The sequence below is a fragment of the Perognathus longimembris genome, chromosome 11, assembly GCF_023159225.1.
Source record: "Perognathus longimembris pacificus isolate PPM17 chromosome 11, ASM2315922v1, whole genome shotgun sequence".
Lineage (NCBI taxonomy): Eukaryota > Metazoa > Chordata > Mammalia > Rodentia > Heteromyidae > Perognathus > Perognathus longimembris.
In genome coordinates, this window is record NC_063171.1 from 6,564,018 (window position 1) to 6,635,164 (window position 71,147).

Below are 71,147 nucleotides of genomic sequence, written 5' to 3' on the forward strand. Positions count from 1 at the left end.
GGCAGAGCAAGGCAGGGCAAGGCAGGGCAGGGCAGGGCAAGGCAGGGCAGGGTAGGGGAGAGCAGTTTCCAAGGCTTCCAGGCTCCTTGGCAGAGGACCCTGGGCAGAGGGCTTCTGCTGTCCTAACCACTGCAGGGATGGTATCTCAAAATTATAGGAGGATGCCAGGGCCACTGAAACAGCCACTTTCACCCATTGTCTACTCCTAGAAGCCCTCTTGGTAACCCAAAGGAAAATCCAACTCTCTAGCCTCGAATATTACCCAGAAAATTCAGCTCATAGGACACAAGGACAGGAATTGTTGATGAGGCTGTGACCTTATAATGTGTTGTCCTTTCTCTCTAGAAAAGGTTTCTGTGAGAGGAATGGGGAACTCTCAGATGGTACCAGTCAGGTGGTAGGGTAAGCTACTGTGGAGGGGTCTGGGGGACTGTGAGGTGTTGGCTATAAGGAAGAACTGGAAGGAGGGAGGAAGGGCTCATCTCAGGGCTCAGCCCCAATATGGGACAACATCCTCATGGCTCTAGGATGGGGCCATGTACCAGACACTCCAGGCCAGGAATATGTTGTGCTCCCTTGGGCAGGTGGAATATCCTTGGTCAATAGCTCAGGAAGGCAGGGCCTCTGTGTGAGAAGGCAGGGACTATGACTGGCTCCTGGATGGAGGATGGAGGACACTGGGTCCCACAAGGCCCCTCTGGGATCCCTCCCTCTATGGGCTCCATCATTGCATTTTTCAAGCTGAGTCTTGCCCAGCACTGTGCCTGATCTGTTGACACCAGGCTCTGAACTCCAGCTCCAGTGCCATGCTCACCATTCTAGTGTAATGGCGTCCGAGGGGGGGGGCGGGAATCCCCCATCCTTCCAAGAGTCCACCACTCAGAGACAGTCTCAGGTAAAAAGATGGATTTATTGGGGAAGTTCTGAATGGACCGGTCCCAGGTTTCAGAAAAACATATAACACAAAACAGGACGGTGGCACAGATACTTATTTCTGGAGGATTTCCAAGTACCAACAAACCAATTCATCTCCAATGGAGAGCTAAATTGGGACGCCATGGGGACAACAGACACACTAGGTGAGGTGCTCTAGGGAAAGGGCCTGGGGAGGCATCAAAGGACCCCTGGACTAGGTTCTGCTGAGAGAAGTTATGGGGATACTTTCTTGGTGGATCATTGTAGCCAGAGTGGCCTTCCTTATTGGTACTTGGAATTGGCAATGCATTGCCTGGCAAACTGGTCCTGGCATCATCTCTCTAATGCTCTAGTTCTCAGATCAGTAGGGCTGTGAAAATGGCAAATTCCAGTTTTCTCCCTTCACACCAGGAATCAGCTTCTGGACATCATCTCTTAGAAGGGCCGCAGAGACACCCCCCCTCCCAAATTCCTGGCTGCCTCTTGTTCCCAGGAATTCCCTCAAGGTTATGGCAAACCCCTGAAGTCTAAGGCTGGGGGACTGGGTCTCCTACTTCTTGTTCAGTCCAAGCTGCTATTGTGTCTAAGTGTGCACAGGTGGCTGGTGCTCCCCACCCTGGCTCTGATGTGAAGATCCAGAACTGATCCCTTACCTGCTACCCTGAGGGCCTCAAACTGGACAATGCCAAGTTTTCTAGTGATTCCAGGCAGTGATGGCAGCCTCTGATGTGTCTTTAAAGAGGAAACTGAGGCTCTAGGACCCAGAAAGTGGGAGCTCAGGGGAGGGCTGTCAGAGACAGAGAGGGCCAGCTAGGCCCCAAGGTGGGGGTTGGCTATACCTCCTTTAGGACTTCAAAGCCATAGAGTGTGAGATTCCCAGGGGGCTGTGCTAGGGGCATCCTGGTGGGGTGGAGTCCCCAGCCTCCGGCCCTTTTATATGGTTATTCGAAGGCTGTCTCAACTACCTGCGAACAGGCCCACCAACCTCATTTCCTCCTTCTCCAGAGCAGTGGGAGGGGCTGTAAACACCCCAGAGAGCCAGCTTTTGAGCCCCTGCCTCCCCCCACCCCCCACTGCTGGCTTGGCTCTGAGTGGGAACCTAAGATGGAGGGGAGAGAGGAATGGGGGGATGGGATTTGTGTGCTGAAATCATGGCTAGCCGGGCCCAGAGGAATTGATGAATGGTGTTGCAGGCCAGCAAAACCCCTGGGGAGAAGAATTCATTTCATGACCTCTGGCACATAAGGGAAACTGAGGCTCAGAGAAAACTGGGGCTGGCTTCTGTCTGACAGTGAGTGGATGGTTCTACCTCCCAGATTCACACGGCTATTAATTAAGGTCTATCTTGTGGTCTCGTGGGCTGTGGATGGCCCATTCCTTGCCCTTCTTGTGGAACCTGCCCTCTGCCCAGCCCAGGAAAAGCAGAGGAGACCATCTTTGTCATGGTGCTCATGCTGGGCCTGTGGTAGAGTGCTGTCAGAGCACTGCACCCAGACACCAGCGGCTGTCCACTTGACTCCCTGGCATTCAGTATCTTCTCAAGCCAGTGTGACCCTTTCTCTGGGCCCAGGGAGTGGATATAGAGCCTGGAAACTGGAGGCCTCCATGTCTTGTCACTCAGAGGTATGGGGGACCCCATCTTTCCCAGGCACGTGGGCTCTGCATCCCCCAAAGCCACGTGAAACATTCTAGTATTTTGGCCCCACTAGGATCTCTGGGCATCCTACTCCTACCGGACTCTGACTTCTCATGTCCCCATGACCTGGTGACTATGTCCACAGTTCTGCCTTCTCCCAGTCCCTTTCATCTGAGATGCCCCTGGCACTGGAGCCTGAGCAGGTGCCAATTAGGGTGGCTCCGGCCTAGGGCTCTGACTCTGAGGAGTTATATGCCCATCAGACAGGCTTAACTGAGGGTTCCTGTCATGGCCCCAGGGACTGACAGCTTTATGGCTATGCCCAGGATGGCCTGGCAGGCTGTGTAGGCTTGGGGCCCTCACCCCTCCCACTGGTGACTCATTTCTCAGGAGGGGAAATGAGAGCCAGTCCTTTTGCCTCAGATATCCCTATACCCTTAATCACTAGCACCCTCTTTATACAGCGTCCATCTACAGCTGTCTAGTCCCCTATGACCCAGGGGCCCACGGAAAATTCCATGACAGTCTTTCCTAGTAGTAGGTCAGGGCCTAGTATAGACCTGAATCCCCAGTGAGTAGATAACCTGGCTGGAATGTACACAGGAGTATAGCAGGCCCCAAGGCCCAAAGAAAGGAGTTATGGCTTGGGGAGTGATATTGGGAGCCAGTCTTCACACTGGGTGTAGAGCCAGTATATTGATTTTGAAGGTGAAAGGGAGTCCTTCCTGGACCTGGAGACTTCTCCCCGATGAACCATCATAGGCAATGGACAACTCTCTCCTACAGTGGCTAGAGGCTTTCTGGCAGAATACTTGTTTCCCCAAACCACCTAGTTGGCTATGCCTTTGAATTCTTAAGGATCTGAGGGAAGGGCTCTGCTGTTTGAGAGTCTGAATAGCCAGAGGGAACTGGATAGGTGGGGATGCCTGTGCAGAACTCCTACCCTGTTTGATGCCCCTCACAGGACTTACACCATTATCTCACTGTGTATACTTTTGTTCACACACATTCTGTATCTTCACACCAGCCCTCACTCAGTACTCATAGCTGCTCCCATTCCTGGCCCCTTGTTTGCTCAGGGTGAACATTGCTTTTAGACCCTGCTGAGACTAGGTGTTGTAGGTGTTTGGAATGTGACAATGTAAGGGCCTGTGCAGTTAGTGAGGTGAACAGAGTTGATGCAGGCCACGGATCTGTATCCAGGAAGGTGCTGAAAGCACAGCACAGTGCAAGGCAGAGACAACAGGCCAGATGGACAAGGGGTGGAAAATGAGAGCATAGTCAGGGGCTCTGTGGAGCTGGACTTGTGTATCACTTTTATGCCCCAGACTTAGGGCTTCTCTTCCAGTGCTTTCTTTGGAGGATGTAAGGGGAGCTGCATCTGGTGGGATCTAGGCCTGCTTGTATCTGCCTTCTCCAGCAGCCCTGCTAGAGAATACCTAGAAAGGGCAGTCTCAACCACTGTGGCACAGAGCGGGTGTCATGCTGCCATGTGGGCCCCTGGAGGTGTGAATGTGGAGGATCCTTGTGCCCTCTTCTTCAGCATCAGCTACCTGATCCCCAGGGGCCAGCCTTCTCTTGAAGGTATGGATGGCAGACTCAGGGTCATCCTACTGGGAATGAATATGCCTGGAAGGACATTGCCTATGTTCCCATGGCTGCCCTCTTTCCCAGCTCTGGGGTCTGGGTCCTGTGTTCTAAACTCTTCTAGGCCAGGCAGCTCTAGCTGACTTGCAAATGAACACTGAGGAGTGGCTGTGATGGATGTGGGCCTTTGAGAAGTAGGGCTGGGCCCACTGTCCTGGGATGCTACCTATGCACTGTCCTGGGGTCTTGCTGGACATCAGGATAGGTAGGGACAGTATGGGTATGGAAGAAAGGAGGACAGAGACTTCATGGGGCAGGACGGCAGAAATACAGCCTTGGATGAGGTTCTAGCATCAGTTTCAAAGGTGCAACCACCACTGACCATCTCACTAACCAGCTTGGTGCTTCATCTATCCTAGGGAGCTCTCTATGCCTTGGCTTGGCTGAGGCCCTGTTCCTAGGCCACCTGGGAAGGCAGATGGGAGTGTAGGGACTCCTGAGATAGGACTATCCCTGTTCATATCCTCTACCATCATTCCCACTGTCTGATAAAGATTCAAGACACTCCTGGTGGCCAGCCTCATTCTGGGGCCTGAATGTGCTGCCAGGATCCAGCTGGTCCTGTACTCACAGGCCACTAGCAGCCAGGCTACAGCCCACAAACCCCAGGGATTTGGGCACATACACAGTGGCACAAGGATTTCAACTGCATGACTACGGACATGTGGGGAGGTAACTTGGTCCACATTTTTTTTTTTTTTTTTTTTTTTGCCAGTCCTGGGGCTTGGACTCAGGGCCTGAGCACTGTCCCTGGCTTTTCTTTGCTCAAGGCTAGCACTCTGCCGCTTGGGCCACAGCGCCACTTCTGGCCATTTTCTGTATATGTGGTGCTGGGGAATGGAACCCAGGACTTCATGTATGGGAGGCAAGCACTCTTGCCACTAGGCCATATTCCCAGCCCTGGTCCACATTTTTTGTGTCATCTAATTATGTAGAGTTTTGTTTGTTTGTTTTTTTTTTTTTTTTTTTTTTTTGCCAGTCCTGGGGCTTGGACTCAGGGCCTGAGCACTGTCCCTGGCTTTTCTTTGCTCAAGGCTAGCACTCTGCCGCTTGGGCCACAGCGCCACTTCTAGCCATTTTCTGTATATGTGGTGCTGGGGAATCGAACCCGGGGCCTCACGTATACGAGGCAAGCTCTCTCGCCACTAGTCCATATCCCCAGCCCCTTATGTAGAGTTTTGACCAAGCCTGTTCTCCTGAGGCCTAGGCACTGTCTCTGCCCACTAGGGCTATATGACGCCTGGCTTTCTATCTACCACTCCACTTTTAACTCGATATTCAAGTCCTCAAATCTGCCCTGATCCAGATTTCGGTACAATTGTCTGGTTCCTCCTTTCTTTGGCTTAGCTGCTTTCATTCTTTCCCTGCCCTCCATGGAGGGCATGGTGACTGTCTCCCACTGGTCATAGCCTAGGTGCAAGCCCCTTCCTCAGATCCAGATCCCGCAGTGGTATCTTCACTTCCCCAACACAGTGCAGACCCACCACTAAATGAGGACAGGGAAATGCTAATTACCCTAAGAGGACAGGACACCACATCTGCATGTGTTGAAATCCCACCGAAGCCTATTAATAGTATAATAATGCATGCTACTAACAAAACAAATGAAAAGAGCTAGCACAAACCACAGCTTGCTTGTTTCTTCTTTTTCTTTACTTTCTCCATTATTTGAAACTCATACACTATTACTAAAATAATTTCTTTCATAGAAAGAAGAGGCAAAACAAAACAAAAAACACAACTTATCTGTTTGTCTAACTCCAGTGGATGGTGGATATAGCAGCATTAGAAATAAAATTAAAACCCAAAATGCAAAATTCCAGGCAGAGGACAATCACAGTATATTCCCTCTTTAGGACTCTTGGGGCACCCTTCCCTGACAGTGTCCCTTTCTCTGCCTGGAGCATGGGGGATGATCCACAGTGGCAGAAGCAAGGAGAGCTCTTGGTGGCAGTCCCTGGAGTTGGCTGATGGGTCCAGTAGTCTAACAGACAGACCAAGCAAACTTGTCAGAAGCTCGTGGCATGCTGGTGGCAGGTAGGTAGAGTGACCACCACTTCACCAGCAGGCTCTGGAGGTCATGTGGGGCCCAGAGAGAAACACCATGTATCAAGATAATGACTTCTCTGTCTGCCCCCAAAACACACACACAATTCAAAATGAGACCAATATCTTTGAGTAGCCTGGAGGCTGACAGATGTCAGAGCAGACATGGTGGGGCCTGGGGACAGAGGAATTGACAGTGGTTTCAGTATTAGATATCAAGAACAGAGGTAGGCCTCAGCGGAAAGAGATTCCAGACCTTTCTTCAACAGGGCATCAAGCTCCTTCTCCTAGGCTTGAATTCCTCTCCTGGACCCCTACCCTTACTCTGGTGGGGCTAGGATTGCTGCAGCTTTCCTTGGGAGGATTCCTGGTAGGGAAGGTGGGCACTCCCTGGTGGAGGGAGATGTACACAAAGCTTGCAGAGGTCCCAGGGACATAGTGAAAGGTAGGGATGGTGTTCATGGGGTCTCTGGGGCTCACTGAGCCAGGAGCTCTGGCTCTACACAGTGGAAGGATGGTGGGCTGAATCACTAGCCCGGAGCTGGGTCCACTCCAGAGCCCCATGCCATAGGAGAAGCTAGCCCTGCTCTCTGCTCCTCCCCTTCCAGCTCCGTTGCACTCCCTAGAGAAGCCCTGCTTTCATTCAGAGCCCCACCTCCATTCGGAGGGCTCGCTGCTTCCCCCCCCCCACCCCGCCCCTCCACCCCCACCGTGGCCCCAACCCACTGGGTCACTCCCTGAAGAGGACTTCCATCAGGACCAATTCCACCTGCGGGGAGGAATCCACCCAGAGCTCAGCGTGCAGAGGGGCCCCATCTGAGGAACCTCGCTCAGCCTCTAGCCCCAATTTATCCAGAGTAGTTCTATCTGCCTCTATCTGAGCCCTATCCCCCAGGTCAGAATCCCAATTCTTGGTAGGCATCCGCCCCATCCAGCAAGAAACCCACCCCCAGGTAGGAGCCCCTCCCCCAGGGAAGAGCCCCACTCCCAAGCAAGAACCTCCCTTCCTGGCAGGCTGGGTCCAGGGAGGAGCCCTCCCACCGCTGCTGCTGGGTGCGTCCTGCGCTGTCCCGGTCTACTTGCAGGTGTGCACGTCGTAGACGCGCGAGCACTCCTGGCAGCTGACGTAGCAGCACCAGTGGAAAACGCAGTGGCACTTCTCCCGGCGCCGCTCGGTGCGCGCGTTGTGGCCTCGGCCACAGCATAGCAGGTCACAGCCGTCGATGCCGTGAGAGCTCACGTTGCACGTGCGATCGCGCGTGCCAAAGGAGCCCGTCTCGGGGTTGGGCTCGCAGAAATTGGGCGAGGCCTCGTAGTAGACCAGGTCGCGCTCCGTGGGCACTTTGAAGTAGGTGTAGCGTGGCCGCAGGGTCTCCACCCAGCCCCGTGACTCACGATGCTTCTCCACCACCATTTCCGAGGCGCTGTCATACTTGTCCTTGAGGAAGTCGCCAATGGTGCGGAAGTCAGGCTGCGACCACCAGCAGGTCTTCACTTCGCAGCTGCCGGAGAGCCCGTGGCACTTGCACTTGAGATGCATGTGGCTGGCAATGGCCTGTGAAGGCAGGCAAGTGAGCTAACGTCTGCACTGCCCACTGGTGCGGTCCAATGGAGGCACCCTGCACTTTGCAAGCCACAAAGCCCCCTTGGGACTCCTCTCTGTGCTCTGAGCCCGGGAGGCTCCCTACATAGGCCCTCAGCTGACTCTACTTCCACAAGTTCTAGGATGAAGGGGAGGAAGGAGGGTGCTAGAGGAGCATCATCTTTGAAGATGTGAGAGTCTGGTTCTTTCTGATGGACAGATTTAGGGAACTTTTCAGAGCAGGTGCTTATAGACTGGGAGGGAAGGCTAGAGGTCCTGACCGAGGGCATTGGGAGTGTTCCCTTTATGGGCTCTGGGACAGGACTGGGGGCTTGACAGTGGCCAGGGTGTGGATGAGGAGAATGTTCTCCCTATGGGCAATAGGATCTTCTTTTATTTATTTTTGTATATGTGGTGGTAGGGAGGGGGGGTGGACCTCAGGAACACAGTGGGGATCTGCTCCTTCCATCTTTGAGGAAAGGAGTTGAGGAAAGGAGTATGTGTCAATGAGAACTACCATGGCACTGTCCACTGTTATAGATACTGGTCACTCATGAGCTCTAGAGAAGCAGCTGACCCTAATGGAGATGTGTTATAAATACAAACCACACATTGGTCTCCTAAGACTTGGTGTAAGAAGAGGATGTAGGATATGAAAATTGTGGTTAATATTACTGCATTATTTAAATGACAGCATGTTGGCTAGGCTGGCTGTTATGGTCTGGATGTTGTTTCTCAACAAGCGAGAAGATGGGTCACTAGTGGAGTGATGTAGGGAGGTAGGATCTTGGTGAAGTGAAGCCTAAGTTGGTGGGAGGAATACTACTAATGTTCTATAGCTACAGTGGACAACAAAGATTTCAAAATGACGAGTAGAAATAATTTTGAATATTCTCAAATAACCAATGTTGGATACGACATGATCATTATACATTGTGTATATGTATTGAAATGTCAGTGTATGTGACCATTACTATGTGTCAATTAAAAATAAAAAAAGCAGGAAATTGTTAGGTCATTGAAGGCACTGCTTCCTGGTACTTCTCCCTGACAGGCTTTTATCAGGCTTTGCCTGAAACTCCCTATTTCATAAAGTTACTCAGAGTCTCAGGCAAAGGACTTCATCAACCCAGGGCTACCCTATCATCTTCTCTATGGTGACAGTATTTCCTAACACACAGACCTCAATAGTGACGGGCCCAAATGACTCCCTCCCTTCCTACAATCCAACTGGCTCATTCTATTTCTAAGATGTCTCTGAATGGAGGGAAGGAAGGAGGGAAAGGTTAAAGCAATCCAGGTTGGGTTTTTGGAGAGAGTTGTTATAAAAGCCAGACCACTCTCTGGCTTCCTGCCTCTGCAAGTGATTTCTCCCTCTCTCATGTGCTCCCACCATGCTGCCATTCACCATATGTCACCACTAACTAGGCCCTCATGGACTTTCACTCTCCCAAACTAAACTAAACAGCTAAATAAACTGCTTGTCTGGATCAGTTACCAAGGATCTTGTTACAGTAAGGAAAAACAATGTTGATATTTAATTACGTTTAACATTAATGTATATAACACCTGTTTATTCTTCCAATATGGCTACAAAAATTTATAATTGCCTATGCAGCTCATGTTTGTGGCTCCCAAACTGTGGTTCCCAGCACTCTCCAGTGCTGGTTGAAAGCTTCCGCTAGGCTTTGGGTCCAGATCTACCTCTGCTTCATGCCCGTCTCTTAGACCCCCCACCTTTTTTTTTAACCTTTCTCTGTTATACTTGATCATGGTTAGGGTAGAGTAATACTCTTGGCCCTGCTTTGTTCTGCCTAGTCCTTTGTCTAATATTCATGGTCCTCTTGTTTGCAGTCATGTTTTCCCAAAGAAGAGGCATGCTTCCCTTCTCTACTCCTTCAGATTCTTTTAGTCTACTTTTATTTTTGTTCAAAGTTCTATATACACGTATTTTAAAGGGTCCAATAACTCTTGAGACCTGCTGAAAAAAATACCAAGAATTCTGTCTCAGCCATGCAGCAACTTTACTGACTCGCCTAAGACAGCCCCTACTATTCTCTCTCTCTCTCTTTCTCTCTCTCCCCCTCCTTCCCTCTTCGTTTATTTCTTTCTTTCTCTCTCTCTCTCTTTTTTTTTTTTTTGCCAGTCTTGGGGCTTGAACTCAGGGCTGTCCCTGAGCTTCTTTTGCTGAAGGCTATCACTCTACCACTTTTCTGTATATATGGTACTGAGGAATCAAACCCAGGGCTTCATGCATGCTAAACAAGCACTCTACCACTAAGCCACATTCCCAGCCCACACCTACTAGTCTTGCCACTGCTTGAGTTTGGAGTGCTAGGCATTATCTATTGGCCTCTCACCAGGGAGGATGAAAATTTAATTTCTCTCTCATACTTCCTACATATATGTGATGTATTATGACATCCCCTTTCCCATTACTGCTATTAATGTACTACCATTGGTTTAGTTCCCAATTCTTCCTTAATTGACTAAATATTCTCAGTTCCCTCTTGAACACTGAGATGTTCAAGCATGTCTCAATTGTATCCAGTTCGTCTTTTTGGAGATAACTTTTCTGCAAGGACAGGGCCCCAAGTAAGTTTTGTGAAATGTAAATGCCAGAAAATGAATCTTTCCTAGTGAAGTATGATATTTAATTGCACATAAAAATCTTGGTTCAGGGCTGGGAATATGGCCTAGTGGCAAAGAATGCTTGTCTCATATAAATGAAGCCATGGGTTTGATTCCCCAGCACCACATATATGGAAAATGGCCAGAAGTGGCACTGTGGCTCAAGTGGCAAAGTGCTAGCCTTGAGCAAAAAGAAGCCAAGGACAGTGCTCAGGCCCTGAGTTCAAGGCCCAGGACTGGCAAAAAAAAAAAATTGGTTCAAACCATTTCGTCCCTCACTATCCTGAAAATATCGCCACCCAATTTTCTTCTACCTTTCATTTTTCTTCCTGAGAAGTCTGATGGCATCCTGATTCCTGATCATTTGCATGAAACCCAAACATTCTTCTTGAAGCTTGAAGAGCTTCTCTACTATTAGCTCTGGATTTCATAACACTGTCTTGTGGTTTTCCAGTTACTTGATGGGATCTATGGGTCTAAAACATTAGTTCTGGGAAAAGCTCTCTCTCTCTCTCTCTCTCTCTCATGCCACTACTGTGCATCATTTCATAGCTTTTTTCATTCAAAGCTGACACTCTACCACTTTAGCTATGCCTCTACTTTAGCTTTTTGGTGGTTAACTGGAGGTAAGTCTCTTGGATTCGTGTGCCCAGGGATGGTTTTGAACTTTGATCCTTGGATCTCAGCTTCCTGAATAGCTGGGATCACAGGTGTGAGACACCAATGCCTAGCTTCATCTCTACTTTTTTTTTTGGCCAGTCTTGGGGCTTGAACTCAGGGCCTGAGCACTGCCCCTGGCTTCTTTTTGCTCAAGGCTAGCACTCTGCCACTTGAGCCACAGTACCACTTCTGGCCTTTTTGTATAGATGTGGTGCTGAGGAATCGAACCCAGGGCTTCATGTATATGAGGCGAGCACTCTTGCCACTAGGCCATATTCCCAGCCCCATCTCTACTTCATAAAGATACCTGATACTGGAAATTCCTGAATGGGTCTCAAATTTCTCATCTCCTAATTTAATACTTAATTCTTGGGTCTAGTATGACACCAATATTCATCTATCCATAGCTTTATTTTCTGAAAAGGGTAAGCAGAGAGTTTCTGGTCTGACACGCGCAATCTAAGGATGAGCTGCCAAAGTACAAACAGTCTCTCTACATATGGAAGTTCAGCCCTTTGCCTTTTCCTGAACCATCAACACCAAAGCCTGATTAGACTCTATACAAAAGGGTAGAAACAACCGAAGTTGTGTCTCCTCTATTTTACACAGGCTCATAAAACTCAGTCTCTATCTATCTATCTATCTATCTATCTATCTATCTATCTATCTATCTATCTGTCTATCTATCTACCTATCTATGATCTCTCTCTATATATATCTTATCAATCATCTCTATTAACCATTAATAATCTCTCTAATCCATGTGTATATTTAATTTATATTTGTTTGTCCATCCCCTATTTCTGTGTCACTCTGTTTCTCCCCTGTTTGGTCACCACATATGTGCATTTCCTCATCACTGACACCCCCACCTTGCTCTGTGGCTGCGTGTCTCTCTCTTCTTCACCATAAGGTTCAGGGACTTCTGCATGCCAGGCCTGTATCCTTCCCTCATTCTTGGGGATCCCAAGTCCATAGGAATACACTGGATACTGGTGGTGCATCTGGGTAGTGCTTACTTTCACAAATCCTTAGACAAAAGATGAGCAGCCCTCCTCCAACCCACCATTCTACCCTATGGGACAAAACCATGCTGAGGAAGTGTCTACTGCCTAGGCACCCATGGGTGCCATGAACATACCTGGCGCCCAGCCTCATTGTTGTGGCGGTTCATGGCGGAGCGGGCATCTGGCCGGTTCTCACGGGCATCTGCAAACTCCCGAGACACCATCCCGCCAAATTCGATGTCCTCACTACAGCCGCCCCACTTCCAGCCTTCCCCAGGAGAGCCCTGGTGGCGGTTACTGCAGCCACATATGGCAGCAGAGCCCTCCGCACAGGAGCGTGTCACTGCAAAGGCCACACCCGCTGAGGCGATGGCGTGGACAAAGGCTGACTCCCGGGTGGCTATGGAGAAAGAATGAGGGGAAGGATTAGTAGTCTGGTGAGGAAAGCTGCAGTGTGATAGGTGGGTGTCCATGATGAGCCAGGACTTGAGGAGAAAGAGGAGAAGGCACAAGCAAGTGTGTGCGCACATGTGTGCCACTACTGGTACTTGAACTTAGAGCCCAGGCACTGTTCCTTAGCGTTTTTTTTTTTTCTTTCCAGTCCTGGCGCTTGAACTCTGGGCCTGGGCTCTGACCCTGAGCTTCTTTGGCTCAAGTCTAGTGCTCTGTAACTCTAGTCACAGTGCTACTTCCTGCTTTTTCTGAGTACTTTATTTCAGATAGACGTCTCACAGACTTTCTTGCCAGGCTGGCTTTGAACTTCAATCCTCAGATCTTAGCCGCCTGAGTAGCTACGATTATAGGTGTGAGCCACCAGAACCCAGCTCCTTAGCATTTTTTTTTTTTTTTTTTTTTTGCTCAAGGCTGGAGCTCTACCACTTGAGCTATACCTCTACTTCTGGCTTTTGGGTAAGAGTCTTCTCATAGACTTTTGTTGTTTACTATCTTTTTATTTTTATTTTTATTGTTAAGGTGATGTACAGAGGTGTTACAGTTACATACGTTAGGTAATGAGTCCAACTTGTTACCCTTCCCTCATTTTTCTGCTACCTTCCCTACTCCCCAACTCTTTCCCCTCCCCCCACTTGAGTTGTTTAAACTGTGATTATCAGATTTCAGCTTCCTGAGTTGCTATTATTGTAGGGGTGAGCCACTAATGCCTGGTTTAAGTTGAAACTAGATCTGGGGATCTAGTTTCAATCTTCTGCATGTGATATCATTATCTCATTTTCCCAGCATTATTTGTCAAATATACTGTCATTTCTCTAATGTGTGATCTTGGCATAGTTTGTTAGAAATCAGTTGGCTATAAAAAGAAGATAAATTTCTGAGAATTCTACATGTTTGATTAAGCACAATCCTCTTTTGGCTATGATGGCTCTGTATTAGGCTCAATGAAATAATGTTAACCTATAAAGGATAGAACTTGGAGGACACTAAGTGAAATAAGTCAGGTCCAGGCTATGTGGGACAGCCTGGGTTTTGCAGAATCCAAACCTGAGTTGGCTTCTCCAGACAGGATGAATAACTGTTGCGCCTTCTAGATGTATGCAAACTTTGTGTAGTGCCAGTGAGTAGCCATCTGCTCTGGACAGGAGGATAAGGGGGTGGAGCCACGTAAGTTTTGCTGTCATTGGCACTCACTCTTCCAATTGCCACCTGACATAGTTGTGTTAAGCACCTGCTATATGTATGCTAAACAAGGTGTTCTAAGCTGAGAAGCACCCAGGAGTAAGATGGATGAGAATCTGAACTGCTAACAGATTTTCCTGGTCTAGCTGAAAAAATTCTGGACTCGAAGCCCCATGGCCTGGGTCTTTAGGAGATGGTGTGCTGAGGATCTCTTTGGACCAGAGCTCTCTTGTACAAGAGTACATCACTGGGCTCCTCCTGGACAGAGATCCCCAGTGGAGTCCTTGTTTTTATGAGAGTCCTTCCTGACAAGAAGGCTGTGCTTTCCCAACCCCAGGTGGGCCCCCAGGAAGCTTTCATCCTGGAGAGATGGGCAGGTGATTTGCTCCCCAGGCTTTTTCCAGCCAAGTTCTGAGAAGCACAGGAACTGAACAAGTGTGCACATACACTCAAGAAGCTTGATACTCATCCACACAGAACTATCATCAAAAATACATCATCAGGGCTGGGGATATAGCCTAGTGGCAAGAGTGCCTGCCTCGGATACACGAGGCCCTAGGTTCGATTCCCCAGCACCACATCTACAGAAAACGGCCAGAAGCGGCGCTGTGGCTCAAGTGGCAGAGTGCTAGCCTTGAGCGGGAAGAAGCCAGGGACAGTGCTCAGGCCCTGAGTTCAAGGCCCAGGACTGGCCAAAAAAAAAATACATCATCAAAAAATGTACATTTACTCTCACTCTCATGCAGCGAATACACAAAGAATATGTGCCAACTTTCTGGCTGTGAGCAAAGGCTGACCCCTGGCCCCCAGGCCTAGCACATCATGCATGTTCTCGGATGAACACAGGACAGACCCCTGCCAGGCAGCAGCTTCCTCTACACCTTCTCAAGATGCTTCAAAACATTCATTTTCCAGTATAAAATGTTTGCTCCCAGACAGACAGTAGTGTCCTTTGCAATCACCCCAGAACCTGAATGAATAAATGCCAGCATTCATTGGACACCAATGGCTTCCCTTCCTATTGCTCCATTGGGTAGAAGCTTGGTCTTTATTTTACCTTTAAAATACCCAGGCTGCCTCCACCCTGCTTTCTTGGGCTGAGTTGGGCATCCTCCCTTCTTGACCCATCCAGACCCTGCTTCCCTTGCTCCTCTGAGCCTGGGTTAAGACCAGTTAGTGAAGCAGCCTGTGTTCTCTTGAATTTGGCTCTCCCTGGCACTCTTCCCAGGGCAGCTCAGGAAAGAGGCTTGAACTGCATCCTGGGCAACTGACTCATTCTTCCTTCTTGGTTTTCCTTTCTCATTACCAGCACAGGGAATCTGCTATCTGAAGCTCTAAATACTTTACCTAGCCAAGTGAGTCCAGGGAGGGCTGGTCCTAGGAGATGGCCCTAATAGCCCATTCCACCACCCTTCTATTGCTCTGAGCAGACCCTGAGAGATAAGGGGCCAGCCAGTTCTCGGAGAGCTCTGGCCTCACCCCTGCCCTGCCCAGAAAAAGCGTTTGGAGACTCTGCTTATCAGGACTCAGGCAAACAGGCTTATGAATGACAGACACTTGAAGGAAAGGCAGGCAGGGGAGGGAAGGTGGAGCTCAGGGCTTAAACTTGGAGGGACAAGAGCAGATTCTTACCTGGCTCTGTCACCATCTAACTGGGCAATCCTCCCTTCCCACTAAGCCTGAATTTCTCCTGCTACAAGAGGGGGTGCCAGGCACCAGTATCTCAAGCCTATAATCCTAGGTACTCAGGAAGTTGAGGCCTGATGATCCTGGTTCAAAGCCCAGCCCAGGTAGACAAATCCAAGAGACTCCTATCTCCAATTAACTAGCAAAAAGCCAGCAGTGGAGGTATGGCTCAAGTGGTAGAGCACCAGCCTTGGGCAAAAGCACTAAGGGACAGCATGGGGCCCTGGGGTTTTAGAGGAGAAGGTCTCCTTCCAGATAAAGGCTACCCAGGCTGTGGAAGCCCTGTAGCTAACCATCTACTGGGTCCCAAGAGATGAAGACAAGAAATCTCTGCAATGTGTTCCCAAGACCTGCTTGTGAGGCCCTATAGAAGCTGTAGGCTGAAAACCACAGGCCATGAGACAGTGTGTTCTAGCAAAGGGTTTCTGATTTGGAACTGCACCAATGAATTTCTCAGCAGTTTCCCAGGGTACTGGTCCCTACAAGAGAAAATCTGTATTGGAGAATTTGGTAGACATCACCTTAAGCAATGGATGGAGTTTACATCCTCAGCAATGGACAGATACTACCAGCTTCCTGAGTAGGACTGTATTACTTTAAGGTATTCTTGTTAACAATGCATAGCCTGGCCGATGTCAGTGGTTCACACCTGTAACCCTAACTGCGTGAGAAGTTAAGACCCAGAGGTATGCTTTCAAAGTCACCACAGGCAAAAAAAAAATTCTGTAAGATTCCTTATTCAAAGTAAACAGCAAAAAGCTGTTAGATGAGTGGCACACATGGTAGCGCACCAGCAGAGCAAGCATAAAGCTCTGAGTTCAAACCCCATACTACCCCACCCTCCAGCCAAAAATCAAAAGCACAGCTTATGCCTGTTGTAATGATGAACCCAAATTGAGGGCCTTCCTCAGTTTCAGCAGCTTTGAGTCTGCCCATATTCCTCAGCAAACTCAAGGGAATGGACAGAAGGTTGGAGGAACCTGAGCAATATGGTGACATAAAACAAAAAGGAGTGCTGGGGATGTGGCTTAGTGGTAGAGTGCTTGCCTAGCATGCATGAAGCTCTGGGTTCAATTCCTTAGTACCACATAAACAGAAAAATCTGGAAGTGGGGCTGTGGTGCTCAAGTGCGCCGTCTGTTAGAGTGCTAACCGTGAGTAAGAGAAGCTCAGGGACAGTGCTCAGGCACTGAGTTCAAGCCCCAAGACTTGGGGGGTGGGGTGAGAGAAAAATGAGATTGATGGGAAAATGGGTAACATTTGAGTTAGGTCTAGGATTTGGTTACTAGACTCATACTTTTGATGGATGCAACATGCTTATATACTATGCCAACAGTATGGGAGGATGAGCAAGGGTACCCAGGTATTTCAGTACCACTCCTGCAGTGTTTCTATAAGCTTAAAATGATTTCAAAATAAAAAAGGAAATGCCCTGAGGCTGCCAGAAGAAATGTCTCCAAATGTCCTGGTGACACTCTACAATGGAGAGATTTTATTTATTTTTGCCTTTAAAAAAAATTTATTGTCAAAGTGATGTACAGAGAGGTTACAGTTTCATACATTAGGCCTTAGGTACATTTCTTTTACTGTTTGTTACCTCCTTCCTCATTCCCCACTCCCCCTTCTCCCTTTCCCTCTCCCCATGAGTTGTTCCGTTGGTTTACACCAAATGGTTTTGCAAGTATTGCTTTTTGAATAGTTTGTCTTTTTATCCTTTGTCTCTCGATTTTGATATTCCCTGGAGAGATTTTAATCCCCGGGGGGGTTGATTCCAGCCAGAAGCCTAGAGGAAACCCCTCCATTGGGGTTGTGGGCACAATCCCCTCTCTCTTTCATTGAGTTTGTGGGCAGAAACCACAGGATATCTCTTAGAGTGCATATGCTTCCCTATAGAAAGAATTGGTTGACTTTATCAGATTTCCACAGGGGTTAGAGGTGATCATTGTAAATCAGTTCCTGCCTTGAAGTCCTCTCTCTCTCTCTCTCTCTCTCTCTCTCTCTCTCTCTGGCCAGTCTTGGGGCTTGGAATCAGAGCCTGAGCACTGTCCCTGGCTGCTGCTGCTTCTTCTTCTTCTTCTTCTTCTTCTTCTTCTTCTTCTTCTTCTTCTTCTTCTTCTTCTTCTTCTTTTTGCTCAAGGCTAGAACTCTGCCACTTTAGCCACAGAGCCACTTCTGGCCTTTTTTATATATGTGGTGCTGAGGAATTGAACCCAGGGCTTCATGTATACAAGGAAAGCACTCTTGCCACTAGGCCATATTCCCAGCCCACGAAGTCATCTCTTTTTGCAGGGAGAACAGGACTCCTCTGCAATTGCTTACTGAGGACACTGCCTTCCTCACAGCCAAGTTCTTTGCTATGAATAATACCTCTGTCGAGGGTTCTGCTTCTATTGACACAACAGAGGCAGCTAGCATGGGGGATGAAGACATCCTGTAATGTGAAGTGGTCTACACTCTAGAAATGCAAGTGGATCATCTCCACTAGCAGAAAACGGCTTTATTCCTAAAAGGCTTTTGGGGGTTAAAAGTAGAAGAGTAGGCTGTGGGCTACTGGCACAAGCAGATGCTGCCAATTTGGCCCAGATGCCTGGAGTAGAGCCAGGATGAACTTTGTGTTAGTGAAAGCCTGCTCTGTTCAGACCCAAGACTCTTTCCATATGCTATCAACTACAAAGAAATAAGAACAAAGTAAATTATATGACATAATTGTTCTGGAAGAGAAACAAACTCTAAGCCAGGTGCAGTAGTAAACTTCTGGAATCTCAGCATCTAGGAAGGGAGGTTGAGGCAGAAGGATCATGAGTTTGAGTCCAGCACAGGATACAGTGTTTCAAAAAACAAACCAACCAATCAACAAACTAAACCAAAGAAAAACAGCTAATTCTACTTGGGAAAATCATCTTCACCAGACCCCTTGCTATGGTCTTATTTAGAAACTATTGATAGAGTTAATAAATAAAATGTAACATTTATCTGTGTGCTTCCTTTTTTTCCATCCACCCATCCATTGTCCACCATTTCCATCCATCCATTTGCTATCCACCTATTATCTACTCACCATCTATCCATTATCCATCTGTTATTTACATATTTGTACTCCACCAATCCTTCCATCCAACCATTGTTCATCTATCCATTCATCCAAGATATGAGTCCATAATAAGCCAGGCACTAGGCTCAGAACTAGGAATATAAGATGAGTAAGATGCAATGTACCTACTTTCAAGAGTCAGGATTTGAAAAATCAACTTTGAGAAAGTGGATTACTGCTCAATAAAATAAAACTTCAAACAATCCAGGCTTTATGAAGGTTGAAGGAGCTATGGTTCTAGTGGTATTTAAACAGAGACTGGAAGATTCACTGTCAGGTGAATCTTACCACAAGAAAAACTAAACATGAAAAGCCTTCTCTATCCTTAGTGGAATGCTCTGCTGGTTTAAGTCAGGTCCTTTGTTGTGAGCTCTCTTGAGTCACCTGTCTTTTACAAAGGAGAGAGCACATAGCAAGGATTGGCAACATGGGATCCAGAGCAAACTGAAAAGAGTAGATAAATGGATAGGTGAAAGATGGGTGATGGAAGGACAAATGAATGCATGAATGATAGCTGCAAAGATGGTACATAAGTGGTACGTGGTTAGATGGATGGGTGATGGGTAGGATGATTGGATAGATGAATAAATGGTGGATTGGTGGATGATAGATGCAAGGATGATAAATGGATGAATAGGTACACAGATGGAGGATGGATGGAGCTTGGCTCACTGGGAGGACAGGGAGAGTCACTAGTAGGGCTTCATCACAGCTAGGGCAATCCAGCTCTCAGGTATCAGGAACCATGGGATGAGATTCAGCACTTGGTTGCCTTTGAGTCTTAAGACTTTGATTTAGAAGGACCTTAGCAAATCTCATATTTCCTGAGTTGGATTTCATGCGCTTGTCAAGAATCAGAGATCATTTGGGGAATGAGGTCAGCCAAATGTTTGTATCTTCTTGTGTGAGGCTAAAAGTGTTTAAGAGACAACTGCCATATGGGGCTGGGAATGTGGCTTAGTGGTAGAGCGCTTGCCTAGCATGCATGAAGCCCTGGGTTCAATTCCTCAGTACCACATAAAAAACCCAGAAGTGGCACTGTGGCTCAAGTGATAGAGCAAAAAGAAGCTCGGGGACAGTGCTCAGGCCTTGAGTTCAAACCCCAGGACTGGTCAACACACACACACACACACACACACACACACACACACACACACACACACACACACACACTCCATATCTTCAGGAAAGGGCCTCTGGATGCAAAAGGGAAGGATTTATTTCCGAATTCATATTTGTTGAAGAACCATTGCAGAAATTGCCTCACTTTTCACCAGGAAGCACCAAATGTGCACCATGAAGCACTCGAGCAATGACTGTGTTCTAGCCTTTACCTCTGTGGGACTATCCTTCCTGGGGAGATTACCTAAGAGGCCATTTCTTTTCTTTCTTTCTTTCTTTCTTTTTTTTTTTTTTTTTTTTTGCCAGTCCTGAGGCTTGGACTCAGGGCCTGAGCACTGTCCCTGGCTTCTTTTTGCTCAAGGCTAGCACTCTGCCACTTGAGCCACAGTGCCACTTCTGGCCATTTTCTGTATATGTGGTGCTGGGGAATTGAACCCAGGGCTTCATGTATACGAGGCAAGCACTCTTGCCACTAGGCCATATTCTCAGCCCCCAAGAGGCCATTTCTGTAAGGACCAAGGTATGCTCAGAATTTCATCCTGTGACAGCTCAGCCCAGAGGCTGCCCTGCTCTGGAGAGAAGGGCCCAGATAAATCCTTTGTTTGTGTCCCAGATGAATCTTTATTTGCAGAGAACTGTTCCAGACAGTCAAAGAGAGTCAGCTATGGGTTCCAATCTGCTCAGCATCGAGTGCAGAGCCCAGACAAAGCAGTCTTGAGATTTCTTTGCACTCTCCAGCAGAATTCCAAAGCTTCACTAACTGTTTCCATGGCTGCAGCCTTGTGTGGGCCAGAAGCCCACCTGCATGGCTCTTTCCCATATCCCCAGGCAAAGGAAGTGATGCTTACTAGTCCTCTCTCAAGAGGGAAAGGCTGTGGGCCCATACTGGGTGAGAGATGGATAGCCCCAGGGCTCCTGACACACACCTGTTGGCCCCAGAATGGATTCCCTGAGGGGTTTTCAGAGGAAGGAATTTCCCAGGAGGGAGATTGTAGTTCAGATGTGACAGGAAAAGAGGCTCCTGGGGATCAGCGTGTTCTGGCCTGTAGGGGGTTGGCTCAGCTTGGCCCCTTGGGGGAAACTTATCAGGGAATTGAGTCTGGGAACTTCCCAACCACAGTCACTTGATGATAATATATCATCACTTAAAGGCCACCCTGGGGACTTGGGTCAACAGTTCTGGGAAAGAGGCAATGCCTCATCCAGGCTAAAACCTTCAGACTCAGGTAGGATCCTAACCTAGTGTCCATTCTGTGGTTGGTGACAGAAAGACAAATACAACTTGGCCATGACTCATACAGGTGACACTGGCCCCCATGTATAACCCTGTCAGAGGAGGAGAACTGACTATAGTGGGCATCCCTAACCAGCTTCTCTACAAGACATAGAGGGGTCTGTGGTGGGGGATAGGTCTCTGACATAATGATGGTTCCCTCATCAGTGGTCAGTGGGTATCTCACTGGTCTACCTGAAGCTGGGTCCTACTATCATGAGCTCTGGGACTTAGGGTTCTAGCTGTAATCAGCTGAGGCAGGGCCAAGGCTCAGGCCCAGAATGAATTGTGGATCTTCCTCTCCAGGCCTGTTCTGGGGTCCTGGAGTGCTTGACCTCATTCCTAGTAGTAGCAGGACACTCTTGTCCATGGCTTTGCATGCTTCCCTAATCCCTGAAGTGTTGGAACTCTGCCCTGGAAACTCCTGGAATCCAGGGTCAGTCTTCCCCCACCCTTCTTTGGGCAACATGAAGCATCTGGACTAGATGTCTTCAGCTCCAGCAGGAGAAGCGTATGGTCAAAGGCACCCAAGGGGGTAGAGTCTTGGAACCTGCCTCACTGCCTATCAGGGAAGCTCCAAAGGCCCCTCCTCCCAGTGGGAAACATCTTTGCTGCCAGTAGCTTTTCTCCTCTAAGTCTACATGGAGGCTCTTTAAGCCTCAGAGCAAGGACACATGTCCCTAGTGTGTTGCACAGGAATTGGGGGAGGGGGGGAGTGGGGAGAAGGGTAGGAGGGAACAGATAGAAGGTCCCAGAGAACACAGGGTCCTCACTTACACACACTCCTTACCTGGCACACACAAGAGCTAGAGTGGGCAGCTCCTCCCAGAGCATTGCTCCTCATCTCTAGGCTTGGGACTTGGAGGCTCACTCTGGCTTCTGCCTGGGCATCTCTCACACGTGGAAAGCAGAAGCAAAGGAAGAAAGAGGAGGAAGAAGAGAGTGAAGATGAGGGGGAAGGGGACGACAAGGAGAACTACAAAGTCAAAGAGCACTACCCAGTCTCCAAGCCCAGCCACTGGCCATCGTGGCACAGCCACAGCTTTGCTCAAACCGGCAGGGATCTGCAGGTTCCTGAGGGCATAGTCTCCCTGGTTGCCAAAACCCCAGTTACTCGTTACCGCGATGATGTACCGTGAGGATGGTACGCACCATCCTTCCCATTCCCATCCCGAGGACTGGAGGAGCTTCCAGATCATTTTGAATGGGTGGGCACGTCTTTCCCCACCAGTGTTCCAGCATCAGGAAGCCAAGGGGAGCTGCCCAGGGCAGACCGAGTTGCTGTTGGGAAGTCCCCAGCTGGTGGCTTGCAGGCCCGGGCCCCGCCCTGGCGCCTTCCCTTGCAGGCTGCCCACCTCCTTCCCAAGGCCCCTCTCCAGGCGGTGGAGGAGCCGGGCGGCCCGGAGGGGGTGTCGCGGTGGCATTTGGTAATCACACGGAGGCACAAAAGGCCCCGGAGCCACCTGAGAGCGGAATGCGCCCGCGCCCCACCGTGGCCGCGGCCCCTGACACCGCCCGGCGGCCCGCGCGGCCGGACGTCTTGCTGACCCGCTGGGGCTGATGAATCCGGCTTTGTGCGGCACTGTCACGCCGCGTTAGCCCCACAATGGCCAGCGATATTTTATATGAATTTCCCCCTGGCCGGTGATTAGGCGATCGCCGGCCAGTCATAGCAACCTGGAAGTATGCGCTGCCCGCCGGGCTGTCGGGCGCGAGGGGAAATCCCTATTCAGACGCTTTAATTCAACACCCCGAAGGGCGTGTGAATCGCCAACCGCATTTTCACTTTTCCCTTGTGCTTAATCTTGTCGTCGTCGCGGGGACATTGTGCTCTGAGCCCAGCCCGGCAGGGTGTCGGCCGGGGTCCCCCCTCCCACTGTGGAGAATTAATGATATACCGACCAGGCCTCTGCAGCCAGGGGAGTTCCCCCTACCCCCAACACATCAGAAATGGCAACACTTTCGGATGGGGGGGTCAGGGGTCGCAACCTGGATTTGGGGATGCCGCTTCCTTAAAGAGCTGCCCTTTCTGTCCAGCCTGAGCACTGGGGCTCAGGCTGTTTTGGCCGGCTGGCTCCACCGTGTGGGCCTCCCCATAGGCGGTTGGACACACAGAGTGGTGGCCGACCACCCCCTGAGGGGTTCTTGGGATGCTAAGGCCAGTCATCAGGAAGGGGCTTTGCTGAGGGTAGCAGGATCCCAGGATCCATAGGGGACCAGCCAAAGGGGGACCACTTGCCTCTAGTGCAGAGAGGCAGACTTTGTGCCAGTCTGAGGAGGTCCCTTCAGGCCTGTCCTGCCACAGGGGAGCTGACCTGGCTCAGAAGTCACCAAAGGACTTTCAAAGACTCCTGGGCTCAGCCCACTCTGTGGGTTGAAGCTGAGGGCCTCTGGCATCCAGGGCTCCTTGGGCTTCAGGTCTCGACCTCAAACACCCCTAGAATACTTTAAGGTTTAAAGGCTCCACCCAGCCAAGAACAAGACTGCTTCCTTGCTGGGCCATATGCTACTTCTCTGGATACCCTGGGCAAACAAGTCCATGGAAACTTCCACTCTCCTCAGAAACAGCCACTGCTTCCTGACCTCTATCCTATATCCTAGGCTTTCTGATTGATCAGTCTTCCCTAGATAGGTTAGGCCTGCCTCGGTGCCTGCAGCCTCCCCACCCCTTTCACCTTGCCAGAAGTTAAGAGACGGGTGTTGCCCAACTTGGGCCCTCCAGGTATCTGGGGCCTGCCTCAAGGGACAGATAAGCTGTGCCCAATCTCTAAGCACTCAAAATTCTTCAAATGCTTCCTAATCAGAGGCAGGTTGGATAGTCTGGTTACCTGTGGATGCAAGAGAAGAGTACTTGTCAGAACCCAGCTCAGCTTCTATGGCTGAACCATACGTTAGGTAGGGATTGGAAATTCTCTGGGGTTCAGGCCAGAACAGGTGGAAGTGGAAGCAGGAAGTATGAGCACACTCTCCTTCATAGTCTCCTTCTCTCACATATACTCCATGGACATGCACATGTTCACATACACACACACACACACACACACTCTCAATGCACAAACTTCTACATGCACACAAACACATGCCTGTGCAGTATATATGAGCACACTCATACACACATGTGCACAGCACATATATGCAAATGCAGCACATGCAAAGCACACACAAGCATGTATAACACAAAGTCCTGCACACACACACCCGTGCAACGTATGTATACACATCCACACAATCACACAAATGCATATTGACATAGACACACATCTGAATACAGAGATATGATCACTAACATGCCACATGCACACACAGAGACATTTGCAAATGTATATACACGCATGGCTGGCCCCTTTCCTCACAGCTGGCTAGTGGATGTTAAATTCTGCTCTAGGAGGCCTCCTCAGCAGGGGTGGCCAGGCACTCCTGTGGTCTCTGCCACAAAGCCTGGGGTGACCTTTGACATGATTAGGGTCACCCTGTCCCTAATCCAATCAGATTGATTACTGCAAGGCTGGCAGGCAAGTGGGGAGAGGGCTGTGTGTCCACTGTGGCTTCCCGACCCAGCTTCTTTCTAGAGCACCTGCAGGATTCCTGGTCATTTCTGAATCTTTGCAGCAGGCAAACAGGAGAGAGAGGAAATCCAGTACAGGCACCTCCTTCTTATTTTAATGGGTCAAGGAGGGGGGCAGATTTCTGACACTCTGTTATCAGACAGAAAAGGGAGGAGAGTGGAGGGGGGGACAGGAAGAGGGAAGTGAGTCAGGAAAGGGAGTTGGAGGGGTAGAAGAGGGGACTGGAGGGGGGGGCATGGAGGCTACAAACAGGGTGGAGCTCGGATATATTTGCAGAAGATAGTGCAAGTTGCTCTCAAAGGCAGGGAGAGATCAAAAGGATAGTGAGGCTGAACAGTCCAGACTCCAGCCCAGGGCAGCTTCTAAGAGGATAAGCTGCAAGCAGAGGAATAAGACATCCCCAGCCCTCAGCCCAAATTGAGCATGCTGGTCTGCTCCTTAGGGCCGGACTGGGTACCTGTTTGTCCATGGAGAGTCTGCTGTGCTTATCCAAAAGATCTTTGAAGATAATACCAACAACTTGCAGCCCCTCACCCTCATCTCAGATATATATGTGAGCCTGGAGTGACTCATCTCAAGAGCGGCACACATCTTTCCACCACCTGGCCGGCCTTCCCTGCAGAGACCCATGATGCTTTAGCCACATATGGGTTCTCTGCTGTCCGTGTTTCCTAGAGTCTCCCTATGAGGGTCTCCTTTCTTTCTGGGGACGTTGAAGCAAGGATGCTGAGGGTTAAAGCCCTATTTTGATATAGTGCCTCAGTTTCCTCACTAATAAAACAGGCTTGTCACAATGTTGGCTTCAAGTGGATGTCAGGATTTTGCTGATTACTGTATGTCAACTCCCAATGCCCAGGAAGTACTGTCTATGTATGCTGAAAGAAAGAGTGCAGGGGAGGAGGGAGGGATGGAGGGATGAAGGGAGAGACAGGAAGGAAAGAAGAGGAGAGATGAAATCCTTTACCATGCAGCCAAAGTGCTACCTCCTCTGGGAAGCTTTTTTAGGACACCATCAAGCATCAGTCCTTATCTTTCAGCTACTCACTCAATACATCTTTACAAAGCATCTGTCATGTGCCAGAGCACAGCCCTGTGCTGTCATACAGTGCCAATGTGAACACAGGTTGTGTGTATGCCCACAATGTGTGATATAGCAGGCCTATGGGAGAGCCTTCATGTCCCAGCTCTGGTTCTGGGAGGTTTTTAGATCTTCCTAAAATGTGCTTAGCCTTGTAGAGTTTGGCCCATAAATGAAGATAGGGGTGCTGTCAATAATGACTGGACCTTGTAAAACACAGTCACTTCCTATTCTCTTGTTTCCACAAAACTTAAGGAGTAAAGCTAAGAGTAAGAAAAAAGCTTGAGGGGCTGGGAATATGGCCTAGTGGCAAGAGTGCTTGCCCTGTATACATGAAGCCCTGGGTTCAATTCCCCAGCACCACATATATAGAAAATGGCCAGAAGTGGCGTTGTGGCTCAAGTGACAGAGTGCTAGCCTTGAGCAAAAAGAAGCCAGGGACAGTGCTCAGGCCCTGAGTCCAAAACCTAGGACTGGCAAAAAAGAAGAAGAAGAAGAAAAAAAAAAAAGAAACAAGCTTGTGTAGGGCACTGGTGGTTCACATTGGTAATCCTAGCTACTTAGTTGGCTGAGATCTGTGGATCACAGTTCAAAGCCAGCCTGGGCAGGACAGTTGGTGAGACTTATGGCCAATAAAATACTCAGAAAAAAGTTGGAAGTGGCACCATGGCTCAAATGGTAGAGTAGCACTGGCCTTGAGCACAGAGAGGCCCTGAATTTAAGGGACTGGGAGGAGGAAGGAGGAGCAGCAGGAGGAGGAGCAGGCGCAGGAAGAGCAGGAAGAGGAGGAAAGAAGAAGAAAAGAAAGTGTGGCAACATAACAAAACAGAAAGAAGGAAAGAAGGAAGGGCAACATAACAAAACAGAAAGAAAGAAAGAAGGAAAGAGAGAGAAAGGAAGGAAGGGTAAGGAGGGAGAGAAAGACAGAGAAAAGAGAAAGAGAAAGAAAGGAAGAGAGAAAGGGAAGGAGGGGGAGAGAGAAACAATAAAAAGAAATAAACAGTTCCATATGGAACTATGAAGGGCCTTAAATAACCAGGCACTGGGGGCTTATGCTTATAATCCTAACTACTCAGGAGGCAGAGGTCTGAGGATCACAGTTCAAAGCCAGCCTAGGTAGAAAAGTCTTCGTGAGGATCTCATCTCCAATTAACCACTCAAAAACTGGAAGTGGTGCTGTGTGCTCAAGTGGTAGAGTGCTAGCTTTGAGCACAAAGAGGCTTGGAGAAAGTGCCCAGGCTATGAATTGAGCTCCACAACTGACAAAAAATGGAGGAGGAGGAAGAGGAGGATGAGAAAGAGGAGGAGGAGGAGGAGGAGGAGGAGGAGGAGGAGGAGGAGGAGGAGGAGGAGGAGGAGGAGGAGGAGGAGGAAAGAAAATTTGTTAGAATCTATGAACAACTTCAGCCAAGTTACAGAGCAACAGATCTACTATTGGAATGGAGGTGTGGATCAGAAGTAAATCACTTACACAAGTGATGCACAAGCATGCACAAGGCCCTGGGTTCAATGCCCATCACTCCCAAAAAGTATCAATAGTGTTTATGTTATTTCTATATACAATGAACTATGTAAACAAGCCTGCTTTTCTTTTCTTTTTTTGGTCAGTCATGGGGCTTGAACTTTGGACCTGGGCACTGTCCCTGAGCATTTCAGATCAAAGCTAGTGCTCTACCACTTAAGCCATAGCACCACTTCCAGTTTTCTGCCAGGGCTGGCTTTGAACTGCCATCCTCCAATCTCAGCCTGCTGAGCAGCTAGGATTACAGATGAGAGTCACTGGCACCTGGCAAGCCTACTTTTCTTTTCCATTTCCTTCCTTCCTTCCTTCCTTCCTTCCTTCCTTCCTTCCTTCCTTCCTTCCTTCCTTCCTTCCTTTCCTTTCAATCTAGTATCCATATGGAACTATGAAGGGCCTTAAATAATCAAAACAATTGTGAAAAAAAGACTGTGTTGGAGAACTATTTCAAAATATACTATAAAGCTAAAAACATCAAAATAGTATAGCACTAGCATAAAGACCAATGGAATAGAATAGACAGATAATACCTATGTACATTGATTTTGAATATACTAAGACATTTCAATGGGAGTGAAGAGTTTTTATATAACTGATGCAAGAATAACTATATTTCTGTGTGATAAAGAATGAACTTGGACCCCTACTCCATAACATATAAAAGTTAACTCAAAATATAGCAAGACATAAATGTAACACTTAAAACTAAGAACTATTACAAGAAAACTTAATAAGAAAAACACAGATAGAATAATTGAATAGACATTCTCCAAAGAGGATACACATGACTGGCAAATACATGAAAATATGATAACTATCCTTAGGTATCTGGGAAATACAAATGAAAATTCCAGTGAGGTACCACATCACACCCACTAGGATGACTAAAATGAAATACAGCATACTAGGCAGAGGAGAACTTGGAGCCCTTAAACATGGCTGTACATAAACTGGATGCTTTCTAACAGTCTGGCAGTCTCTCAAAATGCTAAACATTGAGTCCCCCCATAATTCTACTCTTAGGTATATACCCAAGGGAATGAAACATATATCCACACAAAATCCAGCATGATTTATAATCAGGAAGAGATTTTTTTTAATGCCCTTCAGCAGTGTATGGCTAAGCAAAATATGGTCTAGCTATGCAATGGAGTTTTGTTCAGCCCTAAAACGCAAGATATCAGGGTGCTATGGAGATGCTACAGACTCAGGGGCTCTGAAAAGGGACACACCCCACGTTCCAATCTCACAGCAGACTATGACATCATCATACTTAGGACCTCATCTGTAAATTGACTTAGGAGTTGCATCTGGCTATTGGCCCAAAGCCAATATGCCCACTGGAACTTGTGTCTGTCAGTCTGCACCTTTCTGAGCATGTGGTCTAACCCAGGCACCACTAGGCATGTTGTGCAAGGATTCGCTTCCAGCACAGGTCCTCCTTCCCCTCTGCCCTTCCTCTCCCCGTGCACTCCTTTGCTCTCTCCTGCTCACTCCTTATTGTGGAATGAAGGGGTCATTTTAATTGAAGACATTGAATGTAAATATTGAATCCCCAAACCATCTTTTCTCCTGGCCTTCTGGTGTCCAGATGGGACTCAGCCATCTGGGAGAGGAAACAGGCGAGGCAAAGCAGGTGTCCTTCTTGTCCCCATGAGAAAGACATCTTGACGTTTTGAGCACAGTGTAGGCTTCCTACTCCCCAAGTGGTAGTAGAGTGTTAGGTAGCAGGTGCATGTATCTCCCCCAAAACACCCAACTCAACCTTCCTATACCACCTGGTGTGGTTCAAAGTGGGACAGACTTTATGCTTTCTTCCCCAAATCAATTCCTTCCTTCCTTCCTCTTTTAAATTTTGAGGCAAGATCTCACTATGTAGCCCAGGCTGCCTCAAACTCATGATCCTTCTCCCTCCTTCTTCTCCTAGTGATGGGATTACAGGTATGTGCCACCATGTCCTACTTCCTTTCTTCTTATCTGAGGGAGTGGAGGCCCTGATCCTGGCACTAGAGCCACATATCCACTAGACACTGGTGCTCCTGTGTGGGGTATCTTGGCAGCAAGTATGTACTGCACATGTCTCCCCTTCCCAAGGCTCTATAACCATATCAGGACACAAGGACTCATGTGGAATGCAACTGCTCCACATGTACTTTGGGCATTCACATGTACACAGACACAGAATACAACATACACATGCATGCTCCAAACCACTTGGGCATGTGTTATGTATAGAAGCCTATACTCACACATGTGCATATGCTAAGGAGTGCAGGTACACATGGAAGCCATGCAGACATAGGCACATGAATGCACACACTGCAGCCACATGCACTAATGTGTAGATATGAAGTGACCCCTGCAAGGCTCATGTGTTAAACACTTGGTCACTGGCTTTGATTCTGAGGGCTGTTACCTTATCAGTGGGCCAATCCCTTCATGGATATGCTCTGGAACAAAGTATCTTGTCCCTTCCCCTGAATGCAGTTCTCTCTGCATCCTCTGCCTCTGCCACACACTCTTGCAGCCATGATGTTGCTTTTTCCCCTCAGATAAAAGCACTGGAGCCAGTCTAGCCTAGACTGAAACCTCTGAAACCATGAGGTAAATAAACATTTCCTCTTGTTAATTGTTTATGTCAGATGTTTTGTCACTTACACATGCACAGATGCACTTGCATGGACAAAACTATATGTATATGTTACTTGCATGAAGTCACATGTAAACACACATGTACATATATGCACTAGCACTCCTATGCATGTGCTTACATGATCACACACAGTCATACCACACATACATTACAACATGTGAAATGGTCACATCACCCTAGGGTCTCTAATTTCTCCCAATCAGAGTAATGGTTGTTCCCAAGAGCCGCAACTATCTAATTACCCTCAATCAGGATTTCTGTGAACCCACAGCTGCAATTATTCTCCCATCTTATAGACAGGGACACTGACATAAAGAAATGAGCTGACTTTCCTTTAAGGTCACAGAGAGGCTACTCTAGGTCCCCAGTTCCAGCTCTTTCCCATACAAGAATATTATCTTCATGCCAGGACTGCAATAACTAGAGTCTAGGCTTCAGGCCAGATGCGTGAAACTCATCTTGCTACACGCATGTCACTTGGGGAGTGAAGCATGGACCCAATAACTGGCTGTAGAGCAGTTTGAGGTCCTTCCCTAATCCTCTCTCCTCTTTACTCTAAGAACTCCTCCTCAGCAGGCCAATGGTACTCCAGAGGAGCAAGGTGGGCCTTATCCCACTGGGAAAAGTCAGCACTGACAGAGGCCAACAGATAAGAAAATTGATGGCAGTGTGAGGATGAGCCACTGCTGGATTCAGCGGACAGAGAAACCACTGGGGAGGGAATGAGTAGCACCATGTCAAGATATGTGAAGACTGACAGGCATGAGAAGCAGGGCTGGAGGAAACCAGGTAATGAGCCATACAGACAATGCCCCAGGCAGAGGGTCCTGCAAGGGCAAAGAAAGGAAGTCAGAATGTGCTTCAGATCTAGGAAGTAGCTAGGGGGCCTGTGGGTCTGGAGAGAAATCAGGAATGCCTTGCTCCATTCTAGCTGCTACAATTCTGGCTACTCAGGAGGCTGAGATTTGAGAACTGTGGGTGAAAGCCAACATGAACAGGAAAAGTCCATGAGATTCTCATCTTTAATTAACTATGAAAAAGCCAGAAGTAGAGCTGTGGCTCAAGTGGTACAGTGATACCCTTGAGCACAAAAGTTCAGGGACAGTGCTCAGGTCCTGAGTTCAAGTCTGAGAACTGAGGAGAAAAAAAAAAGGGCAATTAAACAACAAAACCTTATCCTGGGAAGCTCATAAACTACAGACACAAGTCATAATTCTGGGGGCTGTAAGTCCAAGGTCAGGGCAGAGCAGATTCCATGACTAGTGAGGACTGTTTCCTGGTTCCTACATGGTCCTCCTCACCAGCGTTCTTATGTGGAGAAAGGAGAGGAGCTCTCTGCGGTCTCTTTTATCAGGGCATTGATACCATATAAGGCTCCATCCTTGTGACCTAACCATCTCCTAAAGGCCTACCTCCTAACACTACCACTTGGAATGGAAGGATTTAACACAGAAATTCTGGGGAGACAAACACATTCAGTCCATCTCAGGAAGAAGGGATGATGAAGGAAAAGAGACATCCGGGGCAAGAGGACTAGAGAGATCTGAGAGCTCAGGAGAGTGGCTAGTGAGGAAAATAAGGGGTCTGACAGCCCTTTGAGCCAGCAAGCCTCCAGGAATGGAGCCAAGGAGTCTCTCATGGAAGCTACTACAAGGAAGGTGGTCAGGATGGTGGTAAGAGCGTTTGGTGAGAAGAGAGCAAGTTTGGGATTGAGAAGGTATTACCCACAGGCAATCCTCAAGGTTTTGACCTGAGTAACAGTTGTCTTGGGTTGCCACCCAAAATGAGGAAGCCAGGTAGAAGTAAGCTTGAGAAGAAAGGAGAGGGATCCCAGGCATGGCCATCCTGTTAGGAGTACCTCATAATGGCAAGGACTCCAGCAAGACTGAAGTCTAACCTTGGAGTGGGGGAGTTGAGGGAGAAGTTCCAAGTGCTACAGAGAAAGCCAAATCTTTCTTTCTTTTTTTTTTTTTTTTTTTTTTGCCAGTCCTGGGGCTTGGACTCAGGGCCTGAGCACTGTCCCTGGCTTCCTTTTGCTCAAGGCTAGCACTCTGCCACTTGAGCCACAGTGCCACTTCTGGCCGTTTTCTGTATATGTGGTGCTGGGGAATCGAACCCAGGGCCTCATGTATACGAGGCAGGCACTCTTGCCATTAGGCCATATCCCCAGCCCCAAATCTTTCTTTTGATAGTCTTGGGGCTTGAACTCTGGGCCTGGGTTCTGTCCCTGAGCTTCTTTTGCTCACGGATAGCACTCTACCACTTGAGCCATAGCACTACTTCTGGCTTTTTCTGAGTATTTATTAGAGATAAGACTCTCATGGACTATCCTGCCCAGGCTGCCTTTGAACTGCGATCCTCAGATCTCAGCCTCCTGAGTACCTAGGATTACAGGCATGAGCCACTGGCACCCAGCTGGGAAAGCCAAAGCCAAGTGGCCAGAACCTGGATAGTCATATCTATGGTTAGTTAGTCAAAGCTACAGAAAACAGTGCCATGGACTTGAGGGAGAGCTTGGTGGTGTTTTGCACCAGGCATGCCCTCTGCCTCTGCTGGCATAGGGAAGTCCCCAAGGCTAGCCAGTGTGCCCAAGGTGAGTAGGCCAGATGGTTCTGAAGGGAGAAGAATGGACCTTCAGCTGGGTCAAAGAACTTTGCATTGCCAAATTCTAAACTCTGTTAGGAGAAAAAATGGCTAGGTAGAGGGTTTTCCTCAAAAACATTGCAAATCAAAAGGGCTAAGTTTCCAGTACCTGGACTATATGATAAAGGGGCATGTGAAAGCCCACAGCCAACCTCAACTGCAATGGCAGAAGGCTACTCTCAAGGACAGTGCCCAGGTCCTGAGTTCAAACTCCAGAATGGGCACACACACACACAAAGTTGTGTTTCTATATATTAGCAGTGAATCCAAAAAGGAGATTAAGAAAGCAAATCCAGGTTTGGAGGTATGGTTTGCTTGCCTAGAGAGTGTGAAGTCCTGAATTTAAACTTCAGAAGTACCACAACCACCACCTCCACTACGACACACACACACAAAAAAAAAGCACCAGTGTTAGTGGCTCCTGCCTATAATTCTGTAATCTTAGCTACTCAGGAGGTTGGATTTGAGAATGGAGGTTTGAAGCTAGCGCAACCAGAAAAGTCCATGAGCCTCTTTATTTCCAATTAACCAGTAAGACACTGGAAATGGAAGTGTTTAATGGTAGAGACCAGGCCTGTATGCAAAAAACTAAAGGACATCCAGGAAATGAAAACGTGTTTTAGGGGTAGTGGTGGTGTTTGTTTTGGCTTTTGATTTTTTTTTCTTCTTTTGGGGCGGGGCAAAGCTGGTACAGTAAGAGAGGGAAGAAGGGTGAACAAATGCAATCATGCCTGTTCAGTATACACTAGATGGAAAATGAACTATGCAACTTGTGGACAGGGACAGGAGGGAGAAACTAGGGGAAAGTGAAGGAAGGAGTGACATTGTCTAAAAGAGAAAGAAATGTATTCATTAACTGACTTATGAAATGATAACCCCTCTGTACAACACCTTAATAATAACAATAACATTATATTTAAGGAAAAAAGCTAAAGGACAATGCCCAGTCCTTAAGTTCAAGCCCCAGTACTGGCACACATATGTCAAAGAAAAAGAAAATCAAGTCAGCTACTCCATTTACAGCAGCTTCAAAAGAAAAAAAACACTGAGGTTAACACTAGGCAAGGAGGTACAAATTTGTGTCCAAAATATGAAACATTGATGAAAGCAATGAAATGGGGCTCTAAATACACACATACACACACAAACCAGCCGGAATTCCTGGATTAGAAAACCTCATATAGTTGGGATGGAACACTTTCCAAAATAATCTACAGATTCAATATAATCCCATTTTAAAAAATGCAAAAATCTATGTAGAATTTTGAGGGATCCCAAATAACCAGACAATCTCAAAAAGAACAGAAATTAGAAGACTCACATGTCCTGATTTCAAAACATCCTATGAAGCTACAATAAAAGCATATAGATATGAACAAAATACAAATAAATGAACCAATGGAACTGAAAGTCCAGAATAAGCCTATACATGTATGACAAACTGATTTTCAGCATGAGTGCCATGACCATTCAAAGTGTGTCTGGGGACACACTTTTTTCAGACAGTACTGGAGTTGTGGGGTAGCCACATGGCAAAGAATACATGTGGGTGCCTACCACACACCAAATAAAAAAAATTAACTCAAAACATAAATTTATGAAACTCATAGAAAAAAACGCAGCTATACATTTTTGTGGCCTAAAATTAGGCAACATTTATTTTGATGTCATAACAATATTTGTTTTGTTTTGTTTTTTTTGCCAGTCCTGGCACTTGAACTCAGGGCCTGAGCACTGTCCCTGGCTTCTTTTTGCTTCATGTATACGAGACAAGCACTTTACCACTAGGCCATATTCCCAGCTGTCATAACAATATTAACCAAAGTAATTATTATTATTTTTTTTGGCCAGTCCTGGGCCTTGGACTCAGGGCCTGAGCACTGTCCCTGGCTTCTTCTTGCTCAAGGCTAGCACTCTGCCACTTGAGCCACAGCGCCACTTCTGGCCGTTTTCTGTATATGTGGTGCTGGGGAATCGAACCTAGGGCCTCGTGTATCCGAGGCAGGCACTCTTGCCACTAGGCTATATCCCCAGCCCCTACCAAAGTAATTTTTGAGCCACTATCAAAAAAATTTAAGACTACCTACCCAATGAAAGCAAGTATTTGCAAATCTTATATCTGATAAGTGTCTGGTATCCAGAGATATAAGGAACTTATTTAATGGTAAAAAGTCAAACAACTCAATCAAGAAATGAGCAAAATACCCCATGCTGAGCATGGTGGCACATGCTTATAATCCCACGTACTTAGGAGGCAGCAGTAGAAGTGTGGTAGTCTGGTTTTGGGAAAAATAATAAGGGTCAGGGCATGGCTCAATTGGTAAAGTACTTGCCTACCAAGTATAGGCAAGTTTAAGGCCAGTATTAGGGGAAAAAGAAAAGGACTTGAATAGACATATCTTTAAAGATGACCTGTGAATGGCCAATAAACACATGAAAATATGCTCAATATTGTTAACTATTGGAATGTGAAAATAAAATATGAGATACCATTTCACATATACTAGGATGTGTAATGTTGCTTGTCTGTAACTCCAGCTACTTAGGAGGCAAAGAAGGGGGGATGGAAAGTTGAGGCAGCTCAGACAAAGAGTTAGTGGAAACTCTAGTGTGTGTGTGTGTGTGTGTGTGTGTGTGTGTGTGTGTGTGTGTGTGTACATGAGCACGGGTCACTGGATGCTCTTCCTGAGTTTTTTTTAGTCAAGGCTAGAGCCACAGTGCCACGTCTAGCTTTTTGGTGGTTAATTGGAAATAAGAGACTCATGAACTTTCCTGCCAGGCTGGCTTTGAACTGATCTCAGATCACAGCCTCCTGAGTAACTAGGATTACAGGCATGAGCCATTGGTGCCTGGCTTGAAAACCTTATTTCAACCAACAAACACGTACCAGTTATCTCAGCTATTTGGAGAGAATAGGCAGGAGGTTGGCAATCTAAGGCTAGCTACAGGGTAAAAACATGAGACCCTAGCTGAAAAATAATAACAGAAAAAGATCTGTAAGGTATGAATTAAGTACCTACCAAGCATGAAGCCCTGAATTCAAACTTCAGTACCCCCCCCCGACAATAATCAGCATTTAAGTCAGAAATTCTAAATATTCCAAGAAATATTTGCCCAAGAATCTTCACAGCTCTATTATTCACAATAGCTAGAAGGCAGAAACAATTCAAATGTTCACTGGCTGGTGATTAAGCAAATGTGGTTCCATCATCCAGTGGAATAGTATTGAGCCATTAAAAGGAATGAAGCACAAAGACACGCTAGGTGCTAGGTTTCAGTGAAAGAAGCCAGACAGTAAAGGTCACATATTGTGTAATCACAATAACAGAAAATATCCAGAAAGGAAAAATATGTAGGAATGGATGGAAAACAGCTCAGTGGTGGCCAAAGGGTGAAAGAGGAAAAAGAATTGGGAAAAAAGTGCTTAATGGGTATGGGTTTCTTTCTGGGATGCTGAAAATACTTTATAATGCAAAAGAAGTATGATTCTGGGACAATGTTAAATATATTTTGTGAGTATGTTGAAAGTGCTCCAAAAATATTAATAACAATGTGATTTTCCTCTCCATTTTTTTTTTTTTTTTTTTTTTTGGCCAGTCCTGGGCCTTGGACTCAGGGCCTGAGCACTGTCCCTGGCTTCTTCCCGCTCAAGGCTAGCACTCTGCCTCTTGAGCCACAGCGCCGCTTCTGGCCGTTTTCTGTATATGTGGTGCTGGGAATCGAACCTAGGGCCTCGTGTATCCGAGGCAGGCGCTCTTGCCACTAGGCTGTATCCCCAGCCCCAAATTATTTTATTTTTATTTTTATTTTTTTGCCAGTCCTGGGGCTTGGACTTAGGGCCTGAGCACTGTCCCTGGCTTCTTTTTGCTCAAGGCTAGCACTCTGCCACTTGAACCACAGCTCCACTTCTGGCCGCTTTCTGTATATGTGGTGCTGGGGAATTGAACCCAGGGCCTCATGTATAGGAGGCAAGCACTCTTGCCACTAGGCCATATCCCCAGCCCCCTCTCCATTTTTTTTAAGGTATGGAAATCTTTGTGTGCTTGCTGTACTAGGCACTGTCACCTCCAGCCTGTTTCTCATTTTTGTTTTTGCTTTTTTCTCCCTCCCACTCCCTCACAGTACTAGGGCTTGAACTCAGGGCATCATGTTCTCACTTGGCTTTGTCACTCAAGGCTGGCATTCTACCACATGAGCCACAGCTCCCCTTCCAGTCTTCATGGATTTGTCTGCCTAGGGTGGCTTTGAATCTCCATCCTCAGATCTCAGCCTCCTGAGCAGCTAGTGTTATAGGCATGAGTCCAACATACCCTGCTCTCTCGTCTCTTAGTCTCTGCCTTTCTCTCTCCTGTTTCCTCCCTCTCACTAGGTCTCTACCCTGGGGTCCTGTTCTGTGTCAGGAACTCAGCACCCTGGTGTCTGGCTGGCCTCTTGTAGACATGCTCATGAAGAACAGAGCCGACTCCACTCATACACTGCTGCACTCCGACCCACAGTGGGAGAAGGTCAGCACATGATAATTGCTGCTGGAAACCACTACATCTTAGGATAATTTGCTCTTTGGTAGCAGCTAACCAACATCCAGTTCTTTTGCTATCCTCTCTTTCCTCAAACCAACCCACAACCCCAGTGTACTGATGGGTCTGGACAGTTTCCTCAAGGCTCATGGGCTCTCTCCTGCCTTTTTGTTTTTGAGGATCTTGTGGGGTTTTTTTTTCCCCTGAGTTTTACTTGAAACCCTGCCTATTCTGTACCTCCCCATGGTGGATATCTGTCCAAACTGTCACATGTTGCCCTGGCCATAATAGCAATATATTCTGACCACCCATGGTACCTTTGTCCAGTACAGGGCCAAAGATGGCCAGGCTGTTGCTGATGGTGGTGCAGTTCCAGCGGCGGCCACGGAACTGGTGCTGGCACTCTTGAATGCCAGCCTTGACACCCTCGGCCACGCTGGGCATGATCTCCACGTAGTTCCTGCAGAAGCGCAGCTGCTTGGGCACCAGGCCTGGGATGCTGGCACAGAGGATGGGCTGGGTGCCCAGGGAAGAGTATTGGGGCCCGATGGCCAGAGACCTGGCAGGAGGACAAGGAGGTTAATACAGTTAGCCTGGGATAACTATCTTGGGGAACAGGCAGACCCTTTGCTTTTGGGGTCCTGAGTGCATTTAATGGACAAGACATTTCCTCCACCACAAAGAAAAGCTGACTTTAAAGAGAAGCCAAGCACACGGAGTCTGTGACTGTGTGTGTGTGTGTGACTTAGCTCAAAATGCCAATTGGCAAGATTTGCAGCATGAAACCATGGCTTCTGTGCTCTCAACTTTTTAGAGATGATTCTTATCCTGGGGTGGAAGCAGGGAAGCCACTGCAGAATACCAGACTAGAATCAAAGGCGCAGAGCTGGGTGGTAGCCACTGAGGGGAGCTCACTATGTGTGAATGTGGGGTTTCCATTTTCAAGCAGGGATGAACAGCTAGTCACCTCTCAGCAAGACTTCTCTCTTTCTCTGGGCTCTCTCGTTCACTCAAGAACTGGGATGCTTCACTTTTACCCATTCCATGTAAAATGCTAGGCAAGGATGATGTTCATGTGCAAGTGGTCAGACATGTAGAAGATTGACAGGAACAATAAGATGATGGATGGTGGATAGGAAGGGGGAGTAGTATTGGATACACTAGACTGAGTCAATTGTGAGTTATGGATACGTAGATGTTTGTGGTCCAAGTTCTATATCTTTTCTGAATATTTGAATTTTTTCCAGTGGAATGTTGGGGGGAAGGGTTTGCGAATTATTGCTTAAATGTCAGATTGTTTCAGAAATGGTTTTGTCCCCACACTCCTGGGGCCTGTTCTTTTCCTCTTCAGGTCCTCATAGCTGCCAGAAAAGTGGGGAAAAGGCATCTATCTGTCTGTTCATCTGTCTGTCATCTCTAGGAGGAAGAAGTTTATTCTTTGAATGAGTTTACTGACTTGGAGACTTTGAGCAAGTGGAAAACAGTCATTATTGGTTCAGAGAGAGACAGAGACAGAGACAGAGAAAGACAGAGAAAGACAGAGACCCTGGTTTTTCACTGTTTTCAAAGCAGTAACTGACCAGGGCAGAGGCCAGTCCAAAGGGCAGGTGGTCTCCACCATCAGATCCAGAGATCAGGCCTCACTTACTCTAGGGGTTCACAGTGGTGGGGGGGTAGGGAGATAAAATAGCAAGAGAGTGCTTTGCCCCAGAATCCTACAGCTTAGGCAGACAGAGCCAAGCCAAGCCAGAGGAATTTCAGCTTCTTTCTTAGGTTGGGCAGAGAGGAGTGGCTTCCAGGGAAGATAGAGAGGGGAACTCCCCAGGTTCATAACCTCTTCCAACCCCTTTCCTCTGGGGTGCTGAGTCAGCTCCCTCTACCTCCCCTTCCTGGGGCAGGCCTCTGCTCGTTACCTCCCTTAACCAGGAGGCCAGAGTATGGACAGCTCCAGCTGGATTCAACCAAGCCTGGCTGGATCCTTCCTGAACACCCTCATGGATTTGAAGGGCAGGGAGAGGGGGCATGTCCTCCTGCCTTTTCAGGAACTAGAGACTCCTGAAGTTCCTTGAACTGCTGCCCAGACCGGTCTTCCTTCTCAGAGAGCTGGGCCACCAAGAATACAGGTAGTTGGAAATTCTGCACTAGGAAAGTGGATATCTGGGGACAGGGTACCTACTGGGACAAGGGAGAAGGGTAAGGAAGGATCAAGAGTGCTTAGTAAGTTGTTGATTTTAGATGAGGCTTGAAGAGTCAATTGAGTTTGTTTTAAAATCATATAAAAAGTCCTAAATAGCCAGGTGCCAGTGGCTCATGCCTATAATCCTAGCTACTCAGGAGGCTGAGATCTAAGGCTTGTGGTTCAAAGTCAGCTTGGGCAGGAAAGTCCGTGAGACTCTTATCTTCAATTACCCACCAGAAAAACTGGAAGTGGCACTATGGCTCAAAGTGATAGAGCACTAGCTTTGAGTTGAAGGGCTCAGGGACAGTGCCCAGGCCCAGGGTTCAAGCCCCATGAATGACACACACGAAAAAGTCCTAACTGGCCAAAGACTATCACTTCCCTCCCCATATCCCTTGGATCTACCTGAGAGAACATCACCAGCTGTAACTCCCTCTCACACTCCTTTGGGAGGCCACTGGAGGTACTGTGGCCTGGGGCTGGGGTGGGGAAGGATGGATGGTCCTCTAGAGAAATCCTCCTTGGAAAAGGATGCGGTACCTGTCTCAGGGCCTACCAGGACACACAGCAGCACTGAGCTGTGAAGAAGCTTCCTGAAAAGAGTAACCCCAAGGAATGCTTCATCCCAGCAGATGGTTCTTGCCAGCCTCCTATTCTTGCAACATATTCTTAGGAAATGCACGCAAAAACTGGGGATGTCAGTGTTTGATTGCATCATGCCAATGAGGCTCTTTTGTTTTGATAAATGTGTCAGGAGCACCAAGAGAGTATTGAGAGTGTAGAAAATTCTCTGTACTATCTTTGGTATGTGTGTGTGTGTGTGTGTGTGTGTGTGTGTGTGTGTGTGTGTGTGTGTGTGTGTTTAATTTTGCCAGTCCTGGGGCTTGAACTCAGGGCCTGGGCTCTGACCTTGAGCTCTTTATGCTCAAGGCTAGCACTCTAACACTTGAGCCACAACGCCACTTTCAGCTTTTTCTGTGTATGTGGTACTAAGGAATCAAACCCAGGGCTTGGTGCGTGCTAGGCAAGCACTCCACCACTAGGCCAAATTCCTGGTCCCTGTACTATCCTTAACACATGAAGAAGAAAGGAATAGAGCTGGGAACCAAACAAGATGAGGCAATTAGGATGATTTAATAGACTGCTGTTTCTTAAGAGCAATGCAAGTGAGACCAAGATCAACATATATTGAAGTATGACGTACATCCAGAACTCTGTCCAACAGTCAATTTAATGTCCAGAAGGCACCAGTGAAGAATAAGTACAGTTAGAAGAACAGATGTAGTGACACATTTATAGTGAAAATGAAACTCCTGATTCAATAATTTACTGTTTTGTTTGTTGATTTTGTTTTGTGAATCAGGAATTGAACCCAGGGTCTTATGCAAGCTAAATAAGTGCTCTATAATGGTGCTACCACCTTAGCCCTTTATTTTGTGAGACAGGGTCTCTTTCTCTTTTTTTCATGGTACTTGGGTTCTGAATTCATGGTATTGTGCTTGCTAGGCGATCACTCTACCACTTGAACCATGCTCCTAGATTCATTTCGCTATAGTTGTTTTTTTTCAGATAAAATCTCTGGTTTTTGTTTGCTTTTGTTCTGCCCAGGTCCAGCCTCACACTGCCATCTTCCTACCTAAGCCTTTGGCATAGCTAGGGTCACATGTACCACCTTGTTACCTGATTGGCTGAGATAGTCTCACAAACTTTTTGCCCAGGTTGGCCTTGAAATATAATCTTCCAAATCTCTGTCTCTTAAGTAGTTGTTATTATAGGCATAAGCCACTATGCCCTGCCCTAGACAGGACCTCTTTATTTAGACCAAGGCTGGCCTTAAACTTGTGATCCTCCTGCCTCTGCATACCAAGTGCTGTGACTACAGACTAGAGGCCTGCACCACCACACTCAGATTACTGTTCTGTAATTAACACCAGCAACAAGGGAATGTGAGTACAATATAAGTATCAAGTAGATTCAAAGCTCATTGTACTATCACTAAAGTAAAGAGGGGAAGTGGAGAATAAACAGTTATAAAGACCTGAATTAACTGATTTGCTACAAGAATTGAGGACAAGTTTATGATTTCATAGAGTATGCAGTCCTGTATTCATTTAAGATTCCATACCAATTGTCTGCCAAGATGAAACTATGCCTTCTCATAGTAATGACCACAGCTATGGCTATAGGATGTTACCTCCATTTATAATTGCCGTCTCCAGTAAAAGTTAATGGAAATGAAAATTTCATTTTCCTGTCTCATTTTGAAATATTTGAGAAGGCATCTTGATCTACTATTCATACTCAACTGGACTCTTCTTCTGTGTGTTGGGTTGCTGGGCCACTGTATCAGGAGGAGCAGGAGGTGGCTGTTTACCCATACAGTATGCCCTTAACCTGCCTCTCCCCATTGTCTGTCCTATGCTGAGCAAGGCTCTCTAAGCCTAACATCTGTCAAGACTCCAAATTCCCCATCTTGAAACTCAGAACTATGCATAGGACCCCTAACCTCCACCAGAATGTTACAGATAGAAATTAAGGTCAGACAATCTGAGTTAGCCTAACCACACATGTACTTTCAAATGCCAGAGGGACCTGAAGATGGGGATTAGCCCCAGAGTTGCTAGTTCTGAGAAGGAGGGACCAAATTCTAGGACCAGAGAATGACTAGTTGCCTGGGACCGGGAAGGATCCAGGCCACAACTGGCCTGTAAACAAGGATTCAGTCTTACAATTGCATGAAGTAACCTTTAACAATACAAATGAATTGGAAGGCAAGCTCTTCCTGAACACTTGGATTTTAGCCTCTTGATATCCAGAGCCGAGAACACAGATGTGCTGCCTACATACTAGTGAGCTATGAAAGGCCCTTCAGTCTGTGAGTACACTCCACAGTGAAAAGAACTAATGGGCTCACCCTCTCCTTTCTCCCCCATTCATACTTGATTTTCTGACTTGCCCCTGATTGCCAGCACCCTCAGGCTTCAAAAGGAAAAAGAAAAGCATGTCTGAGGGGTCTCCATTTTTTAGAATCTTGTAGTTGCAAGATCCCAGAATGAGAGCTATCACCACCTTCATCAGCTCATCCCTGTGGCCTTCTGACACAGCCTCTGCCTCCTGCACGTCAGGGCCTTTCTCCATAGGGAATCTTGCTGAGTTGTATTTGTGCCTTCAAATTCCCAAGCATCACTCTTGTCACTGGCTACTGCCCAGCTTCTTACCTGCCTTCTACCAGCCCCATCTCCTATGTGAACAGCAAGAGAAGCTCATGGAGGACCCATTCACGGACCCAGTGTGTAATTCCCTTCAACTGAACAACCTAGACAGGTGTGGCCCAGAACTTCCTGGAATAGGAGGCCGAGGCTTGGAGAGTAGATTCCAGAATGTAATCTCCTCCAGAGTACCTTCTAAAGAACTCAATATCCCATAACACCCTTAAAATATGTTAAGTTGCAGTAAAATAGGAACAAGTTCAATATAAATTGCATTCAAAAAAGGGCATCCGTGTGTGTCCACCATACGACTAAGCACATATCACAGCACAAGAGTGACCTGCCTCCCAGATATGTAGCACTGTTTTCATCAAGGGTCAGTCTTCATCAAGGGTGGTAGCCCAGCAGGTCTAGTCTTTCCTCCAGAACTGATTTATTCTAGCCACCCCATTGAGAATCCTGAAGCCTCAGTTTTCCCAGCTGAACTGGGAAAGACACTGAATTGGAGCAGAGACCTCCCAGTGTGGTCCTAGACCCAACAGTACCCATTGGATTCTAAGGTAGCTTTTAGCTCAGATGTTCCAAGATTCCAAGTACATCCAGTGGACAAGGAGCCTTTTTTTTCTTTTTTTTTGGGGGGGGGGGGCAAGTCCTGGGGCTTGAGGGCCTGAGCATGGTCTCTGAGCTTATTTTGTTCAGGGCTAGCACTCTACCATTTGAGCCACAGCGCCACTTCTGGCTTTTTCTGTTTATGTGGTACTGAGGAATGGAAGTCAGGGCTTCATGCATGCTAGGCAAGCACTCTACCACTAAGCCACATTCCCAGCTCGAAAATTAACCTTTAAGGTGAGAGTCTAAATGCAAAATGCATCTGCCCTTCACAGTCTCTCCTGATTGCTTCCATCTCATTCTCCCAGGAGTCAGCCATAAGACATCCCCCTAGATAGAGGTCATTAACTCCATGTTGTCCACTGGAAGTCCTAAGGATCTTATAAAGGGCAAAGTTGATCTGATGGATGCACATACACACATGGGGAGGACAGAGAATCTGTCTGTGCTTAGCAGGAGATAGGGACCAATGTACCCTGACCCTTGGCAGTTGGCCAGTGGCCTCTACTTCAATACCCTAAGAAATGGCCACAAGTCAAGCGACTGAACTAGTGAACTTTATCTTGCCCAGTGAGCCCTCATTAGACCTCTGGTGCCCGCCCTGAGCTCCTACCTGAATTCCTTGGGGGCATCTGATGGGTTTTTCACATCTCTCTTTCACTCCCACCCACAGATTCTGCATAGTTGTGCAAATCAGTGTCCAGATAGGGAGAGAGGGCCCTTCCTTAAGGTCACCATGAAGGATCCTGGTATCCTGGCTCAGGATACCACTGCAATCTTTTGCCCAGGTGAATGTTAGGAATGAGAAGTCCTCTCTGTGCAATGAGTCATCCCCCAGCCATGCTGTCAGTAACTGGATCATAGTGACATCCAGAAACTGCCTAGGGCAAGTAGGGATAGCAAGGACGGGAAGACTCTGCCCAACCCTCTGGAGAAGCCGAGAGCCTGACCTAGCCTCACTGCACCCATTTCTCTGCACCTGGCCTTGGTGATTCACAGTGTGAGGAATGTATTCCACTTCCTCTCTCCCAGCCAATCCGATGGAGGCCAGTGTTTCAGGAGGCATTTACATTCCCTACTTTTAGCTACCACCTGGTTGAACAGCTAGAATTTAACTGCCTTCACCCTCCCCACAAAAAAAAAAGCAGAGTATTTCAAGTGTAATGTCACTTTTTGTTCCTCTGAGAGGTCCTGCTTTGTCCTACTCCAGACTTTCTCTGGAATCTCTCCCTTGGAGAGATCTCCCATGTAACAGAAAGGGCCAGGCAGATTACAGCTCTTGGGCACCCTGAGCTCGTGCAACTACCAAGGGCATCATCAAGAGGTCCCAGAGGTGCAGTGATGTTTAACAGCTGACAGTAAGCCTTCAAAAACAGAATCCAATTTGTGTCTGAGTAAATTTGAAACAACCTGCACCAATGAAAAGGCTTGCATTATGTCAATCATACTGCATGCTTGTCTTCCTTTCATTTTCATTAATGCTGCTAGTTTTTTCTTTAATCCCTGTATTCACAAGGAGTCCACTGCCTTCGACGTGGAGGACAGAATGCTGTTTTGGAAACAGCCCTGTCCCTAGACTTATAGTTTCACCCTGTGGTCACGGCCACATGAGCCACACCCACAACCCATAGCACTAATGGTTTTTCTCCCTCCTCCTTCCCTTGCTCCTGTTGAAAGACCGGGCTCCTGGCCAGGGATACAGCAGAGATGCTGGCTGTGACATGCAAGGAAAGAAAGAGACTGGCCCAAGGCAGGCGGTAGGCCAGCAAAGCCTGGGCCAGCACTGGCCTCTTTGGGCCAAGGGCTTCCAGCTCCTATTTTGTTTCATGTGAATTTTACTGTCTTTGTACCATGGAACTTGTTTCACAATAACCGGTGCCTATGGACAGTGGTGAAGGGCGAAAGGCAGAGTGCTGCCTGGCTGGGCTTTTACTGCACTGTGGATGTGGGGGGTCCTGGTTTTCTGGAGCTTCTCTTCCCTAACTAGTCACCATAGGACTGGCAGCTCTTAGGTTTCTTTTTGCAGAAAAAATTGGCAGAGTCAACATGTCTGTGCACTGAGGGCACAGCTCTGTGCTTGCACGTTTCCTGGGGGAACTCCAGGAGCAAGCAGGGGACCCTGCTTGCTTGTGTAGTGCTATGGGCAGGAATAGAAAGGGGGGGGCTCTTCAGGGAGAGGCCTTGGCAGCAGTGCTGAGGTTGGTGGCATTTAGCGGTGACTATGAACTCAGGTTCTAGTACCATGGCTTGCTTGCTGTTACATCCTCCCCACCCCCACCCCCCACCCTCCGGCAACCTGTCCCAGGCCCTAATTTCTCTCTCTCTACAAAGAGGTGGTCAGAATTTACTCCATCCAAGGGTCAAGGAGAGGTAAGAGGTGTGGATAAAGTTGGTGAGTCCATTCCAAGGCCCCATTGTTTCACTGAACCTGGAGGAACCCAGTGACATCCTCCCATCAGGTTTTCTTAAGCTAATCCCCTCTGGGAAGCATGCTCACCCATGACCCTACCGCCTGCCTCTCACTGGGACCCTCTTGACTCTTGGCCACCTCCTGCTTTATCTGTGAATGGGGCAGAAGGTGCCTCTCTCATCTTCCCTTGCCCTTTACTGGCACAGAGCATGTCACAGTAAGCACAGTCAGATGCAGGCAGGCAGGCAGGCAGGTTACAGTGGCTCTGGCCAGGCCCCAAGGGAACAAGTAGGGTGGGAGGGGTTCTGCTGAGGACAGCCCTGGTTGAGCTGCCATTGCCAGGCAATGCTCTGAGTATCCATCCTGTTCCAAGCCACTGTCTTGGGAGCTCAGGGTCTCTCACAGGTAAGAGGAAGCTTCTTTCCTAAGACCTGAGATACCAAGTACAGAGCTATTTGGTTCTCAGTAGATGACCTGAGCCGTCCTTTTTGGAAGGGGGCTACCTGGAGTCGCTTGGATAAAGGGCTGCTTGCTTGCCAAAGACCCCAAAGTTCTTGTGTCTCTTACCCTTGGTGGCATCTCCAGAAATAGGAGGGCTCAGGAGCCCAAGCACTTTTTGAGCTGTGGGCGGGGGGGGGGGGGGGTGCTCCTCTAGTCCCTACTCTGGCTGCAAGGCCCTTTCTGAAGCCCTCCCAGCCAGCGCCTGTCCTGCCCCAGCCGGGCCAGTGGGATTACTGACACATACTTTGAGCGAGTCCCAGCAGGTGGGGAGGCTCCCGTGCCGGCGGCCATGTATCTGCCAGCTTCTCTGGGCGTCAGCTGCACGGTTTTGCTGGTGAAGGAATGTGGAAGCACCAATGCATCAGACACCTCCAGGGTGCCACCTGGGGAGCCTTGGAGGGAGACTGAGGCAGAGGCAGAGGCCAGGTCCCTTCTGGCCTCAGGGCTGGGAATTTGTCTAGCAGTGAGACAAGGGAGTGGTGAAAACATTTAATTGGGTCTTTGTGGCCCTCACATTCAGGTGCAGGGTCTGGTTTTCATAGGAAAGACCCAGCTACATTCACTGCTTTAACATGATCTTTATTGATTAGCTGTGGAAGGCAAAGAGCAAGGCCAGGAAGGAGAGAGAAACGATGTCCCCTCAGTGATGTCTTAACCCTGATGATGGAGGTGCAGGGGATGTTCCTATGTCCAAGAGAAGGGACAGGTGCCCTGTGAGAAGGTGGAAGGGCCAGTATGACAAAGCCAGGCTGAGTCAGAGGACTGCGCTCTCCCTCTAAGATTCAGTCTGGGAACCTCTACTCTGATAGCTTACCATCCAATCAAATTTTCTTGAACTGTGCCTTGCCATGTTTGGATTAATTTTAGTGGGGATTTGGGAGTACTGGTTACTGTAAGGTCTGGGACCATGCTGCTCTACCTTGTGAATGGCAGAGAACTGGGAACTCCTTCCTATATCTGCAGCTAGTTCCCATTCTCCACCTCATTTCTGTGGCTCACCATCTCCCAGGTAGCCTTACTGGCACTAACTTGTATTCTAGGACACACACACACACACACACACACACACACACACACACGTGTTTTTTTCTACTCTGTGCCCAAACCAGCCTCACCTCCTGCTCTTTCACCTACAAGTTTCTCTTCCAGCCTCTAGAACCACATAGATGTCAAATCCCCCTTCCCCTTTTTAGGACTCCAAACAGATCATCTTCTAAATTTTTTTCAGAACAGCAACAAGTGCAAAAGTCCAGATAAAACATTCTGAGTGCAGTGGTTTGTCTGGAAGGATCCTGCTTGTGGAGTGACTTCAGGCTGGCCAGCAGGTATCAAGAGTGGTTTAAACTAGTTAGAGAAGAATTTGGCTTGCTGGTTTCTTGCAATTTCCAATCTTTTATTGTAAAACACATTTTAAAAAAATTGGGACATCAGGGCTGGGAGTATGGCCTAGTGGCAAGAGTGCTTGCCTCCTACACATGAAGCTCTCAGTTCGATTCCCTAGCACCACATATATGGAGAACGGCCAGAGGGGACGCTGTGGCTCAAGTGGTAGAGTGCTAGCCTTGAGCAAGAAGAGGCCAGGGACAGTGCTCAGGCCCTGAGTCCAAGGCCCAGGACTGGCAAAAAAAAAATTGGGACATCAAACTGGTATGATATTACAAGCCCCCTCTGCCACTTTATTCTACTTCTGCTTTTATTTCTTCATGGACAAGTGATTAATCATTAACTAAGTGCTGACCAATAAACCACAAGTTGACAAGCACTGATCATGTTGTCTCTATAGAGGTAATGAACATGAATCTTCTGATGTGATGGCCAGATCCATGAAGATGGTGGAACTGGCAGGAGACTGGAACTTTCTATCCCTGCCTCTCCCATGTTCCAGTGGGACCCAGTAGAAGTGTGGTCATCAGGCCCTAGGACTGAACTCATTGTGATTTTGTTGACCTATCCTTCAGCATCCGGCTTACAAAACCAGGTGGAAGGCTTATGAAAATGAGACAAAAAGTCATTTAAAAAGGAGAAAGAGGTGTCAAGGCCAAAGAAGCAGAAGATCATCCAACTGGGAGGATAGAGTCCCCATTAGCCCTTTGAGGCTATCAGCAGCAGAGGCAGGAAGAGATGGGTAAGGTGTACTGTGTGCTCTGAGAGGGGCTGGCCAAGGACCAGTGTAGTGGATAAGACTCCAGTAGCTTTGTGAAGAGGGATTTTGGTTTGGAATAATCCTCTTGTGACTGTTTCTAATAGTGCCCTGCCTGTAAGTTTGATTGTTGGCAGTTCAAATCATTGTTCCTGAGATGCTCAGCACTGGTAGTGTGGAGGTCAGCTTGGGGTTTTGAGTTCCTTCCCTTTGCAAGTTTTATTTTGGAAGAGAACAGAGAGAGAAAGGAATAGAGAAAGATAAAGACAAAGATACAAGACAAAGAGGGAGGGAAAGAGAAAGAAAGGGGGCAGGAAGAAAAGAGAGAAGGGAGCCCAGAGGAAACTAGCTCACATATATAGTTGATCTTGGAGTTAGGGTCCCTGGATCTATCTGTCTGATAAGCCCAGATATCTTCCTGTGCCTTCTCTGAGTCTTTGGGTCCACATCCCTGTTCAGCTCACCTTTCTTGGCCTCCTCATCTTGTCCACACTAAAATCCATCCACTGCTTATCATGAACCTCCAAATGCCTGTCTATCTCATCAGGAACCTTCCTTTCACTTACACCCACTCCAGGCTCACACCCACCCCAGGGTCATATTCTTTCCATATTCTCTCTTTCATACCTTGTGTTCCCCTGGGACAAGTCATCCCAAGCAGTGGGGCGAGAGGGGAGCATCATAAGTGCTAAACATACCCTAGGAGGGTGTGTGGAGACCAGGGAAGCTGCAGTAGAGGGCAAGAAGCTGTGGAGGGCCTGCAGGCTGAACAGTTTACACTGTCCCTATAAAAATGAGGTCCACCAAAGTGTCTCTTTCTTCATGATTCAGCACACGGGCACCGAGTCATACCAGGGAGAATTCTGGAGAGAAGCTTATGTGACTCAGTGGAACAGTGGGAAAGCTGATGGTGGCCCACAGCTCTGCAGCATGGCCTCTGTGCTCAGGAGCCCTTGGTTTAGCAGGGTCTGGTGAAGGGACATGCAGCAAGAGAGGGGTCCTGGCCAGAAAAGAGTGACTATGGTGTATACTCTCTTTTAGGTGAATTGGGGGGGGGGGTAGCTCAGAAGTGGGAGAGCAGTCAAGAAATCTGTCAGTAAGAGTGTGGGGCATCATCCAGAGAATGGCAGGAATTGAGGCTGGAGTGTGTGACCAGGTGGAATAGTCTGCCTTGAGATTGGCCTGGAGTCTGGGGTGGGGGAGGGAAGGTGTGAAGGGGGGGAAGAAGGAGGGAGAGTAAGGCTGATCTCTAGGCCCCCATGGGGAGGTAATAAGATGCAGTAAGCCCTGATGAAGAAATAGGGTACCTAAGGTGTAACTTGGAGCACTTGGTTGCCTATGAGGTGTTATTCTCACGTGGAGTACATGTCCCCAAGCATTCCCTCTGTTCACTGGAGCTTTTTCAATTAATTCTAATTCCACGAAAAAAGCATTGAACAAGGTGCCAAGCACTGATGGCTCACACCTGTAATTGTAGCTACTCAGGAGACTGAGATCTGAGGATCACTATTAGATTCAAAGCCAGTTGGGGCAGAAAAGTCCATGAGATTCTTCTGTCTAATTAATCACCAAAAAGCTGGAATGTGGTTCATACAGTAGGGCCTTAGCATTGAGCAAAACAGCCCAAGGACTGTGCCCAGGCTCTGAGTTCAAGCCCTAGTCCCTACACACGCACATGGGTGCACACATAAACACATACACAAGAACTGGACAAGGGGAGTGGAGAGAGGCAAAGGAGACCTTCACTGAAGTGTGTGGCGCCATGGTATGAATGCAGCAGGCACTTGGGACATGGTTTGGTTCCCTGCCTGGGCTCTCATCACGGAGTCCCAGGAGTCCAGCACAGTTCTGCACTGTTCTGATCTCAGGATGATGGGGGACACATCACTTACATGCACTCCACCTTTAGATTTGTGTCACCTGGCGTGCATGTAAATTAGAGACACCAGACTTCTTAACATCCTGGAGAGGTGGTGACCTTTCACATTCCCACTTGGTACTGCTGTGCTAGCTTGGTAGCAACTTTCTCCTCCCCATCTGCCCTCCTCCCAAGAGCTACACACACTTCAAAAGCCTAATTACTCCAGACTTGAGCTGTTTCCTGGTTTTGTTTTCTACAGGTGAGGAAGTTCTCGTCAGGCACTTTCACTTTCATATGCGTGGTGCTGGAGAGGGGGGGAGGGGAAGGGGAGGGAAGTTGGGGAAGGGGAAAGTGGCAACGGCTTCATTTTAGGGAGGGAAGATGAAGTTAAAAAAAAATCAATTAAGGAGTCAGAGGGTGAAGGTGACAAGTCATAAAGAGAGATCCCTCCCCCCCCCCCCCCTAGATCTGCTTCCAGACACCCAATAGTGCCCAGTCTTCCTTTACTCCTAGGATGATACTTTTTTTTTTTTTTTTGACGGGGGAGAAGGGCGGAGAAAAAGCAGAAGAAAAGAAGAGACAGTTAAAGACTGGCCAGATAGAAGATGGAGATGAAGAAGGGAAACCTCCCCTTTCTTGGGGAACCCTCCTCCTCACTGTTGACTGTTCTGGGGAGAGTTCACCCTTCTCGTACACATGGCCTGGGCACAGCAGGGATGGAGAAGGAGGGGCATGGGGGTGGTACTCTGTCTTGTCCCTAGGAAGGGGAGTTGCCTCTTCTCAGGAAGTAGACTCTCTAAGTGTGAGAATTCTACTGAGAACAAAGTGGGAGTGGGGGTGGTTGGAGAGGTGGTCCTTGCCACTCACCCTGTAACAGGTGGGCCTCCATGTTTATTCTGTGACCAAAGAGCTGCCCCAGTCCTCTGAAGGAAAGGATGGGGGAGGCTAGCAATTTCACTTCTCCCGCGGCACACCCCACCCCGCCCCTGGCTCACCTGGTGCACCAGAGGATGTCTGAGGTTACATTCCGATAGAACACATACAGACCAGGTGCAAAGGGTGATGTACTCATGCGGGGTAAATGGGAAAAGCTTAGGACCCTCAGGATTGATGGGACAAAGATCCCGGGCGCAGAGTTGCCAGGAGGCTGGCGACCAGGCCCTTCTTTATGGGAGGAGCGCGGGGGCGAAGGCGCTTCCTCTTGCGCCCAGGAATGCAGCGGCGGCGGGTTCTAATTAGAAGCCTGGCGCAGGAGCGGGCAGCCCGCGGGGCTCTCGGACGCGCTGCCCCTGGCTCCCTGCAGCCGGCGGGTTGAGCGTCGGTGTCTTCGCAACCCAAGCTGCGCCCTCGTCAGCTGGCGTTCGGGAAGCTACCCTTTGCGGCAGGTGCCGCACGGGGTCGGAGGACCGGCCAGAGCCCGGCCCCATAGGAGTCTATGAGGCATGGCTCAGCTGTCCAATAGCCTCTCCCAGTTCTATCAACCCCATCCTGCCCAGCCTTCACTCCCCGCCCCGCTGCGCCGGCCCCCGCGTCCCCACCCCGGGCTCCCCAACTCTTCTCCTGAACCATCTCGAAGAGAAAAATTATTATCGGATTAGATGTACTTCGGCTCTCTCTGTCTCCCCCCTTCCCCTCGGCGTAATTATTATAATTCCAGGCAAGCCGTCGTCGAGCACTCCTGGGTGGGGGGAGCTGTGCATGTTTGTGGGGAGGCTTCTGTCCAACTGGGTCTCCACCAGCGACGCGCCCTGGCCCCATTGGCGCCCGCATTCTTCCCGCTTGTGTTTGTCAGATCTGAGCATCAGAGAGCGGTTTCGCGTCGGGATTCCGGGGGGGGGGGGGGTCCCTGTGAAATTTCATGACCCAGAAGCTGATTCCTCCTCCCGTCAGTGAATGTGCCAGTAGGCACTGTAGGTCTGAGAGCGGAGCCCCTTGGTGTGTTTTATCTGCATGTATCTTGCATCCCCAGACTCAAGCGGGTCTCACCGCAATTTGCCTTGTCTGGGGTGGAAAGCTCGGCACCACCCTCTCTGCTGTGGGGTCTTGAAGCTCTTCACTTGGAAACTCTTAAGACGATTACTTTACTCCCTCTTTATATGTCTTTCCAGCAGCGCTCCCCAGCCAAGGTAGATGGAAACAAGTGGTTTCCAGAGAGGGCACCTGGAGACTCCCAAACCCCGACGGTAGGGAGCTGCGAAAGGCTCAGAACGGATCCCAGTGCGCCCCGCCGCCAGCTCCCCGCCGCTCCTCGCGCGCTCCCTGACTAGAGTCTTTACGTAACTGCGCTGCTCCGAGCTGTTCGGTCTTGTCTGGCCGACTTTGTTTGTGTGTGTGTGTGTGTGTGTGTGTGTGTGTGTGTGTGTGTGTGTGTGTTTGTGTGTGTGTGTACGCGCGCGCGCAAGGCACGGTCCCCAAGGAGATTCTCCCTCTTTCCGGAGTAGCTTCCCGCTTACCCTCTTTTCTCAACCATAGTCTGACTTTCTCATCACGCGCGGACCCACTTTTCACCTCTTCCCGTCCGACGCCGGGTTCGGAAGGGACCTGCACCATCCTTCCTCCCTGCCCAAGTCCAGGTAACCAATGTCCCCGGAAACTCCGCCACCCGCACCCCCGCCACGGCCCAAACAGGTCCAAGTGGAGGCCAAGGAAAATAATCCGCCCGCTACTGGCACGCGGAGCGTTGGTGGGGGCCTTGCCCGAGGGAACTGCTGCTCTGGGGCCGCACCCCGGTTCAGGCGAACGCGACGAAGCTCACTCACCACCAGATCGGGTAGCTGCCCAGCGCCTGCTTCAGGCTGCAGAGCATTAAGAAGTATCCGAGCGCAGCCATCGCCGGGTTGGAGAGCGCGCAGGGCCCAGAGAGCTTGGGCTCCGGGTCGGGCCGGGCCCTGGGAGGAAGCGCAGCGGCTGTGGCGCTGGGCCCTCCTGCGGTTGAAGGGTGCCTGGGGTTCGCGTGTGTGCACGAGTGTGCACGGGTGCGCGGGCTCCGAGGGCGGCGCTGCGCCAGGTGGGCAGGCGGCCGGGCGGCGGGCCGAGGCCCGGGGCGACGGGGGCGGGGCAGCGCCGCAGGGGGCGCCCGCCCGAGCTGGGGCTGGGGCGGGGCGGGCAGGGGGCGGGCGGGGCCCCGGGAGTTAGAGCCTCTGGGAGCTGGCCCCTCCTGGGGCCATGGGTGCGTTGGGTGCTGGAGTTAGTGGAAGCGCTTGGGGCGCTGAGTTGTTGACGGCGCGCACTAGCGCACCCAAGTAGGCAAGGTGTTGGGATATCCAGGTGTGAGCAGATGCAGGTGTGCACCGGCCGTGTGGCCTTGGAGCTTGGCGTTGCGCCTGCCTGGGACAGAACTGAGTGGCAGTCTCGGAGCTTCCCGGACCGCGCCCCTCGAGATTCCTGAGTCGCGTCCTGGGCTTCCTAGCCCTTAACACCTCGAGCTTTCGCTTACAGTTGGACACGCAGACCCACTAGTTCTTGCTCCCGTTCCTTCTCTCCCTGCCCCCCTCCCACAGTGTCTAGTCTGCAGCTTCCCTCCTTCATCACCTGGGTGGAGGTGGTGTTGGAGGTTGATCCCTTTGGCCACACCTTGTTAGATCCATAGGCAGGGACCACACAGCCCTCTTGGGTGCAGCACTGCCTCCGCAGGTCTTAGTTACAAAATTGGGCTGTGTAGGGTTCAAGACTGACCCCCCTCCACTTTCTCATCATCTGCGTTCCTCACCATGGAATAAGATACGAAGCCCCAGGCGCTGGGGTTGCAGCCACTGGGATCCAACTATGGAGTCCAAGTTTCCAACTATGGAAACTTCCTATCTATTCGGGGCTGCAGCTTTTTTAGCAGAAGGTTTCTGGTGGTTCAGATTAGCTGTTCTTTTGTTGGTAGGAAAGAAAAAATGACGACCAATGTCACACAAGGTACCTGATAGGTTTCTCGGCTCGAACCTATTTGCACTGTTTTTGAGGTCATATATATATATATATATATATTTTTTTTTTTTGCCAGTCCTAGGGCTTGAACTCAGGGCCTGAGCACTGTCCCTAGCTTCTTTTTGATCAAGGCTAGCACTCTACCACTTGAGCCACAGCACCACTTCTGGCTTTTTCTATATACTTGGTGCTGAGGAATCGAACCCAGGGCTTCATGTATACGAGACAAGCACTTTACCACTAGGCCATATTCCCAGCCCCTATTTGCACTTTTTTTTTAATTTATTTTTTAATCTCTTTAAATTTTTGCCATTCCTGGGGCTTGAACTCAGTGCTTGGGCACTGTCCCTGAGCTTCTTTTGCTCAAGGCTAGCACTCTACCACTTGAGCTACAGCGCTACTTCCAGCTTTTTCTGTTTATGTGGTGCTGAGGAATCAAATGCAGGGCTCCATGCATGCTAGGCAAGCACTCTACCACTAAGTCACACTCCCAGCCCCCTATTTGCACTTCTAAGCCCATTTGTGCCCCCACAGTAGCCCAGGGAAAGGTCTGAGGAATTTTGTAATCTATGGAGAAGATCCCAGTCCCAGGATGTATCCCCAGCCTTCCTTCTAGGCCACCTGAAAGCATAACAAGCAGGAAGGACCCTCTACCACTGAAGGGTCACTTCACAGTAATGCTGAGACTTAAGCTTAGCAGGACTGACAAAAATGGCTCAAGTGAGCCAGTAAAAAAGGCAGAACTACAGCTGGGGAGAACTGTGTTAGGGTTGTCAATGGTGTAGACCATCTGCTCCACAGAGCCCTGGCCTTGAGTCTCAGGTGTGGTCTGAAGAGTGGGGATAGGGGCAATGGAAAGGCCATGGGAGCATCATAAAACTGCATTTCACATCAGGGGTTGGCCCAGCTGTCCCTCTAGGTCCATGGCAGGCCAGAGAAATAAATGCAGGCCACCTCACACAGCATGCCACCCTCACCCTCATTTTGTTTTCCCATCTGCAAAGGTAGCCTGTGAAGTTTGGGGTGTCATGGCCCTGTAAAAGCCGGACTCAGGACAGGTGACTATCAGGAGCCCCTTTCCAAATTTGGAATAACAGCCATGCTATTTCCAAAAGAATTCCCTTTCTTTTATACTGTGTTTGGGATCCAGTTCAGTCTAAGCACGTCTAGTCCCCATCCACCCCCTCCTCTGAGTCAGCACATGCCCCTCACCCTCAGAGGGAAAAATTCTCCTACTAGGCAGGGAGGGAGGGAGCTGGCTCGTCAGTACTCTGGACTTTCCCTCTCTCAAAGCGAAAATCCCACCCAATTATCGCATTACTGGGGGAACTTAGGCTGTGAGATGGGGGGGGGGGGGGCGCTGAGCCTGAGGCAGGCATGCTCCCACCAAATCCACCTCCCCAGAGCTGGGGCCTGGGGATTAGAGTCATGGTGCAGAGCACCCCAGAGGCTGCTGTCTGTGCGCACACAAAGAGCAGAGTACCCATGTTTTGCTTGGGCGAGTCTCCATAAGGATGCTGTCTCCTCAGCCTTTTCCCCTACCCCATCGGCCTGCAAAGCTGGTTTCCTCTTACCTGTCTTTATTTCCCCCAAGAGGCCCCCTATACTCTACCCATAGGTAGGTGGGTAGTGAACACCACAGGAGGCACAGGCCCCTCTTGGCAAAAGGCAAGTAAAGGAGGAGCCCTACCTAAGAGCCCAAGTGAGAACTCAGTGCCCCCAAGATTGGGAGCTCCCAGGTAAAGGCCCAATTTCAAGAGAGCCTTGCCTAGAGACTTGGGTCACCAGGACATGGCATCAGGAGAGTGAGTCAGAGCAGGTATGATGAGGTGGTGCTGGGCTAGGAGCTTCCAGATGACTCATGTCTTTCACCCTGGGGTGCTGGAAGGGGCTTTGCCTTTATTCCTCACAGATTTTTGTGAGTGTTGGCCCCTATACAGCTTGCTTGGTCTGGAGTAAGGTAAAGGGGGAGAGAAAGGCTGCAAGGCTAGTGGAGCCTCTGCTTTGAGGGACTGTCATCCTCCAAAGACTCTGAACGAGGCTCCCTAGGAAGTTAGGGAAACCAACAAGACGTAGGGACCCTATTTTCTGGGCCTCAAGTGAGCCCTAATACCCACTGGAGACAGGTGGTCTTGCTTTCTCAGCAAGAGAAGAATCTGTCCATTACATCTGAGTCTCTGAGATTCTTTCCTTTTCTTTCTTTTGAGACCATCTTGCTAAGTAGCTCAAGTTTCTCTGGAACTCATGACCTTCCTTCCTGAGTGCTAGTTTACAGGCATGTACCTCTTCCTTGCTCTGTAGCCAGCAGCCTGACTTCCAGGTACCACCTAGCCTTGATCATGTCTGCTTTGCTTTTGAGGCACGGCCTAAGGTGTAAGTGTCTGCCTGTAGGAGGATAAGGATTCAATGTCCCCAACTAGATTCTGCCCTTGGAACAGGACAAACATATGTACCTGGTCACAGGGGTGGGTGTTTGGTGAGTACTTTGTGGAATTCTAGTGAGACCTGTCCTTGTTCCCATTGGCCAGACACAAATGTAGAAACAACTTCCAGGAGAGTGAGGTGGGTAACACCTGGGAGCCAGCATCTGCTGGAGCTTGGGGTAGCCATTGAAGGGGCATTTGAGAAGGCTTGTCAGTGGGGATGGTTTTGTAAATGACGTCAAGGGGCTGATCATGGGGATGATGGTATTTATTTTATTTTTTACAGAAACCCTTATTTATGTATGAGGCTGGAGTGGAGTCCAGAAGCAGGCAGATGTGAGTCCAGGGTCAGAAGATGTAGCTCTCTCAATCCCTACCCTGAAGCCTGTCAAGTTGATGAGGCCCTTTTGGTTCTTCCCTGGCTGGGGGAGTGGGGGAGGGGATTGGTCCCTCCTCAGACCCTTGCGCCACAGAAGTGGGTCCTTTGAGCTCAAAGACAGAAGTTTACAAACACTCCCCTTTATGTAGACAAAAACAAATGCCTAATGGCTTAGTAATATATACTCATATTGTTTAGACTTAATATATGTATAAACAATAATCAGCTATATGGAAAATAATTCATACAAATTAAAAGAAATATATGTGTGTGTATGTGTGTGTGTGTGTGTGTGTGTGTGTGTGTGTGTATGGAACCCAGGGTCTCATACATACGTGAGCCACTGAGTCACACCCCTAACCAATACATGTTAATTTTATTTCATTCTCAAAGAGCAGCAGCTATATGCCCACCAGAAGCAGCTCCCTTTTGTCTTCTTCCACAGCCATGTGTACATGTTACTTGCTTTTTTTTTTTTTTGGCCAGTCCTGGGCCTTGAACTCAGGGCCTGAGCACTGTTCCTGGCTTCTTTTTGCTCAAGGCTAGCACTCGGCCACTTGAGCCACATTGCCACTTCTGGCACGTTTTCTATATATGTGGTGCTGAGGAATCGAATCTAGGGCTTCATGTGTACGAGGCAAGCACTCTTGCCACTAAGCCATATTTCCAGCCCCACTTGCTTTTGGTAGTAGAAATAAAACCAGATTCACAGAGAAATAGGTTTTTCTTTTCCCTCCTTTCTTCCTTTTTTCCTGGCTGTCTTTCTTTTTTTTTTTTTTCTTTTTGGCCAGTCCTGGGCCTTGAACTCAGGGCCTGAGCACTGTCCCTGGCTTCTTTTTGCTCAAGGCTAGCACTCTGCCACTTAAGCCACAGCGCCACTTCTGGCCGTTTTCTGTATATGTGGTGCTGGGGAATCGAACCCAGGGCCTCATGTATACAAGGCAAGCACTCTTGCTACTAGGCCATATCCCCAGCCCCTCCTGGCTGTCTTTCTTTCTTTTGTGCCACTCCTGGGGTCTGAACTAAGGGCGTGAGAGGAGTGTTCCATCATTCATGTTGAGATTGACTTATCTGTACCCAACAGTGTCTGAACTATAAACAGTATTGATAGACCTCTCTGACAACACTTTGAGCATTCTAGTGCTAAAATAAGAGGCATAGAGAAATGGCTCAGTCACATGCTCCTGGATGCTGGCCTAGCTGGATGGACCCTCTCCACCACAGCCAGGGATTTAGGTCTCTGTTGGTATTGTCATGCCTTTCGGTTGATCTCTACATGCTTTTCTGTTATAGTCAAAAAGCCTTCCTGCAGAATTGTGACTGCTCCATTGCCCCCCCCCCCCCCGCTGCCATGATTCTTATCTCTCCTTCTGCACTCTCTCTGTCAGTTCAGGAAGTAATGGTGTGAATGATCACTTCCACAATCATGTCTAGGCAATCATTGGCATGTGTCAATGCTAGGCCTTTTGCAAGCAAGGCATTAAGCTCAGGGGTCACCTTATCATTGGTGTGAAGTTATCTTCCTTGTTTGTGTGGCTCTGGCTCCGGGTCTACACTCCATCTGCACCGTGTGGCATGGCTATTCCCTGCTTCTACAATATTTTATTCAGATTAGACATTTTCTTGTATCGTCCAGTCATTGTTCAGAGCACGTACAGCCTGAAGGCCTGTTCTACTTGCCCTGTGGTACACACTAGCCATCTGAGAACTCTGCACGCTCTCTCCCCTCCCATTGCTGCTGCCCCTCATCCCACTGACTTGCCTTAGTGTCTCCCTCCTAACTAATCTGGCCATGTGATCACTTGCTTCTTCCACTAGTCCTTATCCTTCTAAGTGCGTACTTACATTTACAGTCATCCTACTTACCTAAGGTTTTATTTTCTGCTGTCTCAGTTACTTTTAGTCAACAATCCAAAAACCTTGAATGGGAATTCCAGAAATAAACAATATATACATTTTTAAAGGGATGCACCATCTGTGTAGTGTCATGCTATGGCTGTGCCCTGCCTGCCTGGCACTCTGCCAAGGCCATGTGGTCCTAGGGAATCAGCCTCCCAAGTTTTCAGAGGCAGTCTCTATCTCTCTGGGACTCAGAACCTTTAAAGATTTCAGTCTCTATAGCAGCAAGTACATCCAAGATCCAAATTCTGATTGTAGGACTTAGAAATTGCAGGACTTCTATCAGAAGGCTGGCCATACCCTGCTTTGAGGTGAAAAACTGCTGCATAGATTCCATATACTTGTGATGTTTTCTGAGCAAGAGACAGCTGGTGAGTAAATGTGAGCTCATCCTTCATTCATGATTGTCTTTCTGAATTGGTTCTTTTAGGACAGTCATTTCCACATGGTGGCAAAGGAAGGGTGCAGCTGACTAGGCTTCTTCTTATGGTTTGGCATTCCTGAGACATCTCAAGATATGGTCCCTATTGTGGGCTTGCTCCTCTAGTGCTTACCCTTTCAAACTGCCCTTTTGCTGTTCTGTTTTGGCCTTTGTCAATTTAGATTCTGTCTTGGTGTCATGGACATTATCATACCACACAATGTGTATATTTTAAGGAAAGTGGGAACACAATTGTGGACATCCAACTTTGAAAGGCTGCCTCTGGTATGGCCTTCTGAGGTGTAACAGGGCCTCAGACAGCCATGGATAGGTTGAGCTTGTTTAAATGTAGTTTTTGCCCATTTCTCTCCCTCTTCCTGTAAAGTAACAGGTATTCTGTCATAGAGCTCCACCCTGCTGGGTTTATATAATCCCAATCACTTCATAAAGGCCCCACTTTGGGGACATCATAGTAGATTGTTTTTACCTTCCTACTATTATTCAACTATGGGAATGTCAACACATGAAGCCTTGGCAAATACTCAACCATATTCAAGCCATAGCAGACCCTATGGTCAGCTCTTGACTTTTACAGAGCAACTTGGCTCAGAGTAATGTGGCAAAGAACCAGAACAAATGAGCAGGATCCTGGTTTCTGGATCATCCCCTTGCAGGGTCCTTCCATCTCTCCCTTCTGTGGAAGCCCATCCCATGCCCAGATTGGACCTTCATATTAGCCAGGTGAGCCACCAACAAAGAGTTTTCTATATGAACATCCTTTCCAAAGCCAAGCAATGTGAGCTCTCAACTGGATGGTCTCCCCTCCCCTCCCCTCCCCTCTCCCCTCCCCTCCCTTCCCTTCCCTTCCCCTCCCCTCCCCTCCCCTCCCCTCTTCTCTCCTCTCCCCTCCCCTCCCCTCCCCTCCCCTCTCCTCTCCTCTCTTCCCCTCTGCGCCCCTCCCCTCCCCTCCCCTTCCCTCCCTTCTCCTCTCTTTTCCTCTCCTCTCCTCTCCTCTCTTTCCCTCTCCTCTCCTCTCCTCCCCTCCCCTTCCCTCCCCTCCCCTCCCCTCCTCTCCTCTCCCTCCCCTCCCCTCCTTCTCCCTTCTCCTCTCCTCTCCCCTCAGTTTCTGGGAATCAAATTCAGGGCCTCACACATGCAAGACAATTATTCTACCACTGAATTACACCATAAGCAACTAGTAGGGGAAGAGCTGTTGAACTATATGTCAACCCTTGGTCCCTATGTCTTCCTTAATTGACCCATCTAGCCTTCCCTCAGCCTTCATCACTTCATTTAAGCCACAGCCACACAGGAGAAAGCCTGATCTCTTTCACTGAGCATTGCCTTATGTTTGGAACCATTCTTACTGGAGATAAGGAGAATGGTGGCTCTCTATACAGAAAAGGATGGAATTCAAAAGTTAAGGAAGCAATATCAGCTTCTGACTCCCTTGTGAAACTAAGTGGTAAATCTAGTTGATAGCATGAATGAGCCCACAGAAAGCAGAAATCACCCAATCATGGATTCATAGGACCGGGAGAAGCTGATTAAGTAGAACTCTTGGATCTTGGAATCTTATGATTCTCTAAGCAAGGAGCTACAGATGGAACATCTTAGAATAATAAGAAATTAGGATTTTGGAATAAAAACAAGAACAACAACAACTCACAGCAGCATAGAGTTCCAGAATCCTAGATTCAAGCCATAGACCGTTAAAAGTTCTGTAGATTAGTTGCAGGGAATTCTGATTCTTGAATCTTAGGCATAAAACCAAGACATTAGATCACCATCCTTTCTCAGTGAGGGGCTGTTTCTTCAGTGGCTCATTGGACTGGGGTTGTGTGTCTACCTGTCAGCGTTCTGCTTTTGGGACAACACTGCCACCATGTGGAGATGCTGGGAGCAAACTGGCTTGGAGCACTTGACACTGCGCATTTGGAAGCAGTCTCTTCTGAGTAGAGTTATGGATGAATTTGATGATGTCTCCTCCTCCGTAGCCATCAGCTTTCCTGTAGCCAGAGTGAACCTTTGGCATCAGAGATGGCGCATTTCAAAATATTTGTCTGCTATATACCAGGGTCTGTGTGATCTAATTTAGTCCCAGCAGGAGATGTAGGTGTCATCATCCTTGAAGCATAAGTGAGAGCTGACAGTCTACTTCTGGATATAGATGTAATGGAAATGAAATATCAAAGAGATGCCATCCTCCTATGTTTGCTATAGCACTCACTAGTCAGAATTGCAAGATCCGGAAGCCACACAAGGGTTCATCCACTGATGGTTGCATGAAGACAATGTGCTTTGTGTTATGTTATAAACCATCACAAAAATGTAAGCCAGGGGCTGGGAATGTGGCTTAGCTTTAGAATGCTTGCCTATCATGCATGAAGCCCTGGATTCAATTCCTCAGCACCACACACACAGGAAGAGCCAGAAGTGGTGCCTTGAACAAAATGAAGTTCAGGGACAGTGCCCAGGCCCTGACTCCAAGCCCTAGGACTGGAAAAAAAAAGTAAGCCAATTGGGTACCAATGGTTTATGCCTGTAATCTTAGCTACTTAGGAGGTTGAACTATGACCATCAGGATTTGAAACCAGGCCAGGCAGGAAGATTCGTAAAACTCTTATCGCCAGATAACAATCCAAAAAGCTAGAAGTGGAACTGTAGTTCAAGTGGAGGAGTGCAAGCCTTGAGCAAAAAATTTCAGAGACAGTGCTCAAGTCCTGAGTTCAAGTCTCGGGACTAGCATAAAAAACAACCATAAACAATTGGTGACAACATGGATGAAACTGAAAGACATGTTAAGTAAAATAAGCCAGACAGAAAGACAAATATACCCTAGTTTCTCTTGTATGCAGAAGCTCAAAAATAGTTAGTAGAGGCTCGGTAGTGCAAGGCATGAGGACACAGAAGGAGGTTAGGGTACAGATACCCAGATACAGTTAGACAAAAGAAATAAGTTGTAGCCAGGCACTGGTGCCTTATGCCTATAATCCTAGTTACTCAGGAGGCTGAGATCTGAGGATCATGGATAGAAGCCAGCCCAGCAGGAAAGTCTATGAGACTCTTATCTGCAATAAACTACTCAGATGAAGCAAGAAGGGGCACTATGGCACAAGTGGTAGAACACTAGCCTTGAGTCAAAGAAGCTCATAGGGACAAAGTTCAGGCTCTGAGTTCAAGCCCCAGGACCAGTACAAAAAAGAAAAGAAAGACTTTGTAGTGTCTACAGCACAGTGGAGTGACTGTAGTTCACAATAACCTAGTATGTACTTTATAAAGAAGTAGAAGAACCTGGACTCCCAACATGAAGAAATAATAAGGAAGAAGAAATGCTAATTATCTCAATTTTATTAGTGCGCATTGTATATGTGTATTGTAATATCACAGTTCTCCATCAATATGTTCAATTATTATGCATTCATTAAAAAGAAAAGCAAAAAGAAGTCTGGGAGACTAAGGTAGGAGGATTGTGAGTTGGAGGGTAGCTACTGTTAAATTGAGTTTCCGGCCATCGGCTACACAGTAACACTCTATCTTAAAGAAACACAAAAAATAAGAAGAAAATACAAGTCTTATGGAGGTCAAGACTGGAACTTATAAGACTTCTATTCAGGCTGGGAATATGGCCTAGTGGCAAGAGCGCTTGTCTCGTATACATGAAGCCCTGGGTTCAATTCCCCAGCACCACATATATAGAAAATGGCCAGAAGTGGCGCTGTGGCTCAAGTGGCAGAGTGCTAGCCTTGAGCAAAAGGAAGCCAGGGACAGTGCTCAGGCCCTGAGTCCAAGGTCCAGGACTGGCAAAAAAACAAAACAAAACAACAACAACAAAAAAGACTTCTGGGGCTGGGGATATAGCCTAGCGGCAAGAGTGCCTGCCTCGGATACACGAGGCCCTAGGTTCGATTCCCCAGCACCACATATACAGAAAACGGCCAGAAGCGGCGCTGTGGCTCAAGTGGCAGAGTGCTAGCCTTGAGCGGGAAGAAGCCAGGGACAGTGCTCAGGCCCGGAGTCCAAGGCCCAGGACTGGCCAAAAAAAAAAAGAAAAGAAAGAAAAAAAAAAAGACTTCTATTCAGTTAAGGGTCTGATTTGGCACCAAGGCTCTTAAGTCTTTTTTTTTTTTTTTTTTTTTTGCCAGTCGTGGGCCTTGGACTCAGGGCCTGAGCACTGTCCCTGGCTTCTTCCCGCTCAAGGCTAGCACTCTGCCACTTGAGCCACAGCGCCGCTTCTGGCCATTTTCTGTATATGTGGTGCTGGGGAATCGAACCTAGGGCCTCGTGTATCCGAGGCAGGCACTCTTGCCGCTAGGCTATATCCCCAGCCCTTAAGTCTTGAACTCTTTCAGTGCTCCGGTTGCCCTCAGCTTCAACAGTGGTGCCTTCCATTGGTCAGAACTGCAACATCTTTAAAATCCTGAACTTCAGGGATATAAGGAGATTCCCAAAGCCCAAGGCAAAGGTTCACATATGGGCTGTTTATATGGAAACATGGTCCTAGGGAACAGAGAGTAGGTAGACATGTAAAGAGAGAAAGCCTTTGGGTAGTCCCATTTATCCACTGGCTGTCCTCTTTCTTAGGTAAGAAAGGTGAATGTTAATACCCAACATTTCTTTTTGTTTGTTTGTTTGTTTTTTGGCCAGTCCTGGGGCTTGGACTCAGGGCCTGAGCACTGTCCCTGGCTTGTTTTTGCTCAAGGCTAGCACTCTGCCACTTGAGCCACAGCGCCACTTCTGGCCATTTTCTGTATATGTGGTGCTGGGGAATCGAACCCAGGGCCTCATGTATATGAGGCAGGCACTCTTGCCACTAGGCCATATCCCCAGCCCAATACCCAACATTTCTATTTTCATCTATTCCTAGACAAAGGGAGGTGAGATCAGCCTCACTGCCTCCTCCCTTCTACTCTTGTCATTTTTTAGCTCCAAGAAGATATAATGATTTGGTCCCATGAGGCCACCAGCTTTCTCACCATCTCCACCTCTATCTTTGTAAGTAGGCTTTCCTGCTGTCCTATTTCACTAAAGGAAAATGAGGCCACCAGCTTCACCCAGCACAACCTGCAGACCAGTCTCTGTCTCTCAAGCCCCAGAGAACAATATCCTCATATATCATACAATAGCCAGTTAGATCTAGAAGATCCAGGAAGGCATTTGTTTCTGTTTTCTCCTTTCTGGTACCCAGTCAGTAACCATCCCCTCTTTTCTCCTGAATCTTCCACCTGGCTCCTATGCCAGAAACAGCTACTTTAAACCATACTGTTTTTTTCCCCCCTCAGTCTCTATGATTCACTACTAGTACAAATAATCCCCAGTTTAACCATGGTTTAATTCATTCTCAGCTTTATGGAGCAGGTATTGGGGTATTCTCTGCTTCTGGGGTTTGAAGCTGGATATTATACCACTTGAGCCACACCTCCAACGCAAATGAGATTTTCAGTTTATGATATGCTTATTGAGAGGTAGCCCTATCATGGGGTGAGAAGTACCCCTTTTTTGTGATAGTAAAGTTTGAAACCAGGGCCTTGCGGTTGTTTGGCTTTCTTGCTCAGCTAGTGCTATACCATTTGAGCCAAGCTCCCAGCCCTGCTTTTTTATTGGTTATTTTAGTAATGGAGTCTTAAGGATATTTTTTTTTAGTTGAACCACATCTAATCCTTTCAATCTCAGCCTCCTGAGTAGCTAGGATTACAGGTATGAATTAGAGCCTGGCCTTAAAAAAATTATTATTAAAAACTTTTAATTTAGTATCTTTAAGTAGTTGTACAAAGAAAGTACCATATAACACAGCAGCTTGTGAATACAGTTCATCTTGATCAGTGTCATCTCTTCAGCATTCTCACACCTCATTGAGCCACTTCCCCCTTACTTTTCTTAATTTTTTTTTCTCCATCATGAGTAAACCTCTTTATTTCTTTAAAATATTTTTTTAATAATAATTACTTATTTATTGTCAAAGTGAGGTACAGAGGGGTTACAATTTCATATGTTAGGCCATGGGTACATTTCTTGTACCTCTTCCCTCATTCCCCCCCTCCCCCTCCCCCTTTCCCTCTTCCCACATGAGTTGTTCAATTGGTTTACACCAAATGGTTTTGCAAGTATTGCTTTTGGAGTCGTTTGTCTTTTTATCCTTTGTCCCTCAATTTTGATATTCCCTTTCCTTCCCTAGTTCTAATACCAGTATATACAGTATCCAGGGTACTCAGATGAGATAGAGTGATAGCATGGGGACAACCACAGGAAGGGGATATAAGAGGATCATCAACAAAAGAAGCTACGGTTTCACATGGCATGTTGAAAGTAATTGCAACAGTGATATAAAACTCATTTCCATAACATGGAGTTCATTTCACTTAGCATCATCTTATGTGTTTATAAGGGCATAGTTATTGGGCTCTTGTGATCCTCTGCTGTGACTAGCCTAAACCTGTGCTATTTATTCCCTATGAGGGAAACCGTAGAGTCTACTTTTCTTAATTTTGAGACAGGGCCTTACTATATAGCTCAACCTGGCCTTAAGCTTGTGATCTTCTGACTCAGCCTCCTAAGTGCTAGGATTACAGATGTGCAACATCATGCCTGGCTTGTCCTTCTATTCTCCATTCCACTTTCACTCCGGCCCTGGCTGTAGCATTTTCCAAGGATGTTGTATTGAGGATCTGTTGCAGCCTTCTCTGACCTGACAAAAAAGATATTACTTATCCCTGTCTGTATGCTTCTCTGTCATTCTTCCTTTCCTTCCTTCCTTCCTTCCTTCTTTCCTTCATCCCTCCCTTCCTTCCTTTCATTTTTTTTTTTTTTTTGCCTGTCCTGGGGCTTGGACTCAGGGCCTGAGCACTGTCCCTGGCTTTTTGCTTAAAGCTAGCACTCTACCTCTTGAGCCACAGTTTATGTGGTGCTGAGGACCGGAACTCAGGGCTTCATGCTAGGGAAGCACTCTACCACTAAGCCACATTCCCAGACCCTTTCTTTCTCTCTCTGTCTCTGTCTCTGTCTCTGTCCCTCCCTCCCTCTCTTCCTCCCTCCCTTTCACATTCTTTCTTTGCTTTTCTCCTTCCTTCCTTCCTTCCTTTCTTTCTTCCTTCCTTCCTTCCTTCCTTCCTTCCTTCCTTCCTTCCTTCCTTCCTTCCTTCCTCCTTCCCTCCCTTCCTTCCTCCCTTCCTTCCTTCTCCTTCCTTTCTTTTCTTTTCTCTTTCTTTCTTTCTTTCTTTCTTTCTTTCTTTCTTTCTTTCTTTCTTTCTTTCTTTCTTTCTTTCTTTCTTTCTCTCTGTGTCTGTCTGTCTGTCTCTTTCTTTCTCTCTCTTCTCTCATGGATTTTTTTCTGATACCTTCACCTCTATGATCCTTCTTTCTTTGGGATTCATTTGTTATCATTTCAGAGAGCTCTTGGAGGAATTTAAAAAAAAGCAATGTGTAGATCTGTCCACCATCTTTAACCAGACGTTTCCTGGTGTCTTTCAACAGTTACATTTTCTTGGAACCACTATTTGAAAGCAGATGTCCTCTGTGAGGACATTTATAGTGCTTGTAACTTTTTATTATAAATAACGCTTTGATCATAGGCCTTGATCAGAATGTTTGTGCATCTCTGTTACTTTTCTAGCTCAAATGCTTAGAGCCTGATTCAAAACTGAAATTAAAATGTTTCAGGTATATGGCCAGATGGCCAAAAAATTGCATCATTTTACTCCTGCCAGTACCAGAACTTTGTTTTTATGCATATAAAGGGCATTTTCACCCAGAAACCAACTGAAAAACTCTCCTATATCTTAACTATTTTACCATGTCTTTAATACATATGACAATTGCTTGTGGTACAGGCTAAGGATGTGACAGATTTTTTTCTGAAACCATTGATTGGTACCCTTTGAAACTGTTTTCAATTAGCACATCTCTGCTGAGCTTTTCAAAAAGTTTTTTAAATTGCCATAGAAATTGTACATATTTATGAGGCACACCATGATGTTTTAACATGTATACAAAGTGTACTGATCAAATCAGGGTAGTTAGCAGTATTTGTCTCTTGAAATATGCATTAATTTTTGTGTTGAGAACACTTAAAGTCCTCTCTTCCAGCCATTTTGGAATATGCAATAGTTATGGTTAACTCTTTCACCACTCTACTGGGCAATAAAGTGTTGGAACCTATTCCTCCTGCCTATTGTATTTGTATACTGGATGCACAATCTTGCTCTAGCCTTGTCCCCAGCCTCTGGTAACCCCTGTCCTACATTCTACTTCTATGAGATCGATGTACTACCTGCAGAACCACCCTGTCTCCTTCTCCTCCTTAAACTGGGCTGAATGCTGGACCTAAGTACTTTAGAGGGGAACTCTTGACAAGCATCAAAAGGACTGGATTGTGGGTTTGGGGAAGGGGGCACATAGGATGACTACTTTCTTAGACTCCTGGGCTCCTCCAGTTTATGCTGCAAGCTCTGCTGTAGGGTACTGATGTTGGCAACAGCACCATTCATGCATCAACCAACCCTAGAAGAGCAGCTTTGCCTGCTGCCATCCAAGCTCACTTCTGAGGACATCTTCATAGTCACTTTCTGGAATATCAGTCAGGGTTTGACTGGAGATATAAAATACTCACAGGTATGTGTGCATGTATTGATGGCAGATTTGATTTCACACCATTTGGGGAGTCAGTTATACCATCTATAAGAAAGCTGTTAAATTTGAAAGCCTCTAGTTCGTTTTCTGTTGTAATTGAATATTACAAATCAGATAATTTGTAAACAAAGAGAGGCTTATTTGGCTTATGTTCTGGAGGTTGGGAGGTCCAAGCACATGGCACTGGCATCTAGCTTTTGCCACATCACCACATGGTGAGATCAGAAACTGCCAGAGAGAGCTCACTTTCATAACCATAACCCATTAATTCATCCATCATGGATTAATATCTCGCCTCCACATACCATTAACATATAACCAGGGATTAAGTTTCTAACACATAAATTTCCAAGAATGCTCCCAATCCATGGCACAGGCAGTAAGTAGAGGGTGGACACGAGGTGGACGTACAATTCTCATGACATGGAAATGGAGTCATCCAGGTCATCTAGAACCAGGGTAATCTTTTATACCTCTCAGCCTCTACCATTAAAGAGGGGCACATGAAGGAGAGGCAGTTGTGCTTTGTCTTGCTTTCAGTACACCCACTGGCAAGCAAAAGAAAGAGCCCTGGCAGCATTTGCAGAGCTCAGGCACTGCCCATGTCCACCACTAGGTGGACCTTACCTGAATTGGGCTGTCTACCCAGGGCTATGGCTCAAATATGGGTAGAGCCTCTCCAAAGCCCACATGTCCAAGATTTGGCCCCAAAGGTGTACTACTAGATGATGGAACCTTTAGGACGTGGTACCTAGTGGTAAGTATGTAAGTTATTGGGGTCATAGCTTTGAAGGAAACTGTTGGATTCCAGCCTTTCCTGTGTTGCTTCTCCTTCCTGGCTCATGTCAATGTGTCTGTTCCCCCAGTGATCCCAGTGTGATGTGCTGTTCTTCCCAAATGCACAAAGCCAAGGGATCATGGCTCGGATATTCCAGTCCAAGGTAATGTCCCCCCCCCATAGGTTACTAACCATTAACCTATAAGAAAAAATAGCCTTTTCCTTTTTATAAGTTAATTTCATTAGATGTCTGTTATGATGGAAAGCTGACTAATGCAGTGGACATAGAGATACAAGATACTCCTCTACTCATGACTCAAGTAAAAGCTTCCTGGAGCCTACATTTCCTGGAGTCTGTAGAAGGAAGCCATAGCAAATATAACTTTAGCTATGCAAATCAATGTAATTTGGAAGTTGGGGCTCAGGGAGGTGAACGTTCTTTTCATGGGTCCTCAGGTCCATCCCTTTCCTTAGGCCTTGAAAGCTGATGGACTTGTCAGTGCCAGGGAACTCTATGCCTGAGAACCAGTCCTTCCTCAAGAACAGGTCTGCTTAAGATGAGGACAAAGACAGTGGACTACAGTTGGCTATTGGCATCTGTGGGTTCTGTATCCATGGATCAAATTAAACATAAACACTTTAGGAAATGTAATCCTAGCTACTCAGGAGGCTGAGATCTGAGGATTGTGGTTCAAAGCCAGCCCAGGCAGGAAAGTCCATGACACTCTTATCTCCAATTAACCATCAGAAAACTGGAAGTGGCACCGTGGCTCAAGTGGTAGAGGCTAGCCTTGATCTGAAGAACTCAGGGACAGTGCCCAGGGCCAGAGTTCAAACCCTGTAATAGACAAAAATAAAAAAAAAGCTTTAGGAAAAACTTATCATGGGCTGAGCATTGGTGGGTCTACTTGGTAAAATGAGATTCAGAGGATCAAACGTTTTGGAGCAAGCAACATGGACAGAAAAATTCACAAGACCCATATCAACCAATAACTGGGTATGGTGGTATGCACCTGTCATCCTACTTAGGAGGCTTAGATCAGAAAAATCTACGATTCCACATTACGTGAAAAATTTGTAAGACTTCATCTCAATAAAAGGAGGGCATGGTGATGTGTGCCTTTTATCCTAGCTACAGTAGAAAGCTTAAAATATAAGGAGCAAATGGTAGGCATGTGCCTGGGCAGGATATAAAAATCTAGGTCAAAACTAATAGGTATGGAAGAGAGCTGGAGTGTAGGTCAGCAGTATGGCACCTGCCTAGCAAGGACAAAGTCCTGAGTTCAAACCTCAGTGCAAAAGACATTAAAAAAAAAAACAACTGTCTACCAAACATGTAGACTTTTTTCTTGTCATGATTTCCCAAAGTAGGCTGCAACAATAATTTACATAGCATTAAGCATTTTAAGTAATCTACAGATGATTTAGATGGGAGCATGTGTTGGCTATATGAAAGTGTGTGTGTGTGTGTGTGTGTGTGTGTGTGTGTGTGTGTGTGTGTGTTCTAGGCCTTGAACTCAGGCCCTGGGATCTGCTACAGAGTTTTTTTTGCTCAAGGTAACTGCCACTTGAGCTACAGCTCCACTTCTGGCTTTTTGGTGGTTAAATGGTGATAAGAGTGTCATGTACTTTCCTGCTCAGGCTAGTTTTGAATTGTAATTCTCAGATCTCAGCCTCCTGAATAGCTAGGATTACAGGCATGAGCCACCAGCATCTGGCTACTGTGACATTTTGTACAAGGGACTTGAACATCTGCAGATTTTGGTGTCCATGGGAAAATCCTGGAACCAATCCTCCACGAATGCAGAGGGACAATTATACCATGAAGCAGGGAAAAGGAACTATAAAAAAAAAAAAGCAGCAATTTGGGTAGATTGCAAGGGAATTTTCTGAGTAAAAAAGATGACCCCAGAAGTTTACACTACATTATCATAGCATCCTAGAAATAACAAAATAATAGAAGGAGAGATTGGATGCAAGGGCTGGGGTGTGGCTTTAAAACAGCAGGATAAGGAATCCTTAGGTGGTGAAAATGTTGACTATATTGACTATGGTGTTTGGACACGATATACCTCTATGAAGGGCTAAAACTGCACAGAAGTAAACATATCTACCTAGATGAATGAGTGCATATACCAAGGCACCAGATTATATCTGTGACACAAATTCTTCTGTAGTTTTGCAATATGTTACCACTGGAGAAAAGCAGGAAGAATTCTAGGGGTTTCTATTATTTCTATCAGTATCTCTGATGCACATCTCACAGAGGACATGTTGGTATGCAGTATGTTTTTCCCATCATGAAGAAGTAGCTTCATGACCACTTGGCATCTGTCCCAGACCAAGTTTGGAGCTGAGTGTTGTCCATAGGATGTATGAATGCTAGACAAGATTCTGGCTTGGGGTGCTAGTCTGAGATGCTGATCCCTTCTCTTACTGGCCTGCAGAGGGCAGCTTGGCCATACAGGAACTGGAGCTCTTTGGTGTTAGGTTCACTGGGCACAGGTTCCTAGACTTGGTTGTGTGAGTTCTGAAGTTCTTTGCTTTCTCTCTTTCACACCCCTGTCACAGCTCATGAGCTCATTCTGCCCACAGTTGGCAGTCTGGGTGGGTTCATTTCTCCTTACACTTTGTCCAGTTCCATTGAAATGACTCATGCACAGTTTTTGCCTTCTCCCTCAAGGAAACCTCCTGTCCAACCTTCTCATTTAGGCAATTTTCCTGATAAATAACCTCCTTTCCACTCTTCTCAGACCACCAGATAGGTTCCTTCTTCCTGAGGCAGTGGCCAGCACCTTCCCAGATGTTCCTTCCCTATGGCCACCTGGCTTCCTAAGCAGGAAATGCTGAGACACATGGACCTCAGTTGAATACACATACCCTATGTACTGGGAA

General features: G+C 47.7%; 1 protein-coding gene across 1 annotated transcript; it reads right to left on the reverse strand.

Annotated features, from left to right (window-relative positions):
* Positions 1 to 7,319: 7,319 nt before the first annotated feature.
* Positions 7,320 to 52,642, reverse strand: Wnt3a (Wnt family member 3A). The gene is made up of 4 exons (XM_048357746.1): positions 52,572 to 52,642; positions 37,221 to 37,462; positions 12,259 to 12,524; positions 7,320 to 7,799 (listed from the first exon to the last, which is right to left on the reverse strand). The coding sequence occupies exons 1-4, from the start codon at positions 52,640 to 52,642 to the stop codon at positions 7,320 to 7,322; spliced, it is 1,059 nt and encodes a 352-aa protein (XP_048213703.1).
* Between the last annotated feature and the right edge of the window lie 18,505 nt (positions 52,643 to 71,147).

What these genes read in the sequence shown, in the direction of transcription:
- Wnt3a (XM_048357746.1), bottom strand. Translation starts at nt 52,642, where the DNA reads ATGGCTGCGCTCGGATACTTCTTAATGCTCTGCAGCCTGAAGCAGGCG. An exon ending in GGCAGCTACCCGATCTGGTG is followed by an intron (nt 37,463 to 52,571) that starts GTGAGTGAGCTT and finishes TCCTCCTGCCAG; the next exon opens with GTCTCTGGCCATCGGGCCCC. An exon ending in ACAATGAGGCTGGGCGCCAG is followed by an intron (nt 7,800 to 12,258) that starts GTATGTTCATGG and finishes CTGCCTTCACAG; the next exon opens with GCCATTGCCAGCCACATGCA.